The following is a 72,089-nucleotide window of genomic DNA, read 5'->3' as shown; positions in this document are numbered from 1 at the left end:
AGACAAGGTTTGGCAGAAATAGGAATTGTGAGACCAAGAGTATTCACGATCAGATCTGAGTATTTCAGATCTGACAGAATGAGGAAGTGCGAGACGGAGAATATGCACGATCAAGAAAATTTGAGATCTAATGCAAGGATTGAATATTTCAGATCTGACGCATGTACACAATCAAATCTGAATATTCAATACAAATCGTGAGACAAGAATAGAAAGAAGAACCGAAGTGTCACGATTTCCATGTTAGATTTCACTAGATGGATCTTTGCTCTGATACCATGTTAGATTTCACTAGGATCTGTCACACGTGAAAAGAGAGATGAAAGAGAAGGGAGGAGTTGCGGCTATCACGATTTTCAATAATGAAATTGTAACCTAAAACGTGTATATATATATATCCTTCGTTTATAGTATGGGTCGGGTCTGATATATTATCCAGACCCGGAATACAAAATAACAAATACAAGTAAAGAATACATAGACAATACACAGACAAATAAACTTTTTCACTCATCCCAAATAGGGGATAAGCGACCGTAAAAATCTCTTACACTCTTATCCCCTTATTTGGTAGTACATACCTTGTCTTAGAGATAATATAGTTTAGCCATATCCAGTGTTGTGAAAAGCGTTGAGGCGTAGCGAGGCACTCCACCAAAATCTGAGGCGAGGCATAAGCCTCGAGGCGTAAAGCGTAAGCCTTAAAAAATAATTTTTTAACTTAAAAACACTATGATCGTGTCATTGAAGGAGGATGAGAACGATTACACGCTATTCTTACTGAGTGATACCAGTTACACGCTGAAGGAGGATGAGAACGAATCAAGGTATTACATCGAACTTCTTCAAGCAAGTATTGTAACCCAACCTCTATACATAAGATCATAAACACTCCAAGAATTACATTATTTTCCCCCACCCACAGAAAGTTCTTATAAATCAACGACGTTCTTGTTCTTCTAACCAAACAAATGAAACAACTGGGCAAATTCCTAAAATTCTGTTTTTCAGAATCAGAACTCAGTACCAAGTACCAACTCTGAGATATCTGTTCGGTTTAGTTTAAAAACTGGACTCTGATACCTAGGTCATTCCACAAAATGCCCAAATCCCATGCCTTTCCAATTCTCGCACGAATGGATATCTCAACTCTCGGACATACCAGATTCTGAAATTCGGAGAATTTAAAAATGTAGTTCATAAGGTGGATTCTAAGTCAAGTATCCAAATAAACAACAAAGACAATAAGAATCAGTAAGTAATGACTAAAATTACCAGATAACGATGTCAATACCAATAATGTCACAAAATGAAAATCCAAACATTTTTTTTTATGAAAATAAGGAATTAAGCGCATCATCACAAACTAAAAATTCCAAACAGTAAAGAAAGAGAAAAACCTGGTTGAACAGATGGTGGAATCCAACGGCGCACTGAAGAATTCCGTGCATGATGGTTCTGATGGGTTCCTTCGCATCGTTCCAAATCGCTTCGAGGGCGTCGTGGCAGCCGTAGTAATCACCAGAGTTGAAATTGCTGAGGGCGTCGTGGAAGGCGAACACTGTAACGCCCCGAAATTTTAACCCAAAATTTGAAGACTTTTATATATATATATATATATATATATATATATATATATAACAGCGGAAACAAGAAATAATATAGGGTTAAGTATTTCAGAACATTACAGTGGAGAGAAAACCCAACACATTTATTTCATTTCAATATCAATGAAAATTAACATCAGAGTTATAAATGATATAAACAGTTAAAATTTACAATAAACCCAAGTGATCCCTGAAACAATAAATCCAAAAATCTCGATCCGATGTCTCATCCCGCAGCCGCTGATAAACCCTATTCTTTACCTGGAAAATAGTAAATTGATTGGAATTAGACTACCACGTCTAAGTAGGAAAATTGTAACTCTTAATGCAGGTATATCATGAATCTAGTATGTGATGTGGTTGTCGTGTGTGAAATTTCAGCGTATTAAGGATCGCACAAAGAAGACTATGTAACAACAGTAACAGAGATATATCTAAGCAGGCAAACAGATTATGCAGTAGTTATAATTAAGCAATTAAAACATATTCTACAACAACAATCATAATCATGCATAACATTCATGTAGAAATCTCAATATGAATTTGATTATCTCATATCTACACATTGCAGGATGTCATTTCATCACAAGCTCAGAACATGCTGGAAGAATATAAACATGTCTCCCTAGTAACTCCACTCACTGTGATACCTAACATGTTCTAATTGATGTTTATCTTTTCTTATCCTGCAGGTACACACGAGCCGAGACAACCATCACAGAAGAGAACGTTCGGGGGTATATTATTCCAAGTTGTTTCATTAACCCGAACATTCTAACTGTGACTGAAATCCCAAGGGAGCGGCCGGTGACCGAGAGAAACTCCCAAAGGCCAAAACCAAAACAGGATGCATCCCTAACTTCTGCAGAAGAACAAAGAGCTACCACGTAGGACATATTGGTAGTCCGGGTCCCCCAACTCCGAGGACTAGGACCAACGAGTCGCTTTACGCTCGAACAGTAAACACATGTCCCCGAAGTTTTGTACCACCTACCCTCTCCAAGGTAAGCCCGAATCTGAGTGGGTTAATCTTTTCATTTAATTTATTTCCCGAAGTACAGGGCATTTTCCCAACTTTCTTCTACTACCACAGCAATAAAATTCTCAACCTTAGTTAATTTACCAAGGGTATAGAACAATCCCAATCCTTTGTCATATTGATTGCATAACCCACCCAAAGTGCTCCGGTGCCTTTAAACCAGTCAAGCACGAATGCCCCGGTGCCTTTAAACCAGTCGGGCAACAATATTATATTTTCTTTTTCATGTGGATTCAGATCATAACTTCGATGGTCTATGCATGACCCTCAATACACTGGCTTGACATTCATATGTCCATAACAAACTGACCCATAGGTTCGGTTATCAAATCATCATTCATCATCATTATTATTATTTATTTATTCTTTAATAGCAAATTGCCACAACGCCTCCATGTATAAAAAGGGTGGCATGTATTAAAAGCTCTGCCAACAAGCAAAGACACTATTGGTGTCCCTTATTGAGCATGCAGGGTAATCTTAGAGATTTGGTAATACAACTATATACATTTTTCCAAACACCTTCTCATTTGAACATTCCACAAGATATACAGCTTAGTTGGCAATTGATACTTTCAGCAAATATGTAGTGTTACACAATAGTACTTCAGAAAAATATATAGTTTAACATGCATATGAACATTGGGGGATAAGCATCTTAATGGCCATTTGAACCTTCTAGATGATATACACTTCAGGGGCATTGGAACATTTTAAGCTATGTCACAGGGATTCGGCTAGCAGGGTGCCGCACCCGCGTCGACGCGACTCGATGTGGGTGCGGGTGCGGCACCGGGTGCGGTCAACCCGATCCTAGGTGCGTTGACCGCACCCAGGATCATTTAGGTCCAATTTTTTTTTGGATTTTTTTTTTTTAAAAATTTGCCCTATGCTGCGAAATTTTTTTTAAAAAAAAAATCTGTTGACAGCAGCTGTCTGTCAGCTGCTCGATTTTTTTTTTTTAAAAAGCAGCTCTGTCAGCTGCTCGATTTTTTTTTAAAAGCAGTTGTCTGTCAGCTGCTGACAGACAACTGCTTTTTAAAAAAAAAATCGAGCAGGTCAGCTGATCTTTTTTTCGTAAGGGAGGGGAACCCCGACCCCCTATATATATATTGACATTTTTGCCCCTGCCGCACCCCCGCACCCGGGTTTTTTGGAAGTGCCGAATCCCCGCACCCGCACCCATGTGACATAGATTTTAAGAAATATGCAATTGAACATCCTAAATTATGCAGCTTAATATGCAACTAAATATCAACTTAATATGCAGTTGAACACCAAATTTGTAGTTGAACACCAAATTTGTATGCAGCTTAATATCCTGAACTGGAAATCACAAATCACCACATGGTAACTAAAAAGGTTGATTCCACCTAATAAACACCTATATCAAACACTCCCATGGTTGTTCAAATAAGATCCAGACTTTCATTATATAGCAGTTGACAACTATAGAATGTATTTGCAAAACCTTTAAAACATAATTTCTACTATTTCAATGTCCTTTAAGTACAAACAATGGTTGACCTATGCTATGTACCTAACAGGCAAGCCATTGGGTGGTTTGTTCATCCTCCAGACTTGAAACTCTGTCTCCTTGGGACTTAAGGATACAGTTGTACAATCGATAAAACAAAGCTTATTCAAGTAAGGTCGTAGAACGATTTTCTTTATCAAAACACAACCTGGTCTTCTATAAACATCTAACGACACTGACAAGCATCTGCCAGTAGTGACAGTGTTGTATTCATTTGTGTGACTTATTTATCATACGTTAAAGAGTAATGTTTTCAAAACCACTATTTGTATAACACACGCAGTACAGTTAACTGCTTCTGTTTAGATATCAGTTAAAATGAAATGTCAAGCTTCACATATTACTGTAAATCAATTTAACAGCTACATAGATAAAATATGGACCACATTGCCATCTAATTTCAGAAAAATTAAATGACACAGATTCATCCAAACCTGTTGCAGTCTTTCTAAACCTAGATTGTGATATGAAACAGTACATACAGTCTTCTGGTACGTGAAGTATTACCCATACTTCAGCAAAACGATGAACAACTTATTCTAGATGGATTTCCCTAAACAGTACATGTAATTTGCGCACTACCTACTATTTATCCAATGCAGATGTGAATCCTAATCCTAACTGTTACATGGTTTGAACCAAGAGACTTTAGCATGTATTCAGATATTACCTAATTAGCAAACAAAAACCTTCTAACGGCCAAATATTCTAATTTGTAGTAAGAATAGACCCTCTTTTGCCTAGCTCATGGAGACTCTTAGAGGCAACCCACACAGATCACCATGTTGTGGTTGCACCTACATACAAGGAATGCTAATTAAGGTAACAAGCAAGCTAAAATAAATTTGTTGGTTTATTAATTATACCCAGGAAATACTAGTTCTAGCTGCTGTCACACAGGAGTTCTGATATAGATATATACATCTTATTGAACTTAACACCGAAGGAAACGACTATTGTAATAAACACAGCAACCAATTTCCTTGACAGGGGACTTGATACAAAGAAAGGATAAGAAATAAAAACTACATTCTTTATTATCATCGAGGCTTCACATAGAAGTTAGGCAATGTATGCACACCCACCCTGATTCAGAACCATACCCCGTATTAGGTTGTCTTGTCATAAATCTCAGTTCGGAAAACTATTACTCAGGCTACCATATATGAAAGTAAGGGTTAAAATCATAGAGAAATAAGCTCACTATTAATCTAATCATCCAGTGGGGGACGGGGATGTCCGAAAGGGTTACTCGGTATTACCCAGCCTGCGTGTAAACTGCTAATCTCACGGACGGTGTTCTCAACTTTGGGGTTATACCCGTAGAACATAGTGAAACCATGCATTTGATAAAACAAAGTCTTAACATTTTCTACCGACATCTGCAGCAATTGTGAAGGGTATAGAGAGACCCTGCTATTGAAAATCTGAAATCCCAATCTCTTAAAAACCTGAAACCCCCAAACCCAAGAAATTTGGGGATCTCCGGTTTAGGGTTATCAGAGATTCCCCCCCCCCTTTCTTGACAAACCCCAACGCCACTAAAATCAATCCATGACCTAACAAGAAAAATCACAGAATCCCTACCTGTTTCGGCGCTCAGAGGTTGCTGTCGCAGGAGGGTCGCCGACTCCGGTGAGGGTGGCTGCTGCAGCGAGAAATCGAGAGTCGAGGAAGTATGCGAGGGAAGGGGAATCGGCAGCGGCACTGCTGGCGGCTGGAAAGGAAACGGGAGGGGAAGCGAATGTGTTGGCTGAGGCCATCGGTGAGCGAGAGGGCAGAGATGTTGCAGAGGACAGCGGCTCGAGTTGTTGGGAGGTCGCTGGCGACAACAGCGATGGTGAGAGGAAGGCAGCACTGCCATCAACCAACATCGCCCACCGAGAGAGAGAAGGTGAAGGAGGAGGAGAGGGGCTGCGAGGTGAGGCCTCCTCTCCCCTGTGTGTTTTTAAAGCACAGGGGGTGCTTTTCAGGAAACCCGAAAAAGGGTTTCCCCCTTCTTCTTTTTTTTTCGTAAAGGAAGAGTGCGGCGCATGAGAGGGGAGAAGAACTCTTTCCCCTCAGCTTTAACCCTAACGGGTCCGGGTCGGGTCCGAATCCGACCAGGGTTCATTTTGTTTTGTTTGTTTGTTTTTTCGTAACATGCTCGAGGCACAACTTGGGTTCGGGTCCGTGACCCACGATCCGGCTGCGGTGTGTAACCGTGGTTTGCCTACGGTTTGGGTCCGCAATTTGAACCCATACGGATCCAACTGTGGATCCATATATATATTTATACTTGGTATTATTATTACTATCTTATTTATATATATATATATATATATATATATATATATATATATATATATATATATATATATATATATATATATATATATATATATTACACCCCAATTGGGTACAGTTTCGGTTTGGCCACCACTGAGACCCGCAACCCAAATCTTTAATGAAACCACCCAGTTGGGCAATTTGGATCTGTCTAAGGATTCAAAATATTACAAGCTTTAAAATATTATTTTCTTAATACATTTGGTTTATTCTTCGATACGATCTTGTGGGTCTTTCATAGGTTAATATAGATCCATTTACATTATCCAAAATTAACATAAATTAATATGGATCCAAGATCCATTGTGCTTCGCCCATCCTTTTAATAAAATTCAGATCCAGAAATCCAAAGTTTTGATCCTACTCTGATTTAGAACTATGGATCCAAATGAATTATTATGGATCCAGCTAAATGTACATTGATCTTTATGGTTTCAATACAAGGATCCAGATTAATATTGAAATTCTGATATCGAAGATCCAAATGCAATATTGTGGATCCGAACATCGCCTTAAGCTATACCAATTCCCACTAAAGTGTTGTAGAAATTTTCTCATTAAAATCCGATTTACTTCAAGGATCCAAATAGGTTATCCAAGATCCAATTACGAATAAATAATTAAAACAATAAAATATTCGTGTATCACCTTAATGACTTAAAATCTAAAATTATTTATCTGATAAAAATTGTGGGTATTACAAACGCTATTGCCGAGGAAGAGCGTGAAGAGAGGGAGAGCGAGTGAGAGAGGAGAGGGAGAGCGGGCGTGAAGGAGGAGCGTGAAGAGAGGGAAAGCGAGTGGGAGAGGAGAGGGAGAGTGTGCGTGAAGCCGAAACCCTATTTTATGGTCAAATGAGGGCTTTGACCCTCATTTGACCATGAAAACTTAAGGCGTGTACGCCTCAGCATGAGGCACGCCTCGCCTCAAGGCATGCGAGGTGCACGCTTCAGGGCTTTTGCGCTTTGTACATGCGCCTCAAGGCTTAAAGCCCCTCGCCTTTTGGCAAGGCACGCTTTTTGCGCCTTGAGGCACGTTTTTAATAACACTGGCCATATCTTTTTGAATGAATGTGCTCCTTAAAAAGATCCATGCATCATACTCTTTTTTAAACTTGATGTTAGTTGCAATCTTGAACTCTACGATATTCGTGAACCATGAGAGTATTTGAGCGTTGTTAACCTCCTAATCCTTCTTTTTGTCTTGATATTCTTGCAAAACCTTCTCATTTTCTTCTTCGAAAAAAACTTTGATTTGATCTCCTCTTTTTGTTAGCTTTAGTTGGGGTTCATTAGTAGTCCCACTAACAAAACCCCATACTTTTTTTCCTTGATATGGTTTTCCATTGCGATAGCCCACATCAAGTAGTTACTTTCGTTGAGCTTGTAGGAGATGACGGAGGCGGATTCTCTTTCACCCATATTAAAGGTGAAGAATTTAGCTTGAAGTTGAAGAACGAAGCTTGAAGACTACCACCGTAGAGAGAGAGCACCCAAGATGTTTTTCAATACTACAAGATCCCAAGGCTCTGATACTATGAAATGAAACAAGATGTGCACAATCACAATGCCAACAAAGGGCTACACAAGTGCTCAAATCACAATATGGTCTCTAATGGACCGATTACAATCTCACAAAGGAGATATACAAAACACAAACTTCACAATAGTACAATGTAAAAAATAATGATTTTATAATCTCTACAAGTATGCTTGAAAAAACATGCATAAACACTTATAAAAGGCTCTATTTATAGAGCAATACAGCAGTCAAAAAGGGAGTGAAGCATTGGACTGCCTCAACGGTCAGAAATATGACCCTTGGGAGCAGTCCAACTACTAGTTGGACCGCTTCCCCACAATCACAAACTGTTTTACATTAAAAAATGAAAAGAAAATTAAAAATCTAAAAAGACTATACAGTCCCTATTGGACTGTATTTATTACAATATATGAAATGACTAAAATACCCCTTATATATATATATATATATATATATATATATATATATATATGCACACACACACACACACACACACAATGTGTTTTAACAGTCTGCTGACCAATTAGTGAATGTAAAATAGTGAACAGAATGTCTTGGAATGAGTCATAAGCAACAAGAACTGTCTTCCCTTCACAATATTATGCTAACATCCCTACTGATCAGGTTAATTGGATGAGATGATTCAAGCTATTTGTTTTGAGCTATAACCACAAATTTGAAAAACTTTAATGTCTTCGATCATCAGAAGGCTTTTGAGGCCAACATCTTTTATCCCTGTATCTGTAGAAATTCTCCAGTATAAGGATATCATATTCTGCAGGTGTCACGTGAGGTCTTCTGATAGAACATCCTTTATTTTGAGCTACAGAATCCTGGTCGAAGTTTCCATTTTCCCAGTGTAGTTTCTTGGCCCTTTTTAACCTCAACTATTTCTCATGCTTCTTTCCCAGGCTTATAATAAAGCCCCAGGTTGATATTGGACTTGTAACTATATCAGTTAGTTCATAACCACAGGCCGATACATCTATTGCTCTCATGTATGAAATGCTTGCTGCTTTCCAGCAATAAAAAGAGGTTATTGTCTTAAATGTTGTTGTCATTGTTTTTATCATTCTCACTGTACTTAATCACGGGCTGATGCATTTGTTACTGCCATATGCGGAATGCTTGTCTCTTTCCTGCTGGAACAAGGTGTTGTTATTATTACGATCATATTGTTGTTCGTGTTGTTATTTTCCATTGGTTATTGTGCAGTCATTTGCATATGCTATGAAGCTTTCATTCAGTTTGTTTAATTGGGTAGTGCCCTTGCAAAGTTTCCATCCTCTATTGCTTATGAAATGCTTAAAGATAAGAAAAGTTCTAATTAATGTTCAGCTTTCTAACAGTTCTATTTGATCCATTTTGTTATATATTTTCCTTGACATTACTTCATTACTTTGTTAAATGATGGAATTTGAGGCTTTCATGTAAGAAATTTTAGATGTTACTGGATTCCTCCTATTTAAGCACATACAAGCTCTCCTCGGTTGTTTCCTCTCATTTGCAGATATTCTTTTTTCATATAGTTGCTTCTAAATATGCATGATTTGACTGAGAAATATATAAAGTTATGGCCTTTTTACCTCTTGATTGTGGGATGCAGGTGGGGACAAATTTCCAGAGGAGAAACCACTTGTATTTTATAAAAAGGGTAGCCGAATACTTCCACACCTTGGTATAAGAGATGGGCTCCAGGAAGTTCTCAAAAATATGGTGTCTTACATTGAAAGAGTAGTCCCAAAAAGGGTCCTCAAGTTGTGGCGCACACAGTCCCCAAGGCATTTCTATGGTGGTGAGTGGAATGAAAATGGTAGTTGCTTCTTCAAGAATCCTCTTGATGATGGTGAGGTATGGTTAACTAAATTATATTATGCGATGTTTTATTGAATACTGAAAATCGTTATTACTGTTGATATTTCTAAACAATTTGATGTATTGATAGATTGAAATTTGGTTTGATCTGAAGAAAAATGGGGTAAATAGAGAAGCAAGAGAAGTGAATTCTATTATCAAGCAGAGTTTGCTAGGTTCAGATATTCATCCGCTTGATCTGACTCATTTGAGAGAGTTCAGAGCTGATGCTCATCCAGCAATTTGGTTAGGAAGAAAAGATGCAATGGCTGTATGGGGTCAGGATTGTATGCACTGGTGCTTGCCTGGAGTGCCAGACACATGGGTAGACATTCTTGCAGCACTGATTAGTGATAATTTTGAGAAGGGATGATATCTCTACTTCCAGTAGCGGATTAATCTCATGGCAATGGAGCTCTTCTCTCTATGGAGCAGATGCTTAAACAGCCTGATCGAATTTAACTAGGTCACATTTTATTTTATATTGTTTTAATTTTTTGATTCACTACCTAGTCATTGAAGGTTGCTTATTAATTGGAAAGCTCAAACCAAGATAGCCATCATCATGGTCGTAATTGCCAAGCCACCAAGTAATTTTTCTTTCTTCGTTTACATTGTGAAATAGCATGAACAGGGTGTTCTTGGCAGAAAGCCAGAGTTGGTAGCTTTCTCGCTCCAGTTATCTGTTTAATTAATGAATCTTTTCTATGGATTTTGTTTTTTGGTATGTTATTTTGTTATTTTGCTCTGTGTGTTTAGTCCAGTTATCATGGGAGTAAAATGTGGAATGATGCTTATTCATGAGGCAAGGTAATGGCCAGCAACTTGAGCTATACTGTCTTGAATTTTGTGGTTCATTTTCTCATTTCTTGAGTGCATAACTATCTGTTGCCTATGACACTGAGGCATCTTTCGTATGTTCTTGGAATTGTTTCTGTTCCTTTTGAGTAGGCTACAAAACATTGTCAAAAAAATTCTTGCAGCTTGGCACACAAGCATGTGTAGTTGCCCTAGGGATGTCTTTTTTTCAAATAATCGTGGATAACCACCTCACCCACTCACGAGCTCAATGTTGTAAAAACTCCAGGTACCCCTTGTCCACCAAGGATTAAATCCAGCATCAGCCTTGTGGCAAGGAATGCACATCTGTGGGTGTCGCACTCGTGACATCTCTTTAGTGTGGTGACATTCACAAGTTGCTCCAACCAGTTGAGTGAAGCCGTAGTGAGCTGTCTTAGGTTGCAACAGCTAAGATCAGTTGCATTCCTAGAAAAAGTATCCCTCAATCCCTCTTGTGGCCTTCGGAGGGCCTCATTTGTTTGGTAGTCTATAACTGTATTGTACCTGATGCGTAATAGCTAGGGATGGGTCTAAGTGACTTGAAACTGCCCTGCAGTTTCCATTGAGCACTAGAGCAAGTTGCCCCAACAGGGAAAACATTCTAATCTTAGAGCATGTTTGCAATGTCATGTGATTCTTGGATTTTCTCAAGATCGAGTGATTGCAAATCACAATCATATCACTTTCTCAAAGTTAGTGAAACATGAGAAAAGTACCTGTGATTGTTCCGGCCTTGAATCTTGTCACAAGATTGACCTTGTGACTAACAATCACATCTACTTTCTCAATTGTGATTGCTCATCCCCACCTATGACCAAAGCAAACATGTTACTTGGTTTTAACATGAATTTTTAGATTTGTAAATCAATGTATCAATTGGTAGGTAAAAACATAGTTTTTTTTTCTATAGCAGAGTTGGGGAATAAGGGCCCCCTCCCTTGACAAAAGAATACCAATAAACCCAATCTGGTGGCCTCTGGTGCCAGATTACATGTAAAACCCGCTAAAAAAAAAAATTTTTTTTGGACCCTGGCTGGGTCCGAACCCGACCCGGGCCCCTCTTCATTAGGGTTTCATAACCCGACACAGAGGGAGGATTTGTTAAAACAAATCCTCTCCCCTGTGCGCCGCGCCCTGCCCTGCCCACGCCGCTCCACCCTCCTCGACAAAATAAGGAAACCCGTTGAGGGTTTCCCCGATTGTCGCCTCTCCCGAGTCTTTAAGAGAAGGGCATAAGGGGAGGGGAGGCACACCTCCCTTCTCTCCTCCTCCTCCTCTCCTCCCGACGCTGCTGCCTCTTCCCTATCGCCGCCACCGACGACCTCGCAAGGGAGCCGACACCGACGGCGGCGCCCCCCCCCTTCCAGGTACGCCCTCTACCTCAGTCTCCTCCTCCCTCTTCTCCCCCTGCCACTTCGCTGCTGTCGGCAAGGGTGCGACCCCTGCCGCTTCAGTGCTGTCTGCAGGGGCTCGCCCCCTGCCGCCTCGCTATGTTTGGCAATGGCTCTTTCTCTGCCACCTTGTTGTTTTCGGTAGTGGCTCGTCCTTGTCGCCTAAACCTACCCATGTCCTCGTCGCACCATTTATTATATTAGCAAAAATTGAATATTTAACACTCTTGCCTATTTACGCAACAGGTCCCGATCGTGCTCCACTGCTCAACCCTCGTATTATCCTCACGCGTAGGCGTACGCAGCTGCACGACATCCCAATGTAGGGTAAAGTCGCACAAAAGGCAATTGATGAACCTAATTAAGTTAAAATAATTAAGATGTCCATGCCGGATATACTTAAATTTATATTGCTTCTGCATTGCATATTTTCTTGTCTGCATAATTATGAGTTCGGGTACGGTTGTACTCTTCGAGTATTAATTTGCGTATTTGCCTATGTGGTTGAAGGTGGTTTCGTACTTTTTTTGCAATACTCATGCCCTTAATTGCTTGCATATATACTTGCCTGTACGTTCCTATGGGTCGATGTACAATTTCATTCTTCGATCATTATTTTGCATAGTTGCTTATGAGTTGAGGTGTGGTTTCGTATTTCTTGAAATACATATGCCCTTGTTTGCTTGCATACATTTTTGCCTGCACGTTTTCTTTGAGTGAGGTACGACTTCGTGTCTCGTGTATTACTTATGACCTTATGTGTTTGCCTATCTAACTGGTCAAGGTATGGTTTTGGTACCTCGTGTGTTACTTATGTGCGTTTCGCTCGATGTGCGGCATTGCAAGTTGAGAGTTGCTCGTTGTCAGGTTATAACCTGCATATGCTCATATTTATGGTAAATATATACTTACATAAACGTAGTCTTGTGCCTATCCTGATATCACTTGTTTCAAAACACTAGAAGTTGCACTTGTGCACTATAGTTCTTTTAAAGAGGATTTCCTTCTGCAAACCCAGGGCTCTTCAAAATGCACAACTTTTGCAAAGTATGATTAAGTCTTGCAGGATTGCGAAGTCACATTTGGCCCCTCCCAAGTCCACACACTTGGGAGAAATGTTTTATAACCTTGATTCAAGTTGCGGCTCATTTTGAATAACCCCGATCAGCGGCATGAGCATATGAATGAGTGGGGTTCTGTTGAAGGACCCAGCAGCCAGAACTGTTTATTCCGCGCCCCTCTATATCTATTTTCTCAATATTTTTGCTTCAACAGTAGTTACATTTTAAGGCAATCAGATGGCCTCCATAAAATTTCTACTTGTGCATCGTTTCACTTTGTATTCCATATGATTCCTTGCCCTTGGTTGTCAGTACCAGGAGTTAGCATTAGGAAACCAGATGAGCCACGGGTGGTTCGACTGGTAAAAAGCTCATTCAAACTCATAAAACTGGTTTGCCAAGCCAAACATGAACAACAGGTGTTTGGCTCGGTTTGGCTCATATAGGCTCTTGAATTAGTGCCACCGAGGTGGTATCCCATGTGGTAAGCGGGGTCCTGTGTCAAGCTGAAGGCCAAGGATCGAATCCCTCTGACACATGGGGTGGCTGTTGTTCTGGTAGGGGTCCGCCTAACCCCAGCTTGTCTTTCAAAAAAAAAAAAGGCTCTTGAATTAGTAATAAATATATTTTACATCTCAAAGTTTTTTGGTTGCTTGCAACAGATTTTGTGTTCAAATCCTATGTCTTCCAGTTTTGAAACAATGTATTGGTTCAATAAACAAGCTAGCTTAAGCTTGGTTCAATAGCTTTCTATTACTTTCAGTTTTCGAACAATGTTTTTTCTTTCTTGGTAAACAAGCCAGCTGGAACTTGGTTTGTTTAGCTCAAGCTTATCATGAGCTCGAGCTCAGTTTGACTCACTACAAAAATGAGCCGAGTTTGAACACCTCATGTTTGGTTTGTTCAGCTCGTTTACCAATCCGATGTGCCACAATGAAAAATTTCACCCCTGTTTCTCCACCGGCTTAGTTGGAGAAGCTTTTCGTATGTACAGATGGTAAAATCATACAAAAAATATGAACATTTCATATGAAACCATTGTCTCATTTGGAATAGCCTGACAAGATTCTATTGTTCACACACTCCATACAGAAATTTCTCATTCTTAGTATTATTTTAATGAAATGCACTTTTACTATTAAAATACTAAAAAAATAAATTTTATTAATTAAAAATAAAAAAAATGTCCTCATGTTATATTTTATTGTTTTTTTTTACTTGTGAGTCAAACTGATCACATGTCTTCCTGTACAGGAGTTTCGTCCGGCTTTTGAATGTATGTATGGGACTCACCAAAAATGGTGGTTTTTATCCCCACCCTATTTATTTTCTCAGGCGTCAAACACTCTCGTAAGTAGCCACAAGTAGGGGTGGGCATCGGGCCGGGCCAGCCCACTAATGGACCGGGCTGGCACGACCCATTTACTATCGAGCCGGATTTTGGCCCGGTTCTTAATGAGCTCGGGTTTGAAGAGAGGCCCATGGCCCAACCCATTGGCCCAATGGGCCAATGTGAAGCAGGTTGGGTCCGGGCTGGCCCAAATAAGACAATTCCTACATAAAACAATCCTATCCAACTGTGTGTGCAATTAATGTAATTTGGTGCAATTAATTATCTTTTTTCTAAAATTAGTGCAATTAATTAGATAATTAAAAATAATTAACAAGTTCCCATGTACCAAAGTCACTATGTGATTTCTAGTTTTCATAAAAAAATAATTTTACTCTTTTTATTTTTTATAACTCAGGCACATCGGGCTGGCCTGGTAGCCCATGGGCCGTGTAATATCTCACAAATTTTTCTTAATTTCAAAATTTAACAAATGTAAATTTTATTAAAGGAATGTATTTTTATCATTGAAATAGATAAATATATATAATATGTTTATAGTGGCCGACAATGAGTTGGGACACATATGGATCTTGGATACATTGTTGAGATCCATGATCCATATGGGTGTAGATAAATAAGTGGTTAAAATAAATAACAAAATTTAAAGCTATATAATAAAGATAAGATATATATATATATATATATATATATATATAAAAGTTAGATTAAAGGAGTTTCTATTTCCATATAACTCTATCTAATTCTAGAAACATAGGGGACGTCACCCCCTTACAGGAGTCCCGATGTGTTATAAATAACCCATATCAGCCCCTTTCTCTATACTGATTTTGTGAGAGAGGAGAGGGTTGAATTCAGAAAAAATGAAGAGTGAGAGAGAGAGAGAGAGAGAGAGATCACCTCCTCCAATGATTCTCTTTCTCCACCTTCAATTTTTTCTTTTTCGCAATCATGAGCAAAGGTACAGGTTCTCTTTTTTCGATGAAACAAGGATTTAACATGGGCTAAATTGCACAAGGTTAAGCAGAATCAGATATGCATTTTTCATTCTTGAACAAAAAAATGCAGCAGGTATATATATATATATATATATATATATATATATATATATATATATATATATATATATATATATATATATATATATATATATATATATATATATATATATATATGACCTATGTTCTTTTCTGGGTTTTGATTACGTGCGATTTTCTGCAAGGATAAACTTGTTATTTTTTGCATTCTTGATGATTTTCTATATACATGTCTGCCATTTTCTGCATGCATAAACTTTTTATTTTCTATATTTTTTTTATCATGAACATGCTTATAATTTTCTGTATGGATGTCTGCGATTTTCTATATACATAAACTTGTGTTTTTCTTTGTTCTTATGCCTGTGATGTTCCTGCGTTCTTGAGCCAAGTTCGCAACCTATATATACATATATCTTTGCCTGCGATCTTTACTGAGTTTGCAGCCTAGATATATTTGTCTTCGATCTTGATTTGATTATATATATATATATATATATAATCATCACACCATATATCTATGTATATATATGTCTGCAATCCTATTTATGATTGCAATATACATATATATCGGTCTCTGATCTTGTCAATGATTGCAACACACATATATATATGATTGCAATCTAGTTAATGGTTGCATTATATATATATATATATATATATATGACTGCAATCTTAATTATGTTTTGCAGCAGGAATATATATATTTCTGCAATCCTGTTTATGTTTGCACTATATATATAGTCTTGATTATGTTTTGAAGCATGAATATAGATATTTCTACAATCCTGTTTATGTTTGCAGTATATATATATATATATATATATATATATATATATATATATATATATATATATATATATATATATATATATATATATATATATATATGTTGTAATCATGGTTCATATCATAAACATCTATATATATATATGTATATATATATACCTATCTGTGATCTGGACTATGATCGCAACATAGATATATATAAATCTTGATAAAATTCATAGCATATATATATATATATATATAGTTGTCTACGATGTCTGTGATCCTTATAGTGTTTACAACATATATATATATATATATATATATATATATATATATATATATATATATATATATATATATATATGCCTACGATCTTGAGAGTATATATATAACTCTCTGTAATCTTGACAGAAGTTACAACAAAAATTTATATATGTTTGACAACTTCACAAAATTTACATCAGAAATATATATATGTCTACATTCTTGAAAAGAAAATGGTTCTTTCATGGACAGTTATTCAATTCGTGGATTTTTAACTATTTTGACTTCTCTGACGCTACATGGTTCAGTATGCATTCATCAAATTTCTATGATTTTACTATATGTTGTATTGTGAACATAAAAATTTGAATATCTCTGTGTGCTTCATGTTCAATATGCATTCACCAAATTTTTGTGATTTTATCCTAAGTTGTATTGTGAACATAAAAATTTGAATATCTTTGTGTGCTTCATGTTTACTGAATTTTTTGCAATGTTATTTTATTGTGGTAATATATGAACCACTATTGAGCTTTTTGAGGCCATAAGCATGTGTTGCTTATGAAATGTTAAATTGTAATTTGTATTGCAAAGATTTATTAAAAAATTGATTTTTTAAAACAATTACATTGTTGAATGAAAAAGGTTAAGGGCCCAAAATTGTTATTGCATAATGGTTTGCATAATTGTTATTATCTAAGAAACCCAAAATTGATTACAAATGGTAAAAGATACCAAACAATGTAATAATTTTCTTCCCTGGAGACCCTCTGAAATGATGAAAACCTTGGATGTCGATCATGAAGGACCGTGAGGATATTAAATATCGTGTGCATTTATTGTTCCCAAGAACCAAATGTATAATTCATATTTTTGTCCACGATTGTAGGAAACTTCAGCCATTTTGATTGGGGGCATTATTGTTGACTCAACTGTAGTTATTAATATATTAACAAAGTGATGGCAATGGATATTGATTTTCTTATCGTTCAGACATTAGGTAATGATTTCTAATGTTGCGATTAATGGTGATGATTCCTGATATTGGTCAAGGAACAAGTCTAAAACCTAGTAATAAAATATAAATTGTGTGTCAAGTTACCACAAGAAACTGCCTTGAACCTCAAGAATTTTGCCTATTTTAAGTATTCGCGGGTTGTTAAGAAAATAAAAATTAAAAATTGGTATGCATTAAGTAGAGACATGCATGCAAAAGAACCTCAATTTTTTTTGCATGCATAAACTTGTGCTTTTCTATGTTCTTAAGCCTATGATGTTCCCGCATTCATAAGCCAAGTTCACAACCTATATTTACATATATCTTTGTCTATAATCTTTACTGTGTTTGCAGCATAGATATATTTATATATCTGTCTACAATCTTGACTTGGTTCACAACTAATATATATATATATATATATATATATATATATATATATATATATATATATAGTCTGCGATCTTGACTTTGTTTAGTTGTGAAGATCACAAACTATATTGCAATCCTGTTTATGATTGCAATATATATATAAAGTATACAATCTTGTCAGTGATCGCAACATAAATATACATATTTATGAGTTCAATATTCTTAATAGTTACAACACACACACACACACACACACACACACACACACACACACATATATATATATATATATATATATATATATATATATATATATATATATATATATATATATATATATATATATATATCGGTCTGTGATCGTGTGAGTGATCACAACACAAATATATATTTATGTTTGCAATCTTATTAATAGTTTCAACATAAATATATATCTGCATGCGATCTTGTCAGTGATCGTAGTATAAATATATATATGATTGCAGTCTTGATTATGTTTTGCAGCAGAAATATATATATTTTTGCAACCCTCTTTATGTTTGCAATATATATATATATATAGATTATATTGACAATATATGTATATTGTTTGTGATCTGGACTGTGATCTCATCATAGATGTATATATATAAATCTTGATTATGTTGATAGCATATATATAGTTTGTCTGCGATTTGGACTGTGATTGCATCATATATATATATATACCTGTGATCTTGAGAGTATATATATAATTTATCTATAATCTTGATAGCACTTACAACAAAAATATCTATATATTTGACAACTTGACAAAATTTACAGTAGAAATATATATATGTCTGCATTCTTGAAAATAAAGTGGTTCTAACATAGATAATTATTCAATCCGTGAATTTTTAATAATTTTGACTTCTCTGACAATAAGGTATGACTGCTATACATGATTCAATATGTATTCATCAAATTTCTGTGATTTTATCATGAGTTGTATTATGAACATGAAAATTTGAATATCTCTATGTGCTTCATGTTCATTTAAATTTTTGCAATGTTATCTTATTGTGGTAATGTATAAACCATTGTTGAGCCTTTTGAGGCTATGAGCTTGTGTTGCTTCTAAAATGTTAAATTATAATTTGTATTGCAAAGATTTATTGTAAAATTTTGTTTTTTGAAATAATTACATTGTTGAATGTAAAAGACTAAGGGCTTAAAATTGTTATTACATGATGATTTGCATAACTGTTATTGTGTAAAAAACCCTGAATTGATTAAAAATTATAAAAGAGACCAAATAGTGTAATAATTTTCTTCCCTAATGACCCTCTGAAATGGTGAGAACCTTGGATGACGGTCATGGAGGACCATTAAAATATTAAACATTGTGTGCATTTGTTGTCCCTAAGAACCCGATGTATGATTCATGTTCCCGACCACGATTGTATGAAACTTCAGCCACTTAGTCTGGGGGTGGTGTTATTGACTCAGTTGTAGTTATTGGTATATCAAGAAAATAATGGCAATGGATATTGATTTTCTTGTCATCTTGACATTAGGTGATGATTTATAATATTTCAATTGATTATAGTGATTCCTGATATTGGTCGAGGAACAAGTCTAGAACCTAGTAATAAAACAAAAATGGTGTGTTAAGCTACTAGTGAAAACTGCCTTAAACTTCAGGAATTTTGCCTGTTTTGAGTATTCGCGGGTTGTTAAGAAAGTGAAAATTAAAAAATTGTGTGCATTAAGTAGGGAAACACATGCAAAAGAAATATCGATTAATAAACTTAAGAAGATATTCATGCATGTTGCATTGATTCATGAATCTTTATATGTTTTATGCAGTATGAAAGTCTTGTTTGTTTGCTTACATTGCTTAAATGGTAAGTTTGTTTTGATTATGTGTTATTGTGAGCCCTCTTAAACTTGTTTTTGATTTAATTATGTTAATTTTTCCTATTGTTGGAATTTGAGAGCCTCGTACTAGAACTTCAGTTCTTACCTGATTTTTAAACAATCTTTTTTCAGGTATTGAGACACCGTGATGGTGGGAGTGGTTGGCTGGAGGGCACGGGGTTTTTGATCTTGTGGCTTGGATTCTGATGTATAAAGATATTTTGTTTTTGTTTTCGGAACCATGTGAAACTTCATTGAGACTATTCAATTCAATTTCAGTTCATGGTTTAAAATTATTTTATGTCTAAAATGGTTGATGGGTTGTGAATATTAAATCTGTAATGTGTTCCACAAATATTTTAAAAAAAAAATCTGTATTTTTTGAAAGTTAGTTTGGGGTGGTTACAGGTGAGCCCGCTAATGAATCAGGCCGGATTTCGGCCCGATTCCTAACGGGCTCAGGCCTAAAATTCTGGCCCAAACCCAGCTCATCAAGCAGCCAAACCCGTTGCCCACCCCTAGCCACAAGGGGTTTGATATAGTGGGAGGAATACTTGGCTACTTGGAGCGTGGTTATGGTTCCATTCTCACGGGCGTCAGCCTCTTGCATATACGAAAGGAAAAGGGCATTGTGCTCCTTTCTCGTGCCGAAGCAAGGTGACTTCCTCAGGGAAAGGAGTGTGCCACGGATTTACACCATTGAGAAAGCGACAATAAGTATGGCCGACATAGCCGACATGACTTTCCCTTATGAGAGGTTTGTTTCGATCACATGATATTTGAAATATCATCCAAATGTGATTTCAAATCTCATTGACCCACCAACCAAACAAAAAAAGTTGTTGCCCATGAGAAACCAAATCAAATATGATTTGGTTTCTCTCAACCCATGAGATTTCGAATTCGAAATCACGTTCAGTTACCCATGAAAAAAGAAATATGAACGTTGGGCAAACCCCAATGTCTTTTGCATAGGCTTGAGGTTTCAATCCAACCAGGTAGCCGGTGGATTTCATGTGCCTCATCGGACTTCCTGCAAAAAAAAAAATATGAACGCAGAGTACCTCACTGAACTTCTTGAAATATGAACTTAGGGTGCCTCGCCAGACTTCCTATGCTTCGTCGGACCTCTGATGTCCTCTGTGTGACAGAAGGCCCTGCCCTCCCTGTGATGGAAGAGGGGTTTAGTTTTTTTTTCAGTTTTATTTTTTATTGTTTCGGTTTTGCTATTTTTTTCTTATTTTATGTTTTTTTGAGATTTTATTTCTCAAGTTAAACAAACATGATAATTGAAACCACGCATGATTTTGAATCTGATGAGACTTCAAATATCTTGTGATTTACTGTTGTTGTTTGAAAAACGCAACCAAAAGTATCATAAAAAAAGAAGGGTGCCTTTAAAGTTTTAAACTCGACTCTCTATCCAAAGCTCGTGAGCTTGCTTTTTGAGGATTGACTCCTTGTTGGCTTGTTTCACAAAATACAGAAAATATCTCAAAATCAAGCCAACTTCATCACACCGCCGCTTATACAAAAAATCTCAAAATTTTCAATCTTTTAAACGTGCCTCGGTGCCGTTGGTGTCCTGTTTCTTAGACCACAAACTAATCGGTAACCGTCTTGTAAAAGTTGTAGGGCACTCCCCCAAGCCCCATTTCAGGGTTGAAAAAAACAAAAAACTCTATAGCGCTCCTTCCTACCCTGGATTCTCACATGGTTCTGGTTTGAAAGAGGGGATAGAAGAGAACCCATCAAATGAATTCTCTTTCCACCCTGGATTCTAACATGGTTCTGGCCTGAAAGAGGGAAAAGAAGATAACCCAAACCTGCAAATTACCACGACCACCCACCAAATGGCGTTGGTACCGTGCCCTCAACTCATTCAATTCCCCTCTGCACACCCAACATCCGCAGTATCCCCGAGAGGAAGAGTTACCGCATCGACTCCAAGGGTCAAAACATCGATACCCATATGCTGCAGCAACCAAGACGCGAGGCTCGCGGCGGAGCTGAGAGCGGAGACGATGAAGCACAGAGTCTCCGGGATTCAGAGAACGGAAGCCATGAAGAAAAGCAGGGCCCTTCTGTTTGGCGCCCTGTGCGAGCACGTGGGTCTCAGAGCAGAGGATATGAGGAAGAGATGGGCGAGCCTCAACGACTCAGAGAAGGTAGACTGCCTCAAGACCTTCGTGGCAGAGTGGGGTGCCCCTTTTCACCCTCTGTCCCTCAAATCGGTAAGGTTGATTGTTGATGAACATGTCTCTGAAGGGTACCCTTCTCCTCCTCCTGCTTCTCAGCCATCACCATTATTATCTTTTGCTGCTCTGCAGAGGCTGAAGGATTTCCTGTCTATTGGCAATAACTAGTTTACTTTCTGCTTTTTCGTCTCTTTTTACGGGCACCATCTTCAAGTTGGTGAGTTACTATGCGTGTATTTATTGGAATCTGGTAAGAAGTAAAGATGGTGGGTGACGGTGTACAATGTGTTATTTAATTTGACAGGATAAGAATCCTGGATTGTTTTTGTGATCGAATTTCTGTTCAATTATTGTATAGGACAGAAATATGATATCTTTTCTTGTCATGCTTTGATCCTTTCTTATTTTCTTTTCTTTTTTTTTTCGCTTTTCTTTTTTATGTGATTCTGCAACTGCCACAATCAACAAAACAGTTGATCCCTTGTATGTGAACTTATTGAGTTCTGACAAGCAAGGAAATTATTAGTCTTACCCTTGGAATTGCTTGGTCTTGCTCAATTTTTAGTGAGACTTGTTATCTCTACTCTCCCTTGTGCATCAAATTTATTGATTTCTGACAAGAAAGGAAATGATAAGTCTTGCTCTTGGAATCGCTTGGTCTAGATTGTTGGTGAGAGTTGTTACTTTACTTCTACTGTTCTGCCCTTTTGTGACTCACGAAATCACTGTTGATGATTAGAGAAATTATTGTTGAAGAGTGCTGAACTTTATCATTGCATGTGATGGATATTTTTCAGAAGCAGATATCTGGATATTAGTTTTAGGAAAAAGTTCAACTATCTATGGCAGGCCATGACTACAACCAATGTTACAGGGGCTAGCGATCCTTGTGATTCTGCCTTCATTGAATCGAGATCTATTTAATAAGTTTAAAAGAGGAAAAAGAAAACACAACACTGTGACATAAAAAACCACGATCTCTGGCACCAATTATTTATTCAATGATTAAGGGCCCCAGTTTAATTGTTTTTTGATCCCATTTCCCCCTCACTTTCATTGCTTTAAATGTTAGACAGCACCATATGAACAACTTTGAGGCACATGGGCAGTGTACATTTATAAGGACCCTCCTACCTACCTCTCCAATCCATGCATTGTTTTGAAAATTAAAAAAACAAAGCCTTTCGACCAAACCAAAACCTGCATTCCCTAGTCAAAGTGTAAAACCCAAGTTTTTCATAAAAAAAATTGGATCTGGGTCGGATCTAACCCGGACCCGTTAACCTGCTAGGGTTATAAACAGAGGGGGGACGAGGGTTTTTTTTCTTTTAAAACCCTTTTCCCTCCCTGCAGCCGCGCTCCCCCTGTTCCCCCTTCTTCTGAAAAAAAGGGAAAACCCCTTTGGGGTTTCTCGATTCATGCCCTCCCCCGTGTCTTTAAGAGAACATGCAGGGGAGAGGCCTCTCATAATGAAAGGCCTCCCCTCCCCTTCCCCCCCCCCCCTCTGCACCACATGACCCATCTCCCCTTCTTTGCCGACGACCTCCGTCCTCGCAGCATCGTCGGAGCCCTGATGCCGTACTCATTCAGGTAACCCCCTAGATCTCTCTCTCTCTCTCTCTCTCTCTCTCTCTCTCTCCCTACTTGCCCCACCTCACACTACAAGAAAAATGTTAATTAGCGAAGGTTTATTTTTTTCGCAATTTTGCCATGAATTAGTGAGAGAAAATTAGTCATTCCTAAAATTAGAATTAGTTGCAGAATTTGCGACGGAAGCATTCTGTCTCAAAATCCATCACTAATTAGCGATATAAATGTTTCGTCTAAAACTCCATCACAACTTAGCGACAGATGAGCGACATAAATTTTTGGTCGCTAATCCGTCGCTAAGTAGCGACAGATTTTGAGACATAATATTTCCATCACTAATTTTCGATATAAAATGCTGCAGCTAGGACACAAAATTAACTCTGCTCTCTCTCTCTCCCCCTCTTTCGTCGATCGCCGTCGCGCTGCTTGCCATCTCCGCACTCGCTCTTCGGCGACCCATCGACGATGCCCTCTGGATACCTCATCCCCTGCGTCCAGCTCACCCTCTTTGCCTCGCCGGCAACCCCACCTCCCTCTCTGCCCTCGTCCCTCTTCACCCTCTCTCCTCTCCCGTCTGAGCTGCAGCCTTCGGCCGACAACTGTCGGAGTCCCCCCCCCCCCCCCCCACACACACACACACCTGCGACCCTCGCCGACCTCCTCTTCTTCCTCCCCCTCTCTCTCCCTGATTGTGCCTCCCCTCTCATTGTCACCCTCGTCCCTCTTCGCAGTCTCTCCTCTCCCGTCCGACCTCCAACCTCCAACCGGTAGTCGTCGGAGTCCCCCCCGCCTTGCGACCCTCCCTCGTCGACCACCTCTTCTTCCTCCCCCTCTCGTCTTCCTCCCTCTCTGGCAGCCTCACCGTGCCTTTAATAGGGCACAGAGGGCCGAACCCTCTCTGCCTTCCTCCTCTCTCTCCCCCACTGCGCCTCCCCTCTCATCGTCGCCCTTGTCCCACTTTGCCCTCTATCCTCTCTTGTCCGACCTCCAGCCTCCGACCGACAGTAGTCGGAGTTCCCCCCCAACCCACCTGCGACCCTCGCCGACCTCCTCTTCTTCCTCTCATCTTCCTCCTTCTCCGTTAGCCTCAATCACTCTCTTCTCCCTTGACCCACGTCGGTGACCTTGTCGTCAGTCATCTCCTGTTCCGGTAGCCTCGCTCTGCAGTCGACCCATAATCGGATTCCCTTTGCTGGTGAGTCTGCAGGTATACAACCTCTCTCTCTATGCCAGGCGGTGGCGAAACGTTGCTCCTGCCGTATATAAATATGCATTGCAGGTATATAGTTAAGCTAATTGCACGATCCTTAGTGCTAAGCATTGCATGCGGTTAAAAATGCAATGCAAAAAAAAAATACAAAGGCAAAAACAATGCAAATCGGGTAAATACCTGTGGTGAGTAAGTGATGCAAGCGCATCACATGTTATTTACTTTCTTGGATGCAACACTTTCCTATTCACACACTTAGTTGTGGATATCTAGGACTGCTTTGCTAAAGTTCGGAGATCATGCTGAGCATGATTTGAATGTATAGAAATAGAAGTGCTCTTATTTTTGTAGTTTGGAGTCCATACTAGTCATGATAGTAGTTAGCAGAATATTAGAGTGTGTTTGCTGCAGGTACATGTTTGACATTATTGTGATATGAATGATTGAATGTATTATAATGTTTGACGTGACTGTATCCATGCTTGCATGAAGTTATTTTCGAATTAATTATGCCCTCCATGTGAAATTATATTATGAAAACATGCTTAAATTGAATGTATCATGTTTATTAATGTGATTTCATCTTTCTAAATATATTTATGATATATATATATATATATATATATATATTAAATTATTATATCTATTAACAATGCATGATAAATTTGATATTTTTTTCATCGACGCATTATTATGATTCTCTTTTAACTGATGAAGATAATATCCATAACATTATAGGATAAAATGACTGCAAACTATGAATGAATGTATCATAGGATAGTTGATAATGAGGTGTCGCTTGAATATATGGATGGTGTTGACAGTTTTATTGAATTTGCAATGGTAAATGTCAGTACACTGAATCACATCGGTCGAATTAGGTTCCCATGCACGATGTGTAAGAACAATCGATTTGTAGAACCTCATGGTGTTAGACATCACCTATACAAGAAGGGTTTTGTGAGTGGTTATCAGAATTGAATGCTTCATGGTAAAGAATTTTGGGACAATTTTGACGTACGGGTGGATGTGGTGTATGATAATCCATATGTGGATTTGATATTTGATGTCGCAGGACCAGAACTGGATTCTGCTATGGGTCTTAGTGATGTACTAACTAGGGTAGAGGAAGAAACATCAAACGATACAGCTAGTAGATTTTATGACTCACTTAGAGATGCTGATGAGCCACTGAAGAATGGTTGCGAGAGTCACACTATCTTGTCTATAGTTCTTCAACTACTTAATTTGAAGTCAGAGTATAATTTGAGTCAATCATGTTTTGACCGTATGTGCTCTATTGTGAAGACTATGTTGCCTAAAGATGAGAAATTGCCACAAAATTTCTATCGTGCGAAGGTTATGATCAACGCTATAGGTATGGGGTATCAAAAGATAGATGTTTGTCCAAATCACTGCATGTTGTATTTTAAAGATCAAGTAAATAGCAGATCATGTCCATCATGTGGGCATCCTTAGTTCAAGCCAAAAACAAGATGCAATGCTAGCACGAGGTCAAAAGAAGTGACATACAAGTCACTCCACTACTTCTCTCTCACCCCTAGATTGCAACGATTATATATGTCTTCGAGGACTGCTAAACACATGAGATGACATGCAAATAAAGTTCGACATGATGAAGACAAGATCACGTATCATGTTGATGCGGAAGCTTGAAAGCACTTTGATCGTACTCATCAGACCTTCACAATGAAAGTGAGAAATGTTAGGCTAAGTTTTTGTACAGATGAATTTAATCCATTTGGGGGTAGATCAACCTCATACTCGTGTTAGCCAGTATTTGTCACCCCCATACAATCTTCCTCCAAGCTTGCGTATGAAGCGTCAAAATCCTTTTTTGTCTCTATTGATCTCTGGTCCGACCTCTCTAGGCCAAAATCTTGATGTATATTTAAGGCCATAAATTGATGAACTGAAAATACTGTGGGATGACAGTGTTCTCACGTACGATGCCCACAAAAAATAAAGCTTCAATATGAAGGTTGTTGTTTTATGGACAATTAGTGACTTCCTTGCGTATGATATGTTATCTAGTTGGAACACACATGAGAGGTTGGCATGTCCGTGCTGCATGGAGAATATAAAATCTTTTAGATTGACGCATGGACTGAAACCGTGCTGGTTTGATTGTCATCGTCGATTTCTACCCAGTGATCATCCGTTTCGATGACAAAGGAATGCGTTCTGAGTAGGCACAACTAAAATAAAATGTCCACCGACACAGTTGTTTGGCATAGAGATTTTAAGATGATTGCTATACTTTCCATATGGACTGACAGATGCCCGTAGTCTGATGTTCTTCCTTGGATTTGGGAAGGATCACAATTAGACAAAAAAATCTATATTTTAGGAACTACCATATTGGCTTACCTTATTGATACGACATAATTTGGATGTGATGCATGTGGAGAAAAATATGTTTGATAATGTTTTGAATACGATAATGAATGTCAAAGGAAAAATGAAGGATAATCTGAAGGCCCGTATGGATTTAAAAGTAATATATAAAAGACCAGAATTGGAACTCGAAGAGTATAATGGCAAAGTACTGAAACCAAAGCTAAGGTACGTGCTTGGACCAGATCAAGTAAAGGAGGTATGTCAGTGGTTGAGACAATTGAGATTTTCAGATGGATACGTCTCTAACATTGCTCGGGCTGTGAAGATAGATGAGAGACAAATATATGGATTGAAGAGCCATGATTGTCATATCATTATGCAACAGTTGATTCTCCTAGCATTCCATGATATGTTAGACAAACCTATATGGGGGGGAGGGTATTATCCGAGTTGAGTAGATTTTTTAGAACATTGTGTGCATCAGAAGTTTTAGTAACTGAGGTAAAGAATCTCGATGATTTTATCATCACTACTATTTGTCAGCTAGAGAAGATATTTCTGCCAACATTTTTTGATGTTATGAAACATGTGATCATACATTTGCCATATGAACTTAGGGTTGATGGTCTTGTGCAATATCGATGGATATAACCATTTGAAAGGTATATTTTTATTTATACTTTTCTCTCTAATGCTATTGGGAATTTATTATATTATGATATGTATATTATTGATAGATGCATGTTTGACCTAAAAAAAAAGGTTCAGAATAAAGCAAGAGTGGAGGGTTCAATTTATGAGGCATACACTTTAAAAGAGATTTCAAATTTCTCATCTATGTACTTTGAACCTCATATTCCAACATGTTACACTTGCCCACCTCGTAATGATGATGGAGAACAATTTACTGTGGCTGACAAACTAACGACATTTAAGCGACTTAGGCATGCCTTTGGCAGTTGCCAGTCAAGACTCTTGGAAGATCGAGAGCAAGACGTAACACAAATCTATATTTTTTTAATTGCTCAACGATCGACCCCTACATAGAGTAAGTATACTTAATATGTAACACTAAGTTCTATACGTGTGTACATGGTTCAATAATATAAATATTTGTTAAGTGCAGACGATTAGATTTGGAGTTGCGGAGAGAACTTCCACATCTCACTAATTTAGAAGTACATAAAGAACCGACAAATTTTTTATGGGATCACTCTCCGGCAGCCCACCAGTCGACGAGACCCGACTGCACTCTTTGCCAAACCTTCTCATCGATGGGACCAGTTCGACGAGCACCTCTCTGGATCCCTGCTTCCACCTTCCTTGCCCGACCCCCCCTTCATTTCTTTCTTCTTCGTCTGACTCCCTCCTTTCGACTTGTTCGATAGGCAGGGGCTTCGACCCCTGTCATATGTTGCTTCCGTCAGGCAGGGGCCACGACCCCTGACCTGCGATTATTCCGATAGCCAGGGGCCTTGGCCCCTGCTGTTTGATGGTTCTGACGAGTAGGGGGCATGCACCACCTTTCGGTAGAGGGCTTTGCCCCCACCACTTGCTCTCTGGCAGATTGGCAGGGGTTGAGCCCCTGCCGACTGAGTTCTTTTGGTGGGTCGACAAGGGCCGAGCCCTGCCACCTCTTTGGATAGACACGACATGGGTTAAGCCCCTGCCATTTCCTTGCCTAACTGACAGGTCAACAGGGGCTGAGCCCCTGTTGCCTCCTATGATTTCCAACTAATCGGTAGGAGCTAAGCTCTATTGTTTTTTGCCTTCTGGCAGGTGGAAACAGCCTAGCCTGCCCCTGTCCGCGATGTGAGAAGATTGGTAGAGGGTCGGGCCCCTACCACCTTCTGTCACCGTCAGATGCCCTATCGGACTGGCATCCCTTGCTTGATGTCGGGTTGGATTAGGCTTACAGTTGAGTCTACCCAACCCCTTTTATTTCTTATTTGAGTTACTATTTATTTGTTCTTCGCATATTGCACGATGAAGCACACTCGCGTCTTGTGGCCCGGGACATATATGACTACGTTCAACGATGTGAACAACCTCAAAACCCTCAAGGTAGGGGAAAATTGTGCAAAAGGGCTAAGCTAAATATGCCTAGTTGTACTTTATTTCTTTCCTGTACTTATCTGCTTTGAGTATTTACTTGCCTGCATGCTTATTGGTCGAGGTACAACTTCGTATCTCATGCCATATTTGCATATTTACTTGTTTTCTTAGATATTTGACCGATATATGATTTTGTACCTCGTGCATTGCTTACACATTTATTTGCTTGCCAATCTTTTTGGCCGATATATGGTTATGTATCTCGTGTATTTTGCTTATATATTTTTTGCTCAATGTGCGATTTCACACATCGAGTATTGCTTAGTACTTGTCATGCTATAATGTGCATATGCTCGCAACTGTTCTATACATGTAAATGCAGTCTTTTATATATCATATTTTCGCTCATCTTCAAAGGATGCGAGTTGTGTTTGTGCACAACAGTTCTCTTTAAAAGGTTTTCTTATGCGAATCTAGTTTTCAAATGCATTGTTTTGCAAAAGCAAAGATTGCAAGTCTCGTCGGTTGCAAAAGTGCAATTAAGTTTTCCCAAGTCGGCATTTTCGAAAAGAAGGTTTTACAATTATAATTTGATATGACTCGAAAACTCTGAAAAGGGTTACAACTTCTCGAGTGCCCAACCTTGCAAAACAAGCTTGAAGGTTTTGGGAGTTTCGATATAACAGTCAAGTCTCCCAAATTGACATGTCTTTGGAAAACGAAAGCAAGATCTGTAGCGATCTCCTACATGCAATATTGTATTGTCACTCCAAAAGAGAGAATACGACATCTGATTATTTTTTGATTTGTATTGAATCTTAGCATAATTTTTGTGTTGGGGTTTCTGTTGGGAAACCTATACCCCTTTCGTCGTAATGTACTTATAGACTTGCATGACATGGTAGTACTATGATGATCGGATGAGAAATCCGAGGCGATCTCGTATCATGCAATATGTCATTGTTGTTAATATAATTTAAAAGACATGATCTAGTCAAACTGAATAATTATTGTATCACTTTTTTTTATGAAAGATAAGTGTTAGGGTTTCTTTTAAGAAACCGTTCTCTTTTTTATCATAGTTGTACCTTTTGATAGGTATGGCCGTACCTTTTGATAGGTACGACCATACCTTTGGATAGGTACGTCATGTTGGTGTTACGATGAACGGGTGAGAGGTCTGTGGTAACCTCGAAACGTGTTTTGACACATTATTGTAATCATATGATGTTGTTATTTTTCTAATAGGCAAGAGACTCATAAGGGTCTAAAGGACCAGAGCATGACGAGTTTTTAACTTGAATGGATACACCATGTATTATTGGCAAAGCAATGTTGTGGGGATTTTCTTTGAGAAATTCATACCCCTCTTATCGTAGTTGTACTTTTGAACATGTTTGTTGCATACTACAATGAGTAGGATGAGAGGTCTATGTCTACCTCAAACGTGCAATGACACGTATTTGAGACCACAAAATAGTAACGTTTTTACCCTCACAATAAGTTGACCCCTCTTATCGTGGTTGTACTTTTGAACAGGTACGTTGCGTACTGCGATGAGTAGGATGAGAGGTGTGTGGTTGCCTCGAACGTGCACTAACACATATGAATCACCTAATGATGACGATTTTGCCTTCACGGGCAAGATGCTCGAGTAGGTCTAGCAGTCGAGAGCATGTAGAATGGGACAACGGTTAAGAAACCTCCGTCGTGCCCATTCGACCCCCTGATTCCCACCAAGAGAGAGGACGGGATGATACAAAACTCTGATGGACATGTCATTAATGGTTATTTCGGGCAAAAGACTCGGCTACCCTAGTCATCAAAGTTAGAAAAAATGAGCTACAAAAGATAGCTTTCAGACAACTTCTGCAGAAGTTTGAATGCATCCATGGGCCACCTATGCCTTTGGGGATTTACTCTCTTGGTCACTGGCCATCCCCTTAGGACCAGACTCAGTCAGCCATCCGGGTTATCTAAAACACAATAAACCCCCAAACTGGTCTCAACTATTTCTACGTTCGTGCCTTACGCGTACCCGCCTGGTCAACTAATATTGAAATATAAGTTAATTTATTCATATTAGTTGAGATGTGTGTGTTGTGACATGATTTGCTTGTTTACTCAATAGTTCAATATACTACTCGTTTAATTATACACACTTGTTGTAGTGTTACACTAGTTCTTTGCTAGCAATAACTAGCTGCTTGAACTAGTTAAATGCTTATGATATTTTGCTAGTTGCAATATGATGCATGTGACTTACTTTATTACTTGGTTAAACTATTCATGCTTGTTGTAATGTAGCACTTGTTGGCTTGAGTCTCTTATAATCAATGTGACTGCTTACAACTTGTAATCTACGAACTGTTCACATTTTATGGCTAATGCAGTTGCTTGATTGTACAATTGCTCTGTCTATACCTTATGATTGGTAGAATTGCTTGCAATGTAATGGCTTACAGCTTGTAATTTATGAACTGTTTACAACTAGAACTATTATAGTTGTTTATCTTATAAGCTGCTTACAGTCTGTGATTAATATAACTATTGTCATGTGATTGCCTGCCGCGTATAACTTATAAATTGTTTTTTGTGAAATTGCTTATAGCTTGTGGTTTACGAACTGTCTACACCTTGTAATTAATAAAACTGTTTGTTGTATAATTGTTTAAGATTAATGTATTTACTTATCGTGAAATTGTGTATGTCTTATGTGAAATGAACTATTACCTTGTGATAGTTGATAGCTTACTTGATTTTATAATAAATTACTCACATTAAAAACTTTTATTTGTTTGCATACTTAATTGTTTATGTTAGAAATACTTATTCATTTGCATAGTCTGTTGCACATGCTTGATATAATTTATCTCTTATTCTAAATTGTTTATTTCAGTTCTATATTGTCTCACTTGTGTGCCTACTAATTTTTCATGAAACTGATCCAATTTATGGGCAGGTGATGTTTTCGGACTGCGATGACACAATGGTGTGATGAGATCAAGATGAGACTCTTTTCTTGACGTTTCGCTTCTTAGGACATTTCGATAGATTTGCATTACAGTTTTCCTGAAAATCTCTTCTTTGTATAAGTCTTAAACTATTAAAAATTATATTTTTATAATCTATTCAATTTTTTAAATGTACGGTGTTGCAAATCCGTTGTGCAAGAGAAAGTTTGCGCTGTTATGCGACCAAGGTCCCTTGACTTGCTATTTCAAACAAGATTTTTCCGTTAAACTTCTATTTCCAACTCCGATAAATGATTTATTTCAAAGCTTTCAAACTTTTCATAAAAAGTTACAAGTCTTGGATTTTGAGGCGTTACAAAAAAGACTATCTATGATAAATTAATTATTAAGATAAAATGATGCTAGTTGAAGGGTATATTATCTACACAATTATCTCCCAACTATCTTTTTAAACTTTAATTTTGGCTGTTGGTTGTCCTAACAGTTGCTAGTTTCCTTCTCTGCACATGATTCAACCACGATGGTGAAGGATGAGAGAGAGAGAGTTGTATCATCTTCTGAGGGCCATAATTGTGGTCCTCTTCTCAAACGTTGTCGTGGCACCCATGAGGCTGGGGCCACTCATGCCAGTTTCTTGCACCGTGGCTTCCAGAATTGAATTGGGAAAGTTGAATCTGTCCCTCATTGCTTGAGTTCTTTTACATCAACAGATCGAACTCAATCAATTAGATAATTCCTTATCATATATAAATTTTACATGTGACATAGACAGATTTGGACTGTTACTGGTTTGGATCTGAAATCCCCATGCCAGATGTTACCTGTTTGGCTAAGCACACTGGAAGAGCGTACTGCGTCTAACTAATCGATAGTTGGTCATTCAAATATCTCAACAAAATCCTATATATTTACATCACTAGCATTTTCCATTCTTAGATGCTGTCAGATTCCAATATCTCAACAAAATCCTATATTGACTTCAGAAAATATTCAACACCCATGAAACAAAATGGCATTTTCCATTCTTAGATGCTGTCAGATTCCAATTCCCAACCTTGCTGGTGTTGGAAAAAGAAGTGTATTCAAGCTGCATAGATTGTTTTAATAGTTATTTTCAATAAACAAAATATATCATTAAACCTCTTTCTTTTATAAAAAAAATGTGAATTCATTTTATAAGCTGTAAGGTTGAGCCTAATGCAAATGTTTGATGTAAGCATCCCTTGATAAAAGATTTCACTCGTGTGTCCGCAGTTTTTATAATTGTTTAAACCAAAGTATTATGTATCAGTTTTGGATACTCATTTAATATGCATTTCATCCCAATTACTTGGCCAAATAATTGTCAACGTTTTTTATAATCTTTTTCATATTTATGAAAACCATGCATTTTTTATTTTAGAAGTTTTTGCAAAGATAGTCAGTGGTATGATTAGACTAGTGTTTAGATTGGGTTAAGATCAAGATCTCAATGATATCATCAGTCTAGATAGGGTGAAAATTAGTTAGGTTTGTCTTTTTACGAAAATAAGTTTACATAATTGAGTAAAAGAATTTTCCTTTATAATCCCTAAATATATATTTACACGCATCATTTAACTAAAGATAAGGTATAAATGATCAAGAGAAATATAGATATTATGGTTGCCTGTTGGAACTTTATTAATAATCTGATAACTACAAAAGGATTGCACATGTTTGTTATTCCTCTGGAACTTTTATGTTTCAATTGCATTATCACCAGTAACAACTAAATATATCTTAATAACCTTATATCGATGCTTTATATGATGTATGTATGAATTCTAGAATTTGATTAAAACCACCCTCACTGAGTTTGGTTGGAGTGAGCTTCGAAAATGGGTTGTGTCTGGTTCAAGACCACTTGTATTCAAGGACGAGTACAAACTTTAAGAGGGTGTTTGATTGCCATGGATTTTTAAAGTGATCCGCTGACATGCGGATCAAGGCGTGGGCTCCATGTCTTGATCCCACTCACTCTCAAACGAGGAAACACAGATTTGAGGATCTGAGATCTTCATTTTACTGGAGATCTTCAGATCTTAGTTCTGGGGATCTCTGGTCTGAGATTATGCCAATCTAAATCTAGGTGACTTTTGGTAGCAGGTTTAATGTGGCAGGACCCATGCCTTCACGGATGCACAGACTATTGTACCAGATTCAGTTGGATGGGGCTTATAGACTACTTGTCTAAGAAAGGATGTCTGATTCAAATATATAGGAAACAGACCCTTCCTTGGTCCAATTAAATATTCAGCTTTCAGCTTGTGGTAAGTGATTCATATATAATTTAATTCCAAAACTTGCTTAGAATATTTCCTATCCCCCCTCCCCCCCCCCCCCCCCCCCCTTTTTTTTTTGTTCAATTCCAAAGCAGAGAGGAAGGGGGTGACTATTTTTGGTCTAGCAAAATTTGCAAATAATTATATTTTTCTTTGTGATATTCTTCATGGCGTTGATTAGAGATTGCTAGGAAAGACTGGTTTTGTTTATTTTAAGTTGATTAAAAACAGTTTTAGGCTTACTTCAAGCTAAACTTTTCCTCATTGGCTCTTGGATAGGCACTTCACTTGGGATCCACATGGTCTGTGATAGAAAAAACTGTTTGGGAGCAGGGGAATGGGAATTAGGAAGTGGTTTTTTCAAATTTTTAGAGGATTTAGAAAGAATAAAGAGTAAGAAGCCGAATGCAGAGTTGATATGGAAAATTGTATGACCATAAGAATCAAGATTTCTGAAAGAATCGCGATTTCAGTCATGCGAATCGGAATTTCCATGTAAACGAATGGGGATCCCCATCTCAAGAGAACCAATATGGGATTCCCAGTCATGGGAATCTAGACTCAATCTGAGTAGGAAATGAGATTTTCATATCATGAGAATCGGGATTCCCATCACTAAGAATCATGGTTCTTGATCTATTCTACTTCTACTTTTTTGGGAATCATGATTCTCATTTGGTTGCCAATGAAAGCTGGTGATGTGCAGCAATTGTTTTCTTTTCCTCTTCTTTTTACTGCTCAAGTATAAACATACGATACAACATACTTTTTGTGGACCCTAGACATTGCAGTAAGTTTGCTTCAAACTCTGTGGATCTCGGGATGAATGGCTGCATTAAGAAATCATTGATAATAATAATAATAATAATAATAATAATAATAATCCAAGTAGGCCCAAGAGAAGGTACATAGATGCCAATGCAAATTGTGAAGTTCATGACACTTCCAATCTCGACCACATTGCCTAAACTAGAAAATTAGACCAACGTCCAAACATTAATTAACTCATGCAACAACCAGTTGCAGCTGACCCACTTGTCCGGATCCATTTGGGTCTAGCCTCAGACCTCGCAAACCCAACGTGGCCCTCGCCTACTTGTCGAATTTTGCCAAGGATGCAGATTGCGTGCCCGATTAAATTAAAACCATATCTCAAATTGTTTAAGGTAAAGACATCATAATCTTGCCAAACAAAGGTGATCTTGGGATCTTCCATGTGGTTTTTTCATCTTTAGTGGTAGGAATTCAGACTCGGATCATTAATCATAGAAAAGTATCAGACCCCACTACCCCATAATTAAAATACTAATATGGTCCATTGATCCCTTCTTAATTCTTCTATTTTAGAACCCACCCCACTTGTTTCTATTGGGGTAAGTCAAAAAGTGGGGTGCTCAGTTTGGCACCCCAAAAAACAAGATCTTTGGGATCTAACAAGCAGCAGCCCATGGTGTGCGTCCAAAGGCAAAAGCATGTGTCTCTCTAGGAACCCCTTGTTTATTTATTCTTTATTAAATACTATTTTATCTCATTTATTAGTTTTAATAATTGACCAGCAAAAACAAAACTGACATAAATATCGAGATGTGCAAAATGATAAGCATTGAGGGACGGCTTGAATTGAAGATAACCGTTGAGGTGGTGATGGGTCCCACCTCTCTAGCAAACGTACAATTTGGTCACACACGAGATTGATGGTGAGCTTATGCTTTTCGAAAAAAAAAAGAAAGAATATATTTCCATCCTTTTTTTTGTATTTTAGTTTGATTGGAATATAAGAAAAAAAAATTCGAAATTTCATTGTCTGGTTTTCCCTTGCTCAATGCTAATTTGGACGGTCCAACAGTCAGCAGCTGACGTGTCCCGCCGGATGCAGCGGGGCCCGCCGCGTCACATCATGCCGTGATCGACGTGGATAACCATGCGGTCTCTTTGCCACGTCGGCAACGGCTTTAAACAAAAATTACAGTGTCAAAAGGTTATTTTGACCTTTTTGTCCACCTTCTCTCTCTCTCTCTCTCCTTTTCTTTTAAAGGTTAAGCAAGCTACCCAACATGATTCGAACCCGAGATCCCTCATTAAGAGTTCAAATGCTAAGAAGTCGAGCCAATCGTATTTGACCTCCTTTACACTTATATTATGAAGATATACTTATTTCCCATGAAAAAAAAAAGACAAAAAAAGGGAAGTTGACTTCTATGCCCATTGATGGGGTTTGACTTCTTGACTTTACATGGACAAAAGAAAGAAGTTTGACTCTTGTGTCCAATGATGGGGTTTGACTTTTTGAACCCTACTTGGGCTTCCTAAAAGTCAAATCTTTTTTTTGGGTTCTTCTACTCTACCTAAATTCAAACTTTTAATGCACACAAAAAAAGTGGGGTTTATCCTTAATAAAGTTTGCCTTCACAAAGTCAAAAAGCAAAGCATGGATTCCACTAAATCAAATCCATATTAAATATTTTCTTTTGTGCCTATCCACTCTTAGGGCTGGTAAACAAGCCAAACTAGCACAGCTTGAAGTAGCTAAACGAGCCGAGGTCGAACTAGGTCTTTTACAATAAAAAGTAGGTTGATTCAAAGCTGGAAGAGTAGGATTCGAACTCCAACCTAAATTGAGCTAAACGAGCCGAGGTCGAGCTAGGTCGTTTACATGAAAGATGCATTGTGTTAGTGAGAAGAAATAGTAGCATTTAACCAACAGGGGCTCCGCTCGTATGGTAGGAGCAGCTAGTGCACGTCACCTTGTGTTGGGACATTACAAGTTCAAAACCCAATGATATAATTGTATAAATGGTAGGGGTCTGCCTAACCCCAGCTTGCCTTTCAAGAAAAAAAAAAGTAGGATTTTAGACTCTAAACTTATTTCTTGCAAGCCAAAGACTTCAACTACATGTTATATATTATTCTATCTAGTATAAAACAAGAAAAATATTGGCTATCCTCGAGTGTACCGTGACGCTAAACAACCCATTGCATCACATATTCATAATTTTTTTTTATGGATCAAACCCTATGGATATGATCTATACTATTTGTTTAGTCCAAAACATGCATTATATTATCAGCTGTGTAAGCAAAATTTTTGAAGGCTGCAAAATTCAATGGTCCACAATGTGTCAATCTTATACAAGCCGAGCCTAGCCGAGCCGAGGCTCATCATGCTCACCATCTTAAGTGATCCATGATATGGACCGCCTGATGTTGAGAATACAAGTAGGGATGAAAGTGGGTCAGATCTACGATGGATCTTTTGCATTTTTTGGCTGTTTTGCATTCGACTTTTCATGTATTTAACTGTTCCAGATCTGATCCGTTTGCGTTCCCAAATAAAAGGACCGGGTACTCGGGTTACTTTTTTTTTTTTGGAAGAAATTAAAGCTGGGGTTAGGCAGACCCCTACCCGTTATTATTAAACATACCACTGAGGTTTGAACCTTTAATGTCTCACCACAAGGAGACGTGCACTGACAGCTCCTACCAACCACGCGCGGAAGACCCCTTACTATGTCCCGGATGGAGCGGTCTTGGTCTTGCATGATAAATGGGTCTGCCACCTTGTAACTAGGGGTGTCAACCTTGATTCACTGCTGTTAATCGGGTTCATGTAGTAATTGGACCTTTGGGTCTGGACCTGAACTCAGGTCTTAATCGGGTCTTATTATTTATCACCATACCCAGACTCTATAGGGTTTGGTTCGGGTTAGGTCTGGGTAAACCCAACCCGTTAACACCCCTAGTTGTAACCGTCTGGCCATCACTGTCACAGGTGGGGCTGGGAGGCCATCATCCAAAATTCACAATCCGGAAAGGACGCTCTCATCTTTAAGCCAGCCTCCCCAACTATCCTTATTAATGTTGGTCCAGAAAATAATATGGAAGCGGTGAGCCAATGTGATCAAAATCGGTTTCTGAATAGAATCGGTTTTCACCAAAAAAAACGGATCGACTCAAATGGAATCATTTTGAATTGGTCTATTTCAAAACTAAAATTCGATAACACACAAAAAAAAATTTATAAAATGAGAGCCTTGATTCACGGTGTATTGAGCTGATTCAATCGGATACAAGGGCTGAATTGACCGATTCGGATCGATGTCTAAGGCAAGCTGGGGTTAGGCAGATCCCTATCACTTATACAACTATACCATTGGGTTTTGAACCTGCAACGTCCCAGCACAAGGTAACGTGCACTAGCTTCTCCTACCATGTCTACGACATTGCTTCCACCCGCTTGGGAAAGATGTGATCAAACAATCAAAAGGGACAACGTTAAGCTCCAATTAGATGAGTTGGTGACATTTTATAAATTAGGTGAAGTATTTTGTGTGTCAAATAGATCCAAAAACTTAATGGGTATTGGTTCTGAAAAAACGGGTCCATACTCAATTTCAAAATCAGGCCATGGAGCCAAGTAAGGGGTGTCCTAATACCCGAATAAAAAAAAATACCCACATCCAGGCTTCAAACCGTTTATCGCGTACGGTGGCACCCAACCCTACCCTAAATATATTAACCCTACATTAAGGATGGCAGTGAACCGAAGGAAAATGAGCCCCGCCCCGCCTTGCCCCGTTTGAACCGAGAATGGAGGACATGAAACATGAATGAAGAAGAAAATCAAAACCCGTGCGAGAATGAAGGTAGGGATGGACTTATAATTAAGCCCATTGACATCCTTATATATAAATAGTGAGCCTCAAGTATTAGTAGTTTAGATAGGATAGGGTTGTTCATCTTTTGAAGAAGTGAGGACACCTTGAGACTATGAGAAACAAAGTTGGTTTTTGGTTGTGGTTCGGCTCGTAAAGAGCTTATTCGAACTCATAAGATAGGCTTGCCTAGCCGGTTTCGCTTAGCTCATCTCATGCGGGTAGTTACCAGTAATTAATATGAGTCACTAGAATATGAGAATTGAAATATGAGAACTAGAAATATGGGTATTTCCAACACATTTTTAGCAAATTCGATCATGTGAATGTGCTTGACATGGTGAATTTGCTAGGAATCAACCATTGAATAGTGTATTTTCTATGAAAAAATGTGATTTTTGAATACTTGAATATATATGAAGATTATGCGACATTGATTTTAAAGCTTTATTCTCGTTTCACTACAAGAAAAATGCTAATTAGCGACGAAAATTTGCGACGGATTTTTTCCGTCGCAAATTTGCGATGGATCAGCGAGCGAAAACTATTTGTCGCTAACATTTGAAATATTTGCAAAATTAGCGACATAAATATCTTCGGCGCTAAATCTGTCGCTAATTAGCGATAGCTTAGCGACAACATTTTTTCGTCGCCAAAACACTACGAAAAAATGCTAATTAGCGACAGAGATATTTCTGTCCCGAATCCATCGCTAATTAGCGACAGATTAGGGACGGAAAAATTCTCTCGCTAATTTTCGATTTAAAACGTCCACCTGAGGCGCGAAATTTTTCCTCCCCCCATTCCGCACTAAATCCCGACCGTCAATTTGGGGTGATGATGTCATCCTGTGCACAACCGTTATAAAAGGAGGTAAGGAAGGGATAGGGGTGTTCTTCCCCTCTTTCGAGCAGGAAAGCGAGAGGGCGAGGAAGTATGTGCTTGCGCGAAGAGAGCCATCAATTTCTTTAGCTGGAAGATTCCTAGCCGTAGATCACTTGTATCTCTCTCTGTGAAAGATTTCGGTGCCCGCAGGATTTTTTCGGTGAGTCGACAAGTGATGGTTTTCGACCGGTCGAGGGTTTTCCGGTGTAGGTATTCTAAAACAGTAAGTCTCTCTCTCTCTCTCTTTGCTTCGTCTTGGATTCGATTTTGAGAGATTTTCGATTTTCTCTCATTTCGGTTAAGCTCCTTTTTTATTTTTTAACTTTAATTTTTACTTTTCTTAAGGGATCTCAGTTTATCAGTTTTTGGTTTGTTCTGTAGAAACGATCAACCTTCATGTAGTCACAGATCTCTCTTCTCTTTCTCGCCTAAATATTTCGTCTCTCTTTTCTGTGCGAGTTTTTGCGGCATCACAAAATTTGTGCATTAAGCACCTGATTGCCCTCCATCACGCCATACGACCCCTTCTCCCGTCGTGACTGGCTCGCTGCTGAAGAGCTTCCCGACGCCGGAATGCGCCAGTTCTGTAAAAAAAAAATTGCTCCCTGCCGGAGAACGCGCCAGCAGCGAGCAATTTTAAATTTTTTTTTTTTTAAAATTTAACGACGGATTAGCGACGGATATTATCCATCGCTAATTTAAAATAGCGAAAGACTCACGATGGATCATATTTGTCGCTAATCCGTCGCTAAGTAGCGACCGAATTAGCGGCGGATAAGTTCTGGCACTACTTAGCGTCAAAAAAATCACAATGAAAGTTTTTCGTTGCTAATCCGTCACTAAACTGTTTAGCGACGGATTAGCGTCGGATTTAAGTCGTCCCTAATCCACAGATTTTTTTAGTGTTTTTGCATCAAAACCCATCTACGGTTAGATAAAAAAAAGCAAAAAAATCATGAAAATCTATTCACACATTATTTCTCATATATTCTAGCTTATATAACACAAGATTATAAAATAAATAGCGTAAGTGTTTGGGTAAATTGGGTTTTAGAGTTACTTCCAAGCCTATGCCTCCCAACTTTGAAAGAATGTAATTTACGCCCCCCACTAGGGATGGCAGTGGGGCGGGGCGGGGCGGGGCGGGGGACAAGGTTTCCACCCCCGCCCCGCCTCAAAATTTTATCCTCCACCCCCGCCCCGCCTCCGCGGCGGGGATGGATTTTATCCTCCACCCCCGCCTTCATCCCCGTTTCATGTCCTCCACCCCCGCCCCGTCCCCGTCCCCGTCCCCGCCCCGTCCCCGTCCCCGCCCCGCCCCCGCCCCGTCCCCGTCCCGACCCCGCCCCCGTCCCCGACCCCGCGGGATGAGCGTGCTCGTCACCGGCGCCGCTGGCTTTGTCGGCACCCACGTCTCGCTCGCCCTCCGGAAGCGCGGTGACGGTGTCGTCGGCCTCGACAACTTCAACGACTACTACGACCCCTCGCTCAAGAAGGCCCGCCGTCGAATCCTCGGCGACCACGGCGTCTTCGTCATCGCCGGCGACATCAACGACGCCCGACTCCTGGCCAAGCTCTTCGACCTCGTCGCCTTCACCCACGTGATGCACCTCGCCGCCCAGGCCGGAGTCCGGTACGCTATCGAGAACCCGGCGTCCTACGTGCACAGTAACGTCGCCCGGCTCCAGGGTTAGGAAATTAGGGAAGGGAGTTAGGGTTAGTAAACAGTTCATCTGAGTTGGGGGCGGGGATGGGGCGGGGCCGGGACGGGGATGGGCCGGGGGCGGGGCGGGGATGGGCCGGGGCGGGGCCGGGGCGGGGATGGGGCGGGGCGGGGCGGGGCGGGGGAACGTGCCAGTCCATCCCCGCCTCCACCCCCGGACGGGGATGGATTTTAACCTTCATCCCCGCCTCCATCCCCGTTTCATACCCTTCATCCCCGGTCCAAACGGGGCGAGGCGGGGCGGGGCCCCGCTTTCCCCCGGTCCACTGCCATCCCTACCCCCCACCCCTTCGTACCGTGGAATCTCAAGGCAGCCTTATGTGATAAAAAGGTGCTGGGCCGGCGTGGTTTACGTTATCTTCACGTTAACAGTACACCCCTAAAGTTTTTTTTTGACCATTATAGCCTCGCATATAGAATCCCCTCCCCCCATTAAAATACTGCCCTGACAGTTGACTTTCTTCTCACTATCTTCATCATTTTTATCGCACAGCGCGCCCCTTTAATTAAGCGGCCAGTCAAACCTCCAGTTCCCCGACTCGGAGAAGAGCAGACTCAAATCGGTTACATCCCGAGTCCCGAGTCGTATGCATGTTGATATTTCTAGTGCAGTGAGACCGATTCCACGGAAAACCGAGCCGTATCAGGATAGACACGAGGGGTTGTTTTGGTAAAAAAAAAAATAGAGCCTAAAGCCTACAGACTACAGCCTACGGTCTAGACTCTACAGGCTTTTCGGTTATGAACTAATTGTGGTTGGGTTGAGGACGTGTAGGCTGAGGCTGAGTCAGAGTCTGACTCGGAGTCTGAGTCTTTTTATTAAAGTCTCTCTGGTCTGGTCTGGTCTGGTCTGGTCTGGTCTGTAAAAACTTTATAGGAGTTGACGACGCCGAGAGACGTCCCGACGATCGATGACGCCCTACGTCAGCAGGCGTTATTTTATGTTATTTTAAGATAACCCCTAAACGGCGATTACCCGCGGTGAAAGTAGGGAACGAGTGTGAGTAAAAGCGCGTAACGGCACGTGACTGTCCGAATTATTTTGTCTGAGGACACTGTTGATACTGTCAAATCAACACTCCACAGGACCGGAACACGGACACATCTCCCCTGCGGTAATCGGTAACTGCCCGTTCAGGCCCCAGGACGAGCTGAGCTCGAAGTCACCAGAATTCGATTCCAGGCGGGATGGATTTGGAAGTAAAATGATTCATATGCATCTGACTATGACTACGGTGGGCTCTTGCCAAAGTTGGGGTGGTAGACCGCCACGTGTCTGTCAGGGTAGGGTAGGGGCCAAAGGAGGGAGATGGAGATAAGCACGAAGGCTGCTGCCTGGCCTCGGATGCTTTTGTTGCTGGTCGGTGGGGATGGCCAAAAATAAGGTTGACACGTTACGGGCACGTGCCGGTTCACTGTTTTCGGGGGTTTAAGAGAGGGGGGGGGAGGGAGGGAGGAGGGTGGTGTCTGAGACTGAATCGCTTCTTGTTTCCCCTCTCTCTCTCTCTCTCTCTCCGTATCCTTTTCCTCCTGGTGTTTTGTTTTCGGGATCTCTCTTTTTGGGGTTTGAAAGGGAGAGAGAGGTTGTTGTCTCTTTATTCTATGAATCTTTATGCACAATTCTCCACCCAGAATTCCTCCTTTTTGTCCACTATTGCAGGGGATAAAACTCGGGTGCAGGTAGAGAGAAAGGGAAGGGAATAGAAAAGAAAAGGTGGGAAGAAAGAAAGAAAGGAAAAAGCAGAGAGAGAGATGGGGAGTGGGTGGAGGACCAGAGCGAAGAACGCTCTCGGATTGAGAGTCTGCACGACGATCCCTCGTGACTTGGACGAAGAAGAACAGCCCCCATTGGTATCATCAACGGCGACGTCAGACTTAGCCGACGCCGAGCTCGCCTCCTCGACCCCGAATCCAAGAGCGTGCGTGAACCTAGGCCAGCTCACGGCTTCCAGCAGCAGCAACCCATCAACGCCCAGGCTTCAATCCCAACCGGTCTCGACAAGCTCCACGCTGAGATGCAAGACGGGCTTCTCTTCCTCTTCCTCCACGCCGTCCAGCCCAAAATCCTCCTCCTCGACTTCTTCCTTCTTCAGTCCCCGTCTCCAATGCAAGACCACTAAAAGCCCTCGCATGGCCGACATCTCCAACCCATCTTCTCCGAGATCCCCCTCCCGATTCTCCCTCCTCAAGGCCTCCCTCCGTCTCACCAGAGTAAGCAAAACCCCACCCCCCCCAAAACAGAAAGCTTTCTCCTTTTTCTTGTAGTTCCAGCTTCTTACCTTACTATCTATCGATTCATGACGATGGGAATGATGGATCTAATAGTTTTTTGGTGTTGTTACAGAGCAACTGTGGAATATGCATGCATAGCACCAAAACGGGTCAGGGAACGGCCATATTCACGGCAGAGTGCTCCCACTCGTTCCACTTCCCGTGCATCTCTGCTTATGTGCAGAAGCAACGATGCCTCGTCTGCCCTGTCTGCCAATTGAAATGGAAGGAGGTGCCGATGCTTCCGGGCCCGGCGCAGCAGCAACAACAACCAGCACCACCGCCAAGTCCCCGGAAACCGACGGAAGAGGTGAGGATTTACGACGACGACGAGCCGTTGCACCGGCCGAATGGAGGAGCCCGGTTCAATCCCATCCCCGAGGTCCGCGAAGAAGACGAGGAAGAAGAAGATGGGAATGCCGACGACGACGAGGAATTCAAAGGGTCCCACGTGAAGAAGTACGACGAGAGGGAGGTGCGGGTGGTGATGTCGGCGCCAGAGACGGCGTTGGTCGGGGCGGGGAGAGGGTACGAGTGCTACGCGGTGGTGCTGCAGGTGAGGGCCCCCCCGCCGGAGAGGGACCCGAGCTGCCGGGCTCCCATCGACCTCGTCACCGTGCTCGACGTGAGCGGGAGCATGTCCGGCGCGAAGCTACACATGATGAAGCGGGCGATGCGCCTCGTCGTCTCCTCGCTCGGCTCCTCCGACCGCCTCTCCATCGTCGCCTTCTCCTCCTCCTCCAAGCGGCTGCTCCCCCTCCGCCGGATGACCGCCCAGGGCCAGCGTGCCGCTCACCGGGTCGTCGATCGGCTCGTCTGCAGCCAGGGGACGTGCGTCCAGGAGGCCCTGCGCAAGGCCGCGAAGGTGCTCGAGGACCGGCGGGATCGCAACCCCGTCGCCAGCATCATGCTTCTATCGGACGGCCACGATGAGTCTTCTGCTCCATCCTCCGCCACCGCCGGTGTTCCTCCGGCGAAGAAGACGACGGCGACGACGACTCGGTTCGGCCACGTCGAGATCCCGGTTCACGCGTTCGGGTTCGGAGGATCGGGCGGGGAGGGCGAGGACGCGTTCGCTCAGTGCGTCGGGGGACTTCTCAGCGTCGTCGTTCAGGATCTGCACCTCCAGATCCGGTGCTCCGGCTGCGACGTCGACGGCGTCTACTCGTGGCACGACCGGCCGCGAGTTCTCCTCCACCGATCCGGATCTCGAACCGTCCGTCTCGGCGATCTCTACGCCAAGGAGGAGAGGGAGATCCTAGTGGAGGTGAGGGTCCCCGCCGGCGCCGTCCCCGGAAACCAGGCTTTATCGGTGAGGTGCTGCTTCCGGGATTCGGTGACCCAGCAGCCCGTCTACGGCAGGGAGCAAGTTCTGGTCATCCCCAGCATGCAGCTGACACGAACCGGTTCGATCAAGGTTGAGTTCCTCAGGAACCGATTCCAGACGACCCGAGCCGCTGCTCAGGCGAGCCATCTCGTCGAGCTTGGAGACCTCGGCTCGGCTCAGCAGGTCCTTGTGGCAGCTCGCTCGGCTCTGTTGAAATCGTCATCCTTGTCGGTATCAGCCGAGCATCTCCGAGCTCTGGAAGCCGAGCTGGCTCAGGTTAACTGGCGGCGTGCCCAACACCAGCAGCAGCACCACCACTATCAGAGGGGGAGGAGGCTGGACAACGAGTTCCCTTCGGCGCACGAAGATGCCATCGACGCCCTCACGCCGACATCAGCTTGGCGCGCTGCTGAGCGGCTCGCCAAGGTGGCTATCATGAGGAAGTCGATGAACCGGGTGAGCGATCTACATGGTTTCGAGAATGCGAGATTTTGAGGGCGTGGCACCTGTCAACCAATGGGGATGTGGGTAGTGATGTGATGATGATTACCATGATCATGATATTGTTGATATGATGGTTCACCGTTTTGAAACAATTAAAATACAGCCCATATAAGGAAATAGTTATTAGTTATCGAACGATGGAATCACATCTTTAATTCAGTTATAATAAAGGATAATAATTAGGAGTGGAGAGGATGGATGATGATATGATGATGCCGCAGAGTTTTTTTTATGTTGGGGTGTGATGCGGTTGGATGTATTGCAAAAGACAAAGACAAGGAAAATAATGTTTATTGGAATCGGGAAAAAAAAAAGTTAAAAAGGATCATGATGAGGCAATAATTTGTTTTCTTTGTTTTTTCAATTTTTTTTCTTTTTTTGCAAATGCCTGACCCTCACCCATTCCTTTCATATTTTCTTTTTGTTTTTTGAGGCTTTGCCCTTTTCTATCGAGACAGGGACTTGTGGAACGTCACTCCGTAGTTACTACTTTCTGATGCACACATACCTTAAATAATATAAACAAAAGGCCCCCCTCCCCTCCTCTTTGTTTTTGAAAGAACAGACCAAGAATGCCACAAAAGGAGTCGCTGGTTTTTGGATAAATTTTTCTCTCTTTTGTTGCTTTGATTTAATTTGGTTGGGAGACTTAGCCCATTTCCATCATTTTAGATATATATATATATATATATATATATATATATATATATATATATATATATATATAGAGAGAGAGAGAGAGAGAGAAATTGTTGTTCTTTGGGGGAAACCATGACCAACTTGTTTGTGAAAGGTAAAACCATGGCACATCTCATTTCGTAGCTTGGTTAGTGGTTTACTCACGAGTTGCTCGGAGGGGGACAAAGTCTCCAGCCCTGCCCCATCTCAAAATCCTACCCTCCATCCCTACACGGGTCTTGATTTTAACTTCTATCCCTGCATCCATCTCCGTTTCATGTCTTCCATCCCTTGCTCAAACGGAATGAAACGGGGTGAGGCAGGGTTTCCCCTCAGTCAATTGTCATCCCTAAAGAAGGATCGGAGAAGGGGCGGGGCGGGGGTTGGAGACGGGGACGGGGCTGAGCGGGGAAAAGAGTAAGTCCATCCCCACCTCCATCTTTGTACGGGTTTTGATTTTAACTTCATACCCCATCCAAACATAGCGGAGCGGGGCGGGGCTATGTTTTCCCCCGGTCCACTGCCATCCCTACTTGCTTTATGCTCTTTGTTGGTTCCATGTTTTGGTGTTCTTGGGGACTAAGATTAGCGGCAGCTGGTTGGTACTTCACATTGAGTTATGTTAGGGCTTGGAGAATGAGACTAGCTGCTCGTGGCTCGGCCGGTGTTGGGCTTACAAAGAGCTTGTTCGAGCTGCTAAAATAAATTCGACAAATCAAACAATAGGTATTTAGCTTGGTTCAACTCATATTAGCTTGTTAAGTAGTAATCAGTATATTTTAGATATGTTTTACATCATGGAGTGTAGTGTACAATAAATGGATGAAGCATTTAGCTTGCAAGCAACAGGTCTAAAGTTTAAAATCTTGTTGTTTCTACCTTTAAAATAATGTGTTTATTTTGTAAATGAGTTGGTTCAAGCTCATTTTAATAGGTTTAAAGTTTAAATCTATTACTTTCAGCTTTGGGAAATTGTTTAATTTTTTAAACAAGCTTGCTCAAGTTCGGCTCATCATGAGCTCAAGCTCAGGTCAACTTGCGACTTGATCACTTCAATTGTTCAGCTTGTTTACCGGTGCTAGTTATGAATACAGTGTCTATTTGGACCTGAATCCGACTGGCGTGATGCCACAATCGGACCGGAAGTGGGTTTGCTGATGAGACCTGCAGGAGAGAATTAGAATGTGGTTTTATGGATTACAATTACTTATCTGCATCTTAGAAAATGAGTTGTAGCTCTCTGCTGAACCTAGATGCAACTAGTCTAATGCTTGGGATGGGTCTGATGGACCATATTCTGGACTTGGTCTATTTCCAACATACTTTTGTCTTTGGATTGTATCTCATACCCCTTAGATGCAGGTCCATGGTCCAAATTAGGCCCATCTAAAGCCCTGATATGGACCAAATCAAACAGGCCAGAGTGTCTAACATCAGGAAAGCAGGGTTGAATGCAATGGACTTACTCAAAATTGGCTATGAGGTACACACTGGATGAACTATCTTTAAAGCGAAAGTTGTCCCATTTGAGAACTTGTCTTTTGCTGTAACAGTTAATCGGCTTCGCCTTTTGTGACGAGGCTACTGTTGATATAATTTTATGATCTCCTCGCGGTACCATTGAAGGGCCTGTTGGAAAAGCGGGCTCCTTCAAAAGGGGTTATGAGGCACACATTGGATGAACTGTCTTTAAAGCGAAAGTTGCCCCACTTAGGAACTTGTTCTTTTAGTACAATGGCCTAAAGGCTTCACCTTTCAATGTTTTGTGAAAACAGAAACCCTACAATTCAACACATAAGCCCTCAAATAGTCTTTGAGGCTCAAGAAGAAAAGCAGTATGTAGAAAATCAAAGGAGAAAATAAGTGAAAAGGGAGAGAAAATTTGTAATTTAGATACCTGAAATGGGGGACAGGCTTCGGTTTATATAGTCCCAAATTCAACAGTAAAGAGCAAGTGCACAATGGCTAAGTCATCAACATGGTTTGAGAGCATTCATTGATCGAAACCAAGTGGACAATAGGTTTATAATGGCCCCTAGACGTTTAAAAAAAAACACCTCCAAAAAGTTGTATAGGAAAAGCCAAGTTGGACCATGTGACAGTGATGGACATGCTCAAACTTGGTAAGAATATCCCCTTGACTAATCAATCAAAGCCCTAAAGGGTCTGAAAATAAATATAGCCTTTAAGAGATATTCGCAAGCACACACATAGACATGCGTGCGCAGTCACGATCCAAAGTCCAAGTCCAAGTCCAAAACCATAATTGAGATTAAATCAAAGTCAAGTTGACAGGCACCATTGTCCCAACCTTCATTGGGACACCTTATAGGTGTTGGACCCTTTTAAATAGGAGGGTGGTGGTGGGGAGGCATGGGGCCCTTCTTTATGGAGGGGGCAGCCACTACGTGGCTCCCCCTGGTTCGTTCGAAGGCCTTATAAGGTGTTCGACATCGAACACCAATTCTTCTTCATCAAATTTTATAATATATATATATATACCTATTTTTGTTTTTCACAATCAATGCAAGACTAGACAATTTTCAAAAAAGTATAATTTTTCCTTCAAAAACTTTAGTTTGAAAATTTAGGTACCAAAATTTTATTAAGGCTAAACTTACTATGTTATAAACATAATTTTGATTTAAAAACACGTTAGGGTCACCAACAGATAGATGTGATCATGTGATGACTACATTGTTGGTTGCTAGATAACGAGTCATGTTAATGGAACTTTTAAAATGAATTTAACGTGTAATATGGTCAATAAAGTTTGCAAATTGCAAATACTCGATAAGGGACCGGTGAAGAATTGCGTGAACTTGTTTGCATGTTAAATTAAACGAGCGATATTTGCTCATCCATATCGCATGATCTAGAAAATCAAAGTTGCCTAAAAAAAGATTTGGCATTGACATTTTTAACAACTAGCAATAATAATCATATGTTTATAACTTCTAAAATTTTTATTAAAGGGGGCTCCGCGTGGTTGGTAGGAGCTGTCATTGCACGTCTCCTTGTGGTGGGATGTTGCGGGTTCAAAACCCAGTGATATGTTGAATAGTAACTGGTTGTGTCTGCCTAACCCCAGTTTGCCTTTCAAAAAAAAAAAAAAAAACTTCTAAAATTTTATGATCTATTTGAATTTTCATTACTAAAAGAAAAAGCATACCTGATACATAGCAATACATCTTAACATTATTTGAATTTGAGGAAAAAATATATCATCTTTTCCGCAGCACAAAATTGCTTTCACATCTAGAGAAAGGAAAAAGTTAATTTCAAATCCAATTACTATAGCTAAAAGTGTGAAGATAAATGGCAAACAAGAAGTGTGTGGGCAACTTAAGAGGGATGAAAAAGATGGATGCATGTAAGTGCAAATTGTATCTAATAAAATTATTATAGTTAAATAAGTAAAAGCGGTTTGAAAATTAAGCATTTTATAGTGGAGTAATAATTTTATACAAGATAATGTAAAGGGGCACAACAAATTTTAAACCCCAAGAATATCATCTGTAAATAATGTCAAAATTGAGATATTATTCTGACAATTCTGAACAGAAGAGGGGTGAATTATTCTGATGGAAACGTTCACTAATCTTTAATCATGAAACCATGGAAGACGAAAAACAGGAACATCAACATGAGGTGGAGAGATGTTTGAAAAGGAAAGGCAATGAAAATAGCGGAGTGGTTTGAGATAATGGCACTGTGTAGTCAGAAAGGATGACTAAAATTAAAGGGTTAATATTTGCTATGATTGATTGTAAATACAGTTGACCTAACAAATGGGTGAAACCCTTTTTTTTTCCTCATATCTGACACTATAGATGTGATCTACATGTTTTAATTAGTGAGGACCGTCTTTTGGATCGCAGAATTCAACCTGTGTACAGGTTTTTTCAGCTATCCAAAAATCAACTGCTATGAATCCACTGTTTTTCTGACTCATAAAAACTTGTTTTTTTTTTTATAACAAAAATATATGATCCAAGAGTATATTCCTACTAATCGAGAATGAAGAACACGTATATGAGGTTAGATTGCATCAAAACAACTCACATACTGAGATTCAAACTTGATTGTTGGTACATGATTGTAGCAAATATAAATCCAAAATTAAATGCTTACAATAAATATTATATATATATATAGAGAGAGTAATGCACTGCCCACCTTCTTGTTCTGCCCCATTCTGACTCTCTTAAAAATCATCGTTTTTGGCATTTTTTTTCTCACATTTAACACCATATACCTATAGGTTTTGCTTAGTGGAAACCGACTTTTGGATCACCTTAATCTGACCTGTATACAGGTTTTTGGGAGAGGGTGGTGTATGTTCGCCCCCGATGATTCACTGAATCCCACGTCTGTGTTCGGGGTTTTGAATGAGCACCACGTATACAAGCACATGGGGCTCGTATTCCCGTGTATGTTGACATAACTTTGCATCGGACTCTGGTGTTGTTGCAAAGACTTAAGTACCCTTTGTTGTTATTCTTCTCATAAAGTGGTGGTTTGAGAAAATGACAAAAATGCTCTTCATTCAAAAAAGAAAAAACAAACAGTTCAAAAAAAGGACAAACATGTCCTCCATCCAGAAAGTCGAGGATGATGTTACTCTTCAAAGTCTTCTTCTTCTTTCTCTGTTCAAAAAAAGGACAAACATGTCCTCCATCCAGAAAGTCGAGGATGATGTTGACTCTTCAAAGTCTTCTTCTTCTTTCTCTGTTCAAAAAAAGGACAAACATGTCCTTCATCCAGAAAGTTGAGGATGATGTTGACTCTTCAAAGTCTTCTTCTTCTTTCTCCGTAAAACACTGTAAAACCCTCTCTCTCTCTAAAGAAAAAATCAAGGGAGGCAAAAAGTTCTTCCTGGAGAAGGCCATGAACATCAACCCTCTCACTCTCTCTCCCTTCTCTCTCTATTTCTGTGCACATCCAACAGACGATCCTACATTGCTCCATCGTCATCTTCTTCTTCTTCCTTCTTCGTAAAACACTGTAAAACCCTCTTTCTCTCTATAGAAGAAATCAAGAGAGGTAAAGAGCTCCCCCTGGAAAAGGCCATGAACACCAACCCTCTCACTCTCTCTCCCTTCTCTCTCTACTTATGTGCCTAATTTAGAGTTTTTGCCCTTACAGAAGGGGGGTCCGGGGGCTCCCCCCCGGCACGGATCCCACAAAACGATTTTTTTTGGGCCTTCCAACAATGATTTGTAGTATTATCGGGCTTTCCTACAACAATTTGTAGTATTTTCGGGTCTCTAACGAAACACTATAGTGATTTGCGGAAGACACTACAAATCGCAAATCGCTATAGCGATTTGTAGTGTCTTCCGCAAATCGCTATAGCGATTTGTAGATTCTTCTGCAAATCGCTATAGTGATTTGTAGTGTCTTCCGCAAATCGCTATAGCGATATGTAATGTTATTCAGTAAGCAAATCGCTACCCAAATTAGGACAAACTTGTCAGGGCCATATCTCTTTAACCGGAGGTCATATTCCAAATCCGTAAAAAGTGGTGTCTTTGTTACTGAGTCTATTTTATTTATGTAAATTTTCAGCGATTTCTATTATCATTTCATTCCTCATTTTAACTAAAAACTATACTATTTTGTGTTATTTGAGTTGCACAACATCATTCTCGCTTGACATCCATATCTTGATTCTGGCATGCTCCTTGTTGGATTTTTCATTGATTTCTTCCAACCTTGCTTGGAACAAAAATATATCTTTCTCACCACGATACCCTGTGCATTTTTTTACCACGATACTCGGGACCCGTGTCGGGGGGAGCCCCTAGACCCCTCTCCTGTAAGGGCAAAAACTCTAAATCAGGCTCCACAATGAATCAAGTTGAACGATGCTACCAATGCTGGAAGGAGCCCCCAAACCCTCCTCCTATAAGGGCAAAAACTCTAAATCAAGCTCCACAATGAATCAAGTTGAACGATGCTATCCACGCTGGGAGGAGCTCCCAAACCCTCCTCCTATAAGGGCAAAAACTCTGAATCAGACTCCACAACTCATCAAGTTGAATGATGCTACCCACGCTGGGAGAAGCCCTCAGACCCCCCTTTCTGTAAGGGTAAAAACTCTGAATCAGACTCCACAACTCTTCAAGTTGAATGATGCTACCCACGTTGGGAGGAGCCCCCAGACCCCTCTTCTGTAAGGGCAAAAACTCTGAATCAGGCTCCACAATGAATCAAGTTGAATGATGCTACCCACGTTGGGAGGAGCCCCCAAACCCTCATCCTGTAAGGGTAAAAACTCTGAATTAGGATCTACAACTCATTTAGTTGAATGATGCTACCCACGCTGGAAGGAGCCCCCAAACCCTCCTCCTGTAAGGGTAAAATATCTGAATCAGGCTCCACAACAGTCAATGTGCAGGTTAGTCGGTGCTTGATGGAGCAATGTAAGTTCTTCTGTTGGATGTGCATAGAAGCAGAAAAAGAAGGGAGAGAGAGAGAGAGGGTTGATGTTCATGGCCTCCTCCAGGAGAAATTTCTTTCTCAGATAATCCTGCAGTGCAGAGACTGGGTCTTAAATAATCATTTTTGGGGCACTTAAGTCTTTACAACCACTCCTTTTCAAGAATCGTCATTTTTTTGACACCAATGGAGGAGAGGGTACTTAAGTCTTTGCAATCGCATCAAACTCCAATGCTAATTAATGCTGACAAACATGGGGATACGAGACACACATGCTTACATACGTGATGCTCTTTGAGACCCCCGAACATGAGATGTAGCTAACTGTCCTGTTCGGGAGGGGGGAACATATAACCTGCTTTGGGTTTTTGGGTGATCCAAAATCATTGGCTATGAAGGTACCAGTTTTTTCCAGCTCATAAAAACATGTTTTTTCATAAAAAAAAAGACATTATTGGATTCTCATTAAATCAATCTTGATTAACACGTCTAACGGTTCAGATCTATCATAAAATACTTTAAAACTATGGGGCAAAATGAGAAATGGGACCTAATAGGTTGTCAAAAGAGAGAGAGAGAGAGAGAGAGAGAGAGAGAGAGAGAGAGAGAGAGAGAGAGTCAAATCGTTAAAGACAAGGTTGTCAAAATCGATTTTAATTGTCCATCGAGACTCCACTCATCGGGTAAGGTGAGTTATGAACATCACTCAGCTGCAGGAACATCATGAGTTCGAAACCCATGAGGAGCATCCCTTACCCCCCAATGCCCAAAGTCTGTACTCCACGATGGGCAGGCTAGACCTCAAAGTCAGTATGCGGTCGGTCATGTGGGGGTTTTCTTTGAAGAACTTATCTGAATTGGCCTTTACTCGAAATGATACAGGGTTGATTTGGCCCACATTAAAAATCCATCAATTTTCAATCGAATCGACAGCATCAGCCTGAATTGGTCTGATTCTGCCCTAAATCAATTCATTTAGGTGTTTCTGAAAAATATTTTTATAAAAGGTAAAATTCAATAAAAAGTCAATCCTTGAAATGGATAGACTGAAAAACGACCCCACTAGATTCCATTTGATTCAAACCGATTTTATTTTCTTCTTTATACTAATTCACTTGGTGAACCCATTTTAACATTTTTCGGATGTTAGAACCCATTTTAACATTGGGTAAAAGCAATGTTGTCAGTATCGGTTCTTATCCGCCTGTATCCGCCAATAAGTATTGTATAAGCAGAAAATCGATATGCTTCACTCTTGAATCGGCTATTTTTTAATAAATGTAAAAAAAATACATAAATTATTTTTTTAATATTGTTTTAATAGCTTTAACACATGTCACGTTCTGAATGACACGTAATATTTTTTAATTATTTTTTTGGCTGATTCAGAACGATTCACTTGAGTATCGGTATCAGCCGATTCACCTGAATCGTTGGCCAAAAGATACGGGCCGATACCCCAAGTGATACCGGGCCAATACTGATACTGACAACATTGGCTAAAGGAATTGAGATATATGCGAAAAAGATGTCCTATTTGAGAGAGAGAGAGAGAGAGAGAGAGAGAGAGTAGGTTAGCAAAAGAAGATTGGGTTGGTAAGAAGTTATATCACTTGGTTCAACGCTACCAACCGTTAGGTACAATTTCTAAAACAATAGAAGGTCCAAACAAGTTCAAAATTATTTAAAGTATCTTCAAGTATCATGCCATGTTGGAAAAAATTACATATAGGGCAATAATTTTGTCATAAATGCCTAACTACAGCATTTCATATGTTGCATGTCGATATTGGAAAACTGGATCTATGATCATAGACTCAGTCAAAAGCATGCATCTAAATAAGAGAACTGTAAAAAATGTGCACCCCAACTCATGGCCTGTCAAGGAGCTATGTGTCCTAATGGATAGGACACAATGCATATTGTGGTTTGGGGGTACACCTTGACAAGCATTAGACCTGACTTTATAACCATGTTTTTTGCGGTCAATGCGGGTTGACCATATATCAGACACACTGAAAGCCATGTCCAAAGTTAAACTCAAGGGTAGGGTTGGTTGCATCTCATGTAATTCTGCATGAGATTTAGAAAGTGAATCTCATTAGAACCAGTGTCACTACAAGAAAAATGTTAGTTAGCGACAGAAATTTACGACACATTTTTTTCATCGTAAATTTGTGACGGATTAGCTAGAGAAAACTAGTCTTCCTTAAAATTGAAATTAGTTGTGGAATTAGTGACAGACAAATTTTGTTGCAAAATTCATCGCTAATTAGCGATGAAAATATTTCGTCTCAAACTCCATTGCTAATTAGCGACGAAAACATTTCATCTCAAACTCCATCGTAAATTAACGATGGATTAGTGACAGAATTTGTTTGTCGCTAATTAACGATAAATTTTGTGACGAAATTTTCTGTCGCTAATCCGTAGCTAATTTTCGATTTTGCCCATCTAGGTCGACGCAATCTTTTTTTGCCCTCTTCACACTTTCCCCCCTTTCACTGTACGCAGCCGGTCCCCGAGCCTTCTCTTCTTATCCTTTCTCTTCCTTGTCTGCAGACCGGTCTGAGCCACGTCGTCGTCGACCCACGCCGACCGACTCTTGTCTTCCCCTCCTTCCTCTCTACGATTGTCGTCGTCAACACCGACCTTCTTCAGCTGGGTGGGGTCTTAAAGAGCGCTCCGAGTCTTAGAAAATGGGAAGGCGGGCAGTGCTCGGGCAGCAAGGAGTCGGTTGTTGCCTAAATCCACAATCCAGACCAAAACTCACTGTCCATCGCTTTACCCACCAGCCTCTTTGCTCCTCCAACCGATCACCTACTACTCTGTCATCCACAATATGAGAAAGATGTTTGAACGATGTGCACCATGTGTTTGATGTGCGATGTTATAAGCTGAGCTGCCATTGTTGATGAATAAGCTAAAATTGAGAGGGGTGCCAGTTTTTTGTTGGGATCTTTTCATTTTTTTCTCTGACTAGGCCAAGGAAAAAAAAAAAACCCTCCACCAACTGCACATTCATAGACCTCTTGTTGGTAAAAGCCTTTGAAGTTTCCCTTGTTCACCCGAAAGTACACTCATTTTATCTTTTTAGGCAAGCTGGGGTTAGGCAGACCCCTACCAGTCATACAACTATACCATTGGATTTTGAACCTGCAACATCCCAACACAAGGTGACATGCACTAGCTGCGCCTACCATATAAGCGGAGCCCCCCATTGGTAAGTACACTCCATTTTTTTTACCTTACAATAAGCGACGCCCTCCGTGGTTTTGGACCATGGTCATCACATGTTATGTTTGTGTTTTTGATGATCAAGTTTTCGCTGAAGCAGTTAATCTCTGGGTGTAGCCACCAACGCCAAAGCCCTTATGCAGCCCATCAGTGAAAGGCACCTGTACACCCGAAGAGAGTCGAACCTGGGGGCGAAGGGATCAGCACCTTCTCCTCAAGCCTGCCACCACTCAGGCGGGTGTGGTCATCCCATGTTATGTGACAAATCGTGATCCCTCCTAGCTACGAAGGCGAAGCCCGAAAATAGTGGGAGTGCAGAGGGTGCCCTAGCTCGCATAAGGGTTCTTGACAGAGCCGTACCTGTGTTTTATGGGGCCTGAGGCGGAGGGAAAAAATGGGGGCCCTGTTAATAGTAGGAGTTCGGGGGCAGCGCCTCCGAATTTTTTTTAAGGAATCAAAATAACAATAAAATTTGCATTCACATTAAACAAATATAATATTCCAAATATTTATATTATATTAAATAAAAATAGGGGAGCTCGGGTCTTAAAAATAGGCCCCTAAAATTTTTTTGGGCCTAGGGGACCTGAGGCCCAAGCCTCATTGGCCTCTTTACAGGATCTGCCGGTTGATTGGTCAAGCGGGTTGAGGCAGAAGAGAGAGAAAGAAAGATCATTTATACTAATTAATTAAACAAAAAAATATTAATATTATAACCAAAGTCAAATATTCTTGCTTAATGCTAATTAAAAAAAAAAAACATAAAAACTTTAAAACCATAACTAAGTACTCATGCCAATATAAAAAAAACTATGGTTGGGCAAACTCGGCCAGTCCGAGTTGTCTCAGATGGGGACCTAACCCAGAGTAAAAAAATTAGTATAACTTGGTTAGGACCACACTCGGCAGAGTGGCATTTTGACTCGGCAGAGTCAGCTAAAACTTGACTGAGTTTATCATTGACTCGGCCGAGTCTTATCTACCTTGTGAATGAAAGTTCTTAAGATCTTAACTAAAAGCACTAAAACGTTTTTCTAAAAATTTAAAACATTAACTAAAAGCATTAAAAGCTTTTAACTATCACAAGCTGGATTTGAAAATGGAGAGAGAGAGGCAACTCGGTGGATGAGAATTAGAAGCTACATTAATTTGAAAATACAAACATTTTTCAAAGCATTAAATATGTTTAGGTAAGTTGCATTTGGTGTTGGTACTCGTCGATGAAAATTTATTAGCATTCAAGATATAGAGGGAGAGTTAAATAATAATATTTAATACTAAAATAATGATAATAAATAAGCATTTTACCGAAATAATATTATTTTAATGCATTTAATTAACTCTCATGCAATTATCTATATTTTAAAAAAAAATTATGTTAAAAATATAAAATATCATGATTACAATGTGATACTTATGTTTTATGAAGTACATTATGATGTTTTGCAAATAACACATTATTTTTCAATAACATGAAAATGCCATTTTTAATATTTAAAAATAGATTTAATATATATACTTTTTAAAGTCATGTTTATTATTATATAATAAATCACAGCTACTATATTACTTTTGTATCATCAATTACATACTTATTATTTATTTTTAATAAATTAAATAAAAATTCTTCACTCACCCGAGTTAACGAGTCACCAAATTGTATGTGGTGGATCCAAAAACGAGTCTCGAAAATGCCAACCATGAAAAAAAAAGAAATCAAAATCCTAATTCCCGCAAACATCATAAATTATATATTTATGTTAATTGAGAAAGACCCTTAATATTCTAAGTACAATCAAGCATTCATTATTCATGAATTTATGGTTAATAATAATTAAAAAAAAACTAAAACCATAGCCCAACAACATTTATGTAATTGAAAAAAACAAACAAATCAAAATCCTAAATCTTAACAAACATCACTCATAGATATACTAATTAAAACCCTAAAATTTTAACTAAAAATCAAGCATGAATTTATGGAATCATGTTTATTAATGTTGATTGAGAAAGAAAAAATAAAAAAACTAATTAAATATTCATATCATTTAAAAAATCAAAATAGAAAACTAAAACCCTAACAAAAATCAAAGATTTAAGGGTTTGAAAAGTGATAACTAGAATGATGCTTAATGACAATTAAAAAGAAAAAAATACACAGAAACACTAAAACCCTAATTAAACACTCATGTTATTTGCAAGAATCAAAATCAATACCCTAAATTGTGAAAAAATCATACATTTTTGTTAATTAAAAATCCATAAATATTCTAATGAAAACCAAGCATTCATTACATGCCTAATGTTAATAAAAAAAATACAATAAACCCTAAAAACCTAATTAAACATTTATATTGTTTAAAAATAAAATAAATCGATAACCTAAATCCTAAAAATATCATACATTATGCTAATTGATAAAAAAACAAATATAACCCCTAAAATCAAAACATGCAGTCATTTATGATTTGAAAAAAAGAAGAAAAAAATAAAGAAAAAAAAGCCACCGGGTGTGTAAAAGAGGAAGAAGAGACTGGCAGAGGTCCACCCAGCCTGATGGTGGCAGAGAGAGAGAGAGAGAGAGAGAGACCAAACAACGTGGCCTCCTTTTGGTTTGGGGCACGAGTGCCCACCCTGACCCGAGTCAGGGTGAGCAGAGAGAGAGAGAGACCAAACATCGTGGCCTCCTTTTTGGTATGGGGCACGAGTGCCCACCCTGAGGTGGGCACTACCCAGTACCCACATACCTTGTGGGTCAGGGTGGGCACGTGCCCACCCTCCCCCACACCGTAGCTCCGCCCGTGGGACAAGTTACATATGGTCCCATGTATGTGGGACACAACCCGGCAGGTGAATGTATCACATCACATGTTATGTTGCATCCAAATGTTATTTTTAATAAGTTTCAATATATTTAATAATAATATAGTTTTATATATGAAAAAGTTCTGCATGTGAACTGCCAATTCGTATCTCGTATCCTGATCGAATCTGTGTTCATGTCCATATCTGTGTGACAGATTCCAAACCGTCCAAAAAATCTTTGTGCCCACTAACCAAATGTAAGGGGATGACTCACCCTTTTTAGTCGACTGCTGGTGTGGGTTTCAAGACTAAACAAATCGGATATTTGATATCACATATGAATGGTTTGTTCTCATTATTATTATTTTTCAGTTGCAGTATCAGATCCACGAGTAATGTCGTCAGAATATGTTTGTGAATCGATTAAAAAAAAAAATCCCGAATTGACATGAATCAAATTGAATCGGCCTATTTGTGATTTGATTTTTTAATTAAAAGCAAAAAAAATGGAAAAAGTTAACCAAAAACGATTCTGGCTGAATCAATCCAATCCTACCCGATACAACCAATCCAATCCTGCCCATTGCATTGAATCGATTTGTGGGGTGATTTGATGCCAATAGCAATTTGATTTTTACACTCAAAACAACCTTCCTACAGCCTGCAACCCGCATCAACATTCCACTGTAAAGGAATATGTAAGTCATCGAAGAAACCATTTGGAAAGTGTTGGAACCACAAGGTTTTTAAACTTGATTTGGGGCATGTGCATTAGAATGAGAGGTTGAACCTCCAACCTATCAAATCACACCCTCTAACTATTGAGTTATTTCAGCTCTCTTCACATGGTGAGATTCACTCACAATCTTTCATTTCACATATTGCTCATATTTCATTATGTCTATTCTTGGCATGGCCATAGACCTTTATATAAGTATTCATAGAGGATTGATTATAACTTCACCGTTAACATGAAGATAATGCCTCTTATAATTATATAATTTTATTCATAACCTATGCATAGAGGGCGGCCAATAAAATAATATTAAATTTTATAATTAAATAACATAAATTAATCTTAATGAGCCTACCATTTTTGTGGTTCTTGGGATTTCATTTGTGAGACCTTGTGGCCACACGAATCTGGTACTTGGATTCAATATTTTTTTACTTGGCCATATGGGGTGAACAAACATATCATATTATAACTGGTGCATCATGTATCATATATAACACTTCGTAACAAAAGATGCATCAAATAAACTTGCGCAATTCTAAGGCTAATATCAATATCTATATATAATGTTTTTCTTATATACTATAGGTTATTTATCGCGTAGTCATGTAAATTTTTTCATCATTCATTTTCAAGTATGAGGTTTTTCACACATGTTATGGGTTATTTCTCACACAGTCATGTGATCTTTTCATTATTATATGAATCATGATTTTTTTTTCAATATAGTATGAAATTAACCATGACATGATGAGATTTTACATATATATACTAATCAGACTTTTTCTTCGTGATATATCATTATCATGATGATATTCACAAACTAGATTGATTTTTTATGATGATCTTTTTATGCACTCATTTCACGCAACTATATAGATTTCTCATCATGTCAAAATTTAAATTATCCCTTAATATGCAATACCATGTGCATATTTTTTATTTTGTTTTCACATCCCACTTGTTCAACTATGTAGTCTATAGCTCAAGAGTAAATCGTAGTGAATAATTTTTCACATATATCATAAGGTTGTCATATACATTGCAATACATCATAATGTTGATCTCATTTTCTTAGTCAATCATAGAGTTTTTAATGCATCTTCTATTATTATACTATAGGATATCATCATGTGCTAATAACCTTACACAAAATCTGCATATACACTAGTGGAGTACTATAAATTTTTATTAATTTATTAATTCATGATAAATTATGGTTTGCCAAGCATGACAAATGCTTTCACTTTTTAAGATTTCATAATAAACAAAACTCTCAATCATCATCATATGCAACATACTTTAACTCTTATCAAGTTAATCACTGCTTGATCATTTTAGATTCATATATTCAAATCCAAATAATCATTGAAAACATGAGTATCACCATGTTACATACCATGCATAAAGCTTCTAAAGCATGAAAACATGCTTCCATGCATTCATATAAGCAAACCATAGGAAGCATAATTATGATGATTATTTATCATCATATGCAAATAAATATCCATATGCATGTATAAAATTATAATTTAGCAATATGTGCACATTAAGACATCACAAACTAAAAGGAATATGCATTATCAATAAAACTTAAGTCCTTATATCAAAATTCAATTTTAGATATGCACCAAATATTCAATGTGAGTTAACATTTTCATATTCCATCATTATTTAGATATGCCAGACATGATAAGCTCATTCATTTTTCAAAACTTTATTCTTATCAAATATTATAATAACCAATCAAACAACAAGCATGTGAACATATAAGTTCAAATTCATTAATGGATCCAAACAAAAAATCTATACACATATCTGTTGAATTTATATGAGTTCACATCCAAAACTAACTTGAGATGTTATTATCAAGTCCAATATGATTCATAGTCAATAATGGATATGCATGCAAGTTAGATAGCTCAAGCAAAAACCATGGTTCACAAAAGATTTGATTGCAGTCCAAATTCATTAGATATGTAGATCCAAACATATGTAATATACAACTATTTAGACTCATCACTTAACCTTGGATCAAACATAAATCAACATGCATATTCTTGAGTCATTAGGATTTGACCGTAGTTCAAATCCATACCCATATAACATATATTATTAGGTTCAAATATTCAACTTGATGCTATTCAAATTCACCATAAAATTTGGGACAAAATTGGATCTATACAATCAGAGGATCCAAAGAATGACCATACAAAGCACACATGCATTAAACATATATAAATTAATTATGCCAATATAAAAAATCATGAATCTCATGATGCTAATTTGGATTTAAACTCACACATATTATGTAGAGTTTTATTTTGATTATATTTGGATCCATACCATGAGTTTTGAGTCCACAAAAATTTTAAAATTGAATCTATATGTTCAGATCCAATATTTAGTTATTTGGCCCAATAAATAAATAATCTCAAAACTCATAAGCATGAGCCATTTAAACACCAGTAAAATAGATCCAAAACAACTAACAAATAAAGATTAAGGGTTGACCTGGATATTGTTAATGAAAAAGTCTATCAGACCTTTCTATGCATCCAAATGTAGTTCTTGTTTTGTTTCAAAGATCCACTCTGCCCAAGCGTGTTGTCTGGACCCAAACTAATTCAATTTGGACCAACCTGATCAAATATAACCTTGACTGATCCAAAATATCAGGATTCAATCAAATCCTATCATATCTTATTCTATTTCCAATCAGGTTATTAAGTCAATAGAGAGAAACATGTGGGTCCATTATTCTTTATTTTTTTATTTTATTTTATTCTTCCTTTCCTTTCCTCTCTCCTATCACATATTAAGTCGTTGTAGCCTTTTAAAAGAGTGCACCTCCACTCTTTCCCTATATTGCTTTTAATCTTCACATGGATTTTATTGCACTCTTCCATTGTAATAGAGAAAATGGTTGAACCTGAACAGTTAATGAAGAAAAGATGGACCAGTAGGCAAAATGTGGCTGGCGGTTTAAAGTAGTTTCAAACCCCTTGAGGGGCTCTTTGGTTCCATAGCGACCAACGTTTTTATGGGCAAAATCTCAATTTTCAAAAACTCACAAGAAATTAATTTTTTTTCACAAATCTTGCATTTTTTCTGCAAAATCTATAGGCCCACAAGGGCCCTGTTCATTTGGTAGCTGTGACTTAGGAATGTCACCAAGTTGACTGGACGTCACAAGTTTTAAACCCATGAGTGGCGTCCCTTGGGACAAGGTCAAAAGCTGGGTGTACTCTGTGGTGGGCAGGAGGGACCTCAAAGGTTTTACCAACTGAGGCCAGCCAATGTGCAGTTGGTGATGGGTTTTTTCCCCTTGAAAAAAAAAAAAATCTATAGCCACAAGAGGCAACCCTATAGTTTTTTTTTCTTTGAAAAATTGTGGATCCTAATTTGAACCTAAGTCTAACCCAGATCTGGTGTGAAATTTAACAAACCATATCGGGCTCCAAATTTTACCACAATAAAAAAAGATTCTCAACTTGTTAAGCTACACAGAAGAAGTTTACCACAATAAAAAACCTCTCTCAACATGAATCTATAACCACAAGAGGCAAACCTAACCATTTTTTTACATTGTAAAATTGTGGATCCTAATTGGAACGCAGGTTGAACCCAAATCTCTATATATATACCAATTGGACTGTTTAGGTTTGACCTGAATTCCAGTTAGGCGTCCTTTATCATTAGAACCTGACTCAATAGAGCATGATATGGGCACTATCGGAATGAAACCCAACCCATTGATAGGCCTATTCACATTACTATTTGTCTTGCAAGTTTGCTATATATATATATATATATATATATATATATATATATATATATATATATAGAGAGAGAGAGAGAGAGAGAGAGAGAGAGAGAGAGAGAGAGAGAGAGAGAGAGAGAGAGATTTTCATGTAGTAAACCTTTTTGAGTAGGTAAATTATCTCCTGTTTTTATGTAAACTTGTTTTCTTAAGCAAATTAGTCAAACACTCAAAAAAAGAAGAGAGAGAGAGCCTTGACTCTAAAATGGCTCTACTGGTAGAATTGGTTCTACCGATAAAGGCCCTCCCAACTGGATAAATTCTGTTGGTGGTGGTAGCCATAGCATTTAGCTTATGGAATCCACTTTTTCATCGCCAAGAGGCAGTTTCCAAACAAAGCCTCAATTTTTTTTTGAAGTCGAGGTATCTTCCTAAAGACACGACTTACTTAATGGGCTCTAACTCTCTAAGTCTCTTGATAGTCCAAGTAACCTATCCATCAGAAAGAGACTAGGGATGATGGATGGAACTAATTGCAATCTAAGAACTTGAGAGAAAAAGTGACTGTACCATATACAGAAATAAATTTGAAAGCTTGATCTTACTGTGTAAAGCATGATCTGATTGCACGTTTGCATGGCTAACACGTGAATGGCCAAAAAGAATATTTTTACCTATTAAGTAGGCCTAAAATCTTGGGATTTACTACTAAGTTTGAGGTTCCTACTCATATGGTAACTCCCAAAAATGGCAGGGTGCATTGGCCCCATGTTTTCCCCTAGAGCGTGTTTGTTTCACATCTTGCAGGACTCGCAATCAAACACGCCCTAAAGTGCCTTGGCTTTATACTGTGACAATTACTTCATCTCTTTCACCCTGTAGGATAGTTTTAATTTGCATGTGGTCACATATTCATGCATTGCAGTGGACCGCACATTTCCCCACAAGGCTTGTTGGTTTCATATGAAAAGGCTTCTCAGGAGCTGGGGAAGCCTCTTCCTGCAACATACAGCATCCGTGATTACTTTGTTAACCGCATGCCCTTTTCTATGGTACTTGTTGAAACAAATGCCTTCTTAATGTCTATTTTAGTGGATGAGAGATTTTTTTTCTCGTCTAATTTCAAACTATTCTGCCCATAAGGGCTTCGGCTTCCATCCTGGTTAGGACTAGAACCAACATGTTTGTTACCTGACATGGGAGAAATCCCTTGCCACAAGGTCAAGGTTGGATGTGTTGAAAAAATTGTTGAGATTTATACTCAATCACATAAAGAATTTGTTTGAAAACACGCATGAGTACTCTTTTTAAAGCAACCGTTACCCCCTTTTAAGATCAAGTCAGTGGTGCAATAGGGTTGATTGCAACTTTGCTTTCAGGATACAACCAAGCCACACTTTTTTGCTTTAAACATGACTCCAACTTGTACTATAAAAATTGCTTATTACAGCACAATCACTTTTGAGTAGTTTTATATAAGACATGGGCCAGGTTTGGGCCAAGATTTTAGACCAGGCTAGGTTAGGTATCGGGAAGAAACCCAACCCGTTATATACAGGGCTTACCCGATGCGCCTGAATTATTTATTATTTTTTAATAATATATATTTTTTTAAAATTAATGATTGCATAGTAACTTGGTAACTATGACTATTTACCTAATTAGTTGCATTAATTTTATAAAAATTAGAAAGATAATTAGTTGGGTATACGAGAAGTTGAGAACTTGTTAATTATTACTATTTACAAATAGATTTAGGTCAGGCCAGGCCCAACCTGGCTTGGGCCACACTTAAAGCTTGGCGGGTCGAGCTCTAAATGGGGTCGAGTTGGGCCAACCCGATGCCCACCCCTAGTCAAAGGTTTTTGAAACACCTTAGCCATAAAGCATACATATCTCATTAAGAGTTCTATATAAACTCATTCTAACGATCATGTTTTAAGCACTTGACATCAGGAATGAGATAAAAAATACTCTTTAGCTTTATATTTATATAAGTATTTGTCTAATTACTTTAGTGACTTATTTTTCTCATTGAACCACTAGACTCGACTTGATTCATACCATGTAGTTGGTTTTTATCACACAATTGTTTTTAATAGGTTTTAGCCTTATTCCCCTCAATATATCATTTTTCAAGGGCCCTTTAAATTAATGAGAGTGTCATTAACAGGAAAAATAAGTCTGGCCCTTTAAATAGAAAAGCTTGGCTTGAGATGAACACATTTATAAAAAAAATTAAAGTTTATGTCAAACGTGGATCCCATTCAATCTATACATATGAATGGATTTGTTCTTGCTTTACTTGATGGACCCATTTCAAACTTAGCTCTAGTTAGAGATGCACACGAGTTGAGCTTGGGCTGGCTTGGTTTGGCTCAAGAGGAAGAAGCTTGAACAACATATGTTCGGGCTTGGCTCAAGGTGCACACATTTATAATAATAAAAAAATTTAAGTTTGTTTAAAAAGTTCTTTTTAAAAACCATGTGGTAGGATTTTAACATAGGGCAGACACACCCACTACATTAACAACTCTTTTTGTGTTCAAGTATAGAAAAATAATATACATATATAAACTGTATTATCTTTATATAACTATGTGAACCAAGCTTAATCAGGTTTATTGAGCCTAACTGAGCTGACTACCCGTTCAAGCTCGGTTTGTTTACATGTACCGTGCTTAAACTTTTGTTCAAGCTCAGCTGATTTGTTTTTTGAACGATCTTGAGCCGAGCTTAAACGGGTCGAGCCCGAGCTAGCTCAGCTCATTGTGCATCCCTAGCTCTAGTTGCACAGACCCCATTTTTTCACTCTCATGCCCAACCTTGTCGAGTTGGCAAGACTCAAGCGAGTCGATGAATCATGACTGGATCTTGGCGGTTGTCTCACCCTTGACAACGGCGAGCTGCAAGATCATCTCTGCCATGACCTCCCTCATCTTCTAATCGCTGCTCTACAAACACTCCACCATCACTAGGACGAGCATGACCAGCATCATCTGACTCTCTGTCACCCCGGCCGAAGTGATTGCGTCCACCACCGCTAGGAGGGAGGCCCTCACCTTGAAACTCTGGCTCCTCACCATCACACTCATGTCACGCGATTTGCACCAAAATGTCTGCCCCAACAGACTACCCGATGATAACATTGTTCTCTCTCTTTCGCACTTGCAGAGACGTCGACGCAACAACAATGACACTGCCACCATTAACGGGGTTCATTGATGATCAAGAGTCATGGGGTGAAATTGTGATGGGTTGAACATAGTGAAGTCACCTCATCATAAAAGTTGTTGATTGATTCAGGAAATTTATGGTAACTCCCTCCAAGTTAAATTATGTATACATTGCTATTTTGAAAAAAAAATGTTGAAATACATAATCATAAAAAAATTTGCTGGAGACACTCTTTTTAAAGCAACATGGGAGGGTGGTGTATGTTCGCCCCCGATGATTCACTGAATCCCACGTCTGTGTTCGGGGGCTCGAATGAGCGACACATATTTAGGCACATGGAGCTCGTATTCCCGTGTATGATGACATAACTTTGCATCAGACTCTGGTGTTGTTGCAAAGACTTAATCACCCTTACTTGCTTTTCTTGCCCTGAAATGACGGTTCGAGGAAATGACAAAAATATCCTTCATTCAAAAGTTGGGAAAATACGGTTCGAGAAAAGGACAAAAAAGTCCTCCATCCAGAAAGTTTGATGTTAACTATTTAAAGTGGAGACGTTCCCTATTCATGAAACTCTTGCGCCATCTGCTGTAACAGTAGCTCCCATTATCAACCCAAATTTTGCCTTCGTCTCCAGTCGAGGTTTCCGCCTTGTTTTTTATCCTGTTTGACAACACATTGTCGCCTTCTCGTGCCTGCCTTGTGTTACAAAACATTCCTGTGTCTTCTCTTCATTTTTGCTGTCGTTAGACATTATGGAAGAAAGCAATGATGCACAAACATTCCAACCAGTGCCATTAAGGCGGCGTGAGTAGCTTTCCATCTCATCATGCTAACGATGAAGAAGGCATGTCATCTTGTGTGCCATTAAGGCATTGTTTGGTTATTGCAGGTAGATCTTATTCTTAGGATGGTTGGAAACTTATCGATATTTATAAGACGCTGGGACCTGTTGACAAGAATGTTTACAAATGCTAGGAAGGGCATCTACCCCATCAGGTATCCTACATTCACTCATTATATGCATTGTATCTCAAACCGCTGTAATAGTAACATACTCCCGTTTTTGTGAGATATATCTTTGTTAGTTAATATCGATTTGTTTGCTATTTTGCTCAATTTCTTCCTTATCGATTTGTAATTTATTGTGCGATATATTTATCGACCTTTTAGATATTATGGTTTTGTATTGTCGAGTTGTAAGTTATTATGCTGAACTGCCGTATCGATTTTCAATATATTATTCGATATTCATATCGCTTTGTAAGATATTATATGCTTTGTAATATGTATTTCTAAGATATTTGTACACAGACTTTGAAAACGTGTGCGTGCAGAAACACATCGTTACACGATTGCGGGGGCGATTTTCACATTCATACTACTGCTCTGTCAGCGATTTCTATTGAACTCGCTTTACAACATCGTAGATATAATGAGAGCGTTATCGTCAACACACATGTACGACATGTATCTTTTATTGGCATGGTAAGTGACAACTCGATGCTCAGTATAAGCAAATATCAAACCACACTTGTTTGGATACTGTCATTCATTAAATTGTTGTTTTGACTTGCTTAACCTTATCGGTATCCGTTGTTATATGCATCCTGATTAAATCACAGTAAACGTATGCGCTTGCTAACACAAATTGATATATTGCTTACAAAACATTCCACTTTCTTCTCTTCTTTTTCGTTGTTGTTAGGCATTATGGAAGAAAGCAATGATGCAAAAACATTCTAACCAGTGCCATTAAGGCGGCGTGAGTAGCTTTCCATCTCATCATGCTATCGATGAAGAAGACATGTCGTCTTGTGTGCCATTGTGATCATCGCAAAATTTTTCCTCTCTTAATGTTCTTTCTCTTCCTTCTCTTTTCCTTTCCAACCTCTTATTTTCCTCCTTTTTGAAGGGAGAAAAGATAAAAGAACGGAAAGAAAGAGAGAAGAGAAAAGAAGAAAAAAGAAGAAAAAAGAAGGAGAGGAACTCTTTTGCGGGTCTCACTTGACCTTAATTTTGAAAATATTTTGAAATAACTCGCTTCTGTTTTTGAAATATTTGCGGGAAAACTGGGAGACGGGATCCGCTCGTCGGTACGAGGTTCGACCGTTCCTGGCGCCTTTACCAGGGGTAATCGAACCAAGGGTCGAATTAATGCCTTTTGCTTTGCTAAGAAATTATCTAAGTATTTATCCTAAGTCTAAATGCACAATGAATCATGCTTGTGCAAATGCAAAGATGTATGCTCTTTAAAAAAAATGTTTTGAAGAATTTCCAAGTGTTTCTGAGATGAATCTGATAAGGGAGTGAAGAAATGATTGAATTTAACTTAGAACTTGAGATAGATCAGAGGAGTTCTAAGTCTTTTGAAGCAGATCAGAGTTGGAAGAATAAATGAGAAAGAATGACTTGAAGCTTCGAGATGAAAGAAGATGAAGTTTCAAAGTTAGAAACGGACTTTGAATTTTGAATTTTGAATTTAGGAAAGGAAACGAATACTTGAGATGGAATTTGAACTTAGATTTTTGAAGTTGGAATTTTAGAATGGATATGAGAAATCCAGATGGTATTTAAGAATAGAAATGGGTTTAAGAGATTCAGATTAGATCCGAAAAATGAAATTGAAATCTAGAATTGGAATTGGATTCCGGATCCTAAAATGGAGTGGATCTGAAGTCTGAGATCCAAATGTAGATTTGGGTTTTAGATCCTAAGATGGATTTGGATCTGAAGTCTAAGATCCAATGTAGAGCTGGGCTCTGGATTCTAAGATGGAATTGGATCTTGAAGTCTGAGATCCAAAGGGGAATCGAGTTCTGGATCCTAAGAATTGGAATTTGGATCTGAATCTGAGATCCAATGGTAGAATGAGGATCCGGATCCTAGAAGAAATTTGGATCTATGATTGGAGATCAAAAGTGGAATAAGGATTTTGGATTTGGGTTTTTGAGAAGTCCAAAATAGGACCTTTAAAGATGGATCTGGGTTTTTAGAAACCCAAATTTTAAACTTGAGATCTTAAACCTTGATTGAAGAAAAAAAGGGATGAACTTGATTTTGAAATCAAAAGATAACTTCAAAGTTAAATTGAACTTTGAATTTGGATTTTGATTTGAGTTGGAAATGTGAAGTTTGAATATAAAATGGTTTTGGAATTTCAAAGTCAAATTGGACTTTGAAATTGAATTTTTGAATATTGAAAAATGAGATAGAATTGGATTTGAATAAGATCTGATGAAGGAGAAGAAACACTTGGAATTTTAAAAAGGAAGTTTTGAAAATATGATGCAGTTCTACCCTAAATGATGAATGAATTTAAGTTTTGAAATTAGATTTTGAAAATTGTATTTCATTCTTCACATGAATTGAAATAAGATTGAAGATATAATACATCCTTGACTATGGTCATTGAATGTATCATATAATAATCTATATTTAAACTCAGGTGAAGAATGAAACATATTTTGTGCTTTTTATAGAGTTTAAAATGGAATTAACTCTCAATATACCCTGACTATGGCCATTGGTATATATATTGAATTAATTCTAAGTTAAACTCTGATAAAAGGTGAAATATTTGAAGAATATGATGATTTTTGAAAGAGGATCTAGTGTGGATCCAGTATTATTTCATAAAAGATAAGAATACTAAGTCTTGTTTACACCCCGACTATGGCCGTTGGTGTAAATCATCAACTTAGAATTAACTTACCTTTTATGAAATGGTGCACGTGCCATTCGTGTTTCACCATTGTGAAAATTTTTGAGAAATAAAGAAAAAAATGTATGAAAACAAACAATTCATGATATTCTACAATGCTCATTCATTCTACCTAAAGCAGGGAAATGTAAATTTTTATTCCAATCTAGCTATTACAACATATAAAATCAAATTTACAATCCTAGACGATAACTTTTCCATATTTCCTTGAAGCACCTAAGAAGGACAACCATGCTTGTAGCCACTCTCGCCCAGACTTCTTCAAATACTTTGAAACTTGCAAAAGGGGTTGGAGCATGACCATCCGCAAAAAAAAAAAAAATCATCGTAACTCTTATTTCACAAAAATGTATTCGATCAGATACCAAAGCTCATGTCACAAGTATGAAGTTCAACAATTGATATTCAAAAAAAAAAAAGGAAGAGAAGAAAAAGAAATCATTGCCATGCTTGCTGTAGGTGGGTCATGATGGGTATAATGATATCAAGTAGGAACATAATGCAAAATGAAGGTGCATGGGGAAGTGATGAACATGCTTGTATCATTGGGTGTATGCTGGAAATGGAGTTGGATTTTAGGATTGGGGACATACAGCTGGGTATAGGTGCTGCTGTGAAGATGAGCCTGCATAGCAGTAGTGAAATGTATGGTATGCTATGGATACTGATAGAGATGTGCGGTTGTATAGCAGGCGGCAGAGGACAAGGTGGGTTGTGCCTTGTATAGGTAAGGTAAGCATTAACAGTGATGATAATATCACTGTGTATAGTGGGTGCTGAGGTGTAATGGATCAGATTAGTTCAGAGGCTATGAAGGAGCAAAAAAAAAAGAAAAAAGAAAAATGTTGAAGTGGACAGATGGTAACTCTAATAAAGAAAGTTACACAGGTATCTAAAGATTGGGTAAAAAGGGGAGTATTTGAAGCTACTGCTGCAAGTGCAGTAAGCGAGCAGAGTATACAGACATAATGGTGGTTGCTGGAAGTATGTTTGTATAAGGGAGGCATGATGACAAGGGAATATATGAAGTGGGGAGCATTGAAGATGTTGCGGTTATGCCATATAAAATGGGTGCTGGGGTTGGCAATTGGCACCATGAAGGTACAATGTGAGAGCGCATGTGGCTGAACTGTAAGCAACAAGGTGGTTAATGCTAATAACCAATGAAGATGAATGTTGTAGAGGGGATACAGCAAAATGCAGTAGGTAGTTCAACAGAAACAAACTACAGGTGGTGGCTACAGACAAGGGTGTTAGCAGCATAAGAGAGGGTGGAACATGCATGGCTATTAATGGTGATGTGTGTGGAAGTGTGGTGAAATATGAGCAAGAGGTGAAGAAATAATCATGTACAGGTGCAGCAAACAAGTGATGATCAAGATTATAGAACATGATTGTCATGGCAAAAACTTTAAATATTGGACAAGTGAGTGGGCACAGACATAGGATGTATATATAGAAAAAAAATCCAAGTGCCAAGAAGTTGAAATGTCATTTTAGGCAGATCAGATATTTTAACTTCAGACCGGTCTCTTACCTCTGTGCAGAGAATCAAAAACCTATATATGATCCTGTGTTATTGACTGGAATGTTTTTTTT

The 72,089-nt window shown here is 39.1% G+C and overlaps 1 protein-coding gene and 2 long non-coding RNA genes across 3 annotated transcripts; all 3 read left to right on the top strand.

Moving 5' to 3' along the window:
- Positions 1–9,578: 9,578 nt before the first annotated feature.
- On the top strand, positions 9,579–10,636 carry LOC149835420 (uncharacterized). Its single transcript, XR_016432322.1, has 2 exons — positions 9,579–9,904; positions 9,999–10,636. It is a non-coding gene; the product is annotated as an uncharacterized LOC149835420 (long non-coding RNA).
- A 10,352-nt stretch (positions 10,637–20,988) lies between these two features.
- LOC149835419 (uncharacterized) lies at positions 20,989–22,453 on the top strand. Its single transcript, XR_016432321.1, has 2 exons — positions 20,989–22,106; positions 22,203–22,453. It is a non-coding gene; the product is annotated as an uncharacterized LOC149835419 (long non-coding RNA).
- A 20,821-nt stretch (positions 22,454–43,274) lies between these two features.
- Positions 43,275–46,114, top strand: LOC149835418 (E3 ubiquitin-protein ligase WAV3-like). Its single transcript, XM_090008497.1, has 2 exons — positions 43,275–44,035; positions 44,169–46,114. Exons 1-2 carry the CDS (start codon positions 43,577–43,579, stop codon positions 45,915–45,917), a joined length of 2,208 nt encoding a protein of 735 aa, XP_089864623.1. The 5' UTR covers positions 43,275–43,576; the 3' UTR covers positions 45,918–46,114.
- Positions 46,115–72,089: the final 25,975 nt, after the last annotated feature.

This window comes from Nuphar pumila, chromosome 6 (genome assembly GCF_984573655.1).
Source record: "Nuphar pumila chromosome 6, dmNupPumi1.hap1.1, whole genome shotgun sequence".
NCBI lineage: Eukaryota > Viridiplantae > Streptophyta > Magnoliopsida > Nymphaeales > Nymphaeaceae > Nuphar > Nuphar pumila.
Note: the sequence above shows the minus strand (reverse complement) of the source record. Positions and strands in the feature narration are given on the sequence as shown.

Bases quoted from the DNA above. Each gene is read 5' to 3' on its own strand.
- LOC149835418 (XM_090008497.1), top strand. From the start codon at position 43,577: ATGGGGAGTGGGTGGAGGACCAGAGCGAAGAACGCTCTCGGATTGAGA. The intron at 44,036-44,168 runs GTAAGCAAAACC...GTGTTGTTACAG, and splicing joins CCTCCCTCCGTCTCACCAGA to AGCAACTGTGGAATATGCAT.